We start from the raw sequence: 72089 nt of genomic DNA on the forward strand, positions 1-72089 counted from the left end.
GGCCCTGGAATGAGAGGCCATGGCTTCTGTGGATTTGGGAGCGGTACCCAGCGTCGAGACTGGGGTGAGGTGAGTGAGGCCATGCAGATCACCGAGGTAAAGACAAGGACAAGGAGTGGATCCTGGTCACTAGGCTAGTCTGCCTGGTCAAGGACATGAAGATTCAGCCCTTGGAGGAGATCTACTTCTCCTCCCTGCCCATCAAGGAAGCTGAGATCATTGAGTTTTTCCTGGGGGTATCCCTCTAGGAGAGGTTTTGAAGATTATGCTGCTGCAAAAGCAGACCTGTGCTGGCCAGAGCATGTTCAAGGCATTTGTGGCCATTAGGAACTACAATGGACAAGCTGGTCTGGGTGTTAAGTGCTCCAAGGAAGTGGCCACTGACATCATAGGGCCATCATCCTGGCCAAGCTTTCTATTGTCCCTGTGTGGAAAGGCTACTGGGGGAACAAGATCAGGTAGTCCCACAGGGTCCATTCAAGGTGCCTGACTGCTGTGACTGTGCTGGTGCACTCCATCCGTCCCCAGGGGCACTGGCATTGTCTCAGCTCCTGTGCTCAAGAAGCTGTTGATAATGGCTGGTATGGACAGCTGTTACACCTTGGCCAAGGGCTGAACTGCCACCTTGGGCAACTTTGCCAAGGCCACCTTTGATGCCATCCCAGGACCTGCTACAGCTATCTCACCTCCACCTCTGGATAGAGACTGTGTTCACCAGGTCTCCCTGATCATCTTGTAAAGACCCATCCCAGAGTACGCAGAGGACCCAGGCTCCAGCTGCAGCCATCATATAACTTTATACAAGAAAAATAAAGTGAATTAAGCCTGTTAAAAAAAAAACAAAATAAAAACTAAATATATATATTTGACAGTAAAAGAGCCTCTATTTTCAGAGGTTATAAAATGTATCCATAATTTTCCAATCTAAAGAATGCTAATTGCTTACCTTTCAGTTGTCATTAGAAATTAAGGTCTCTAACAGTTAAGAATTTTTATTAACATAGGAGGAAATAATATATATTTCAGTAAAAGAAGATACAAGGTATGGAAATGCATTTTGGGGAAAAGTTCATAAAAAGTAATCTTGGGAAACAAATTTTATGTGAGATAAGATCAGATAAAATTGAATAAGTTTGTTAGGAGAGTTTTTAAAAAATAAGCTTTAATATCAATATTGTACTAAATCTAATATTCTTTCATCTGTTAAAAGGATGAGTTTTCTTGGACAGTTGGTCTGCTCTTGATACGATATTATGATAGTTTCTGTCAAGAAAGCAAAGATTCTGTTTTATCAAAATAATTTCTGTGCTTTATGTCACCTTAAGCAGGTCTTTAATTAGCTAAGAAAACAAGAAAATGTGACCCATAATCAAAAGAAAAATCACTGCACAGATACAGATCCAGCCACAGGGAAGTTAAGTGATTGCTTCAAGCTCATAGCTAGTTACTTCCAGATCTGGGCTTTGTACCCAGTAAGAATTAGAGCCCATGCTGTAACCACATTGCTAATCTGCATGTGTATGACAAGACAAACAAGATGTTTCTACCGTTCATCTGGTTAGTGGAGATGTGCTGATGAAGAGAGGTGGCTTCAGGCATATGGCCAGGTTGATGGAGGGATTGCAGTGAGCTGCAGTTCTTCCAGTTTGGAGTTTGGGATTGTTGGTCGAAATGCCTTGATAGGTGGGGCAGCCTCATATAGTACTTTAATAATGGAGGTACCATTCATTCAGTCAACACTTATTGTATTCCAGGCATTGTTTTGTATGCTTCAGATGACAATTAGCTTAAAAACATTTAATATATGTATTTTTAGATAAAAGTACTTGGGAGAGAAAGTTACAATGAAATCAGGGTCTAATATTCTATGCCCTTCCTGTATTCTGGGGCATGCAGATGGATGTAATTTGATAAAGCTTGTGAAATAACTTGACTGCAAAAAATTATTGTATAATTCTAATGCAGTGATAGTAATCAACATGGTATACATTTCTTTCCCACATCTTGGACACTGCAATGAGAGAAAAGTCAAATGCCGATCAAGTCCTAGAGTGGACAAGAGACACTAAGTGCATGACATTCAAGTCCTAAGCCACATGGAATTCTTACAGGTACAGAATGCCTTTGGAAACATCTGATAACTGCTACATTAAATTAATCACGTAGGTGGTTCTTGTGAACAATATGGTTTATCTAGTTTATTTTCCTATATTATATTCAATCCTATTTCATACATATAAAATATTCTATTTCATGTGTGTATGCATTTCACTTACAAGCTCTTTTCTAATACTATAGTCTTTTGTGATTACTCATAGCACCTAACAGTGTAGTTAGGAAATAGTCATTTAATTGAATCTGTGTTTTGAGGGTAAACGTTTAGATGTTTTCTTTTTTCTATAATAAATAATATAAAGGAGAAGTATAATGCTGGTTTCAGTGTTTTTTTTTTTTTCATTTATTATATAAAAGAAAAAAATTAATGCAGTTGGTTTGTACACACTGGAATTCCATAAAACAAATCCATAGAAATAAGTATACTATATGCATGCACTCTGCATTTTCTTTGTTAAATGTTTTGATTCACAAAAATAACAACACATTTTTTTCCCCTTTAAAGCCACTAAAGCAGAGGGAGAACAAAACATGCAGCACTGTACACATTTGCATAGTATATTTTACGCAGCATGCCTTGTAAATGCTACACATTTACCTATATAAGAAAAATAAAAGGGGTAAATTATCAAAATACTAATAACTAAAGTTTAAAGAAAGAAAAAAATTATGTGACAAAGATGATCCCCCCGACTTTGTAGCTGGCAATGTAGCAATAGCTTGGGATACAACCAGCCTTCTCAGGAGAGTAAGGAAAATATTTTTACATCAAATTGCTATGTTTATTCTTACTATTAGTAACTGTTTTTCTCCCTCCAATCACCCCTTCAAAAAAAAAAAAAAACCAGCTAATGATTTTAACTTATGTTTCAAAATAGTATTTAGTACAAACAAATCAAAGAATCCCTAACTACTTTTTTGTTGTTGGGACATTTTTATTTATCATTCTGACTTTAGGCTGTGAAAAACATGAAACATTTCAAACATGTCTGAAATTCAGAGGGACTCTATGAGCTTACTTGCTGTTACTTTTATTTGTAGTTGTAATTAAAGGGGAAATAACAATAAATATAGTATGAGTCTTATCAGAAAATAAAATTTAATAAGTTTTATGGAAGGGAATAATAAAATAAATTACATCCACAGATAGCAGGGTTATGAAGCAAATTGCTGGAAAAGTATTAAGCAGCAAGCTAGAAAGATGATAAGTGATAAAACTTAGAACTAAAGCTATGTCATTTTTAAAAATACAACTGCCAATTTTAACAGTGAATTTGTTGCAAGTTTGTGCTATAACAAATGTGCTTCTTTCTCCTCAATCTATTTTCATATTATCGGCAAAAATATATATATATATATATATATCTTTTATAATTTTGTACTGTACAATATATGTTTTTGCTACATTAGTTTTCTACTGCTAATGCAGATTAGAAGTAACAACATAGATTTATTTTGGCAATAAAATGCTTTCATTTTAGTAACATCCAAGAAAATATTGTAAGGCATATGAAAAACAGTATGCAACAATATAGCATTAATGCTCCTGTATCTTTAATACATCCCTTATGCATATAGAATTCACACTGATTTCAGTTAAAAGTGTGTGAAGGTGGCATGCAAGTAGGGTAAGAGTGGCCCCCACAAAATATAGACATAGCCATCTGAACACATTTAAGCGTTCAAAACATAACCAAGAATACTTACCAAGTATTGCAAAGATAGAGGCCAGCTACTTTTGGTTCTTAAATAGTTCTCATTTTAACTCCTTATAATTTTCAAACAGGGGGCATCAGTGTATTTTCCAAACCACTCTAAATTCATTAAAAACATTTTTTATCGTTTTCTGCAAACATTTTACATACATTAAAAGAAACAAAGTTTCATAGATCACTATGACTCCCCAAAACTAATTGCTATTTACTTATTTATACATTTTTTTTCATGGTAAGTGGGAGTTACAGCCCTTAGTCAAGATTATCTGATAAAATATTTTCTAGTCTTCTGATATGTCCCTCAATTCTGTGAAGCATTTAGGATTAAATCATCTAGAAGCAGACAATGGTTGCTATAGGAGGATGGATGTATTTCATCTGAGAATGTTTTAAGAAAAGAAGAAACCTTTAAAAAGTAATTTTTGAATGCTCTAGCTCTCTGTCTGTCCATATAAACCAATTTTCCTATTTTGACTCACTTGACTGTTTAAGTGAACAACAAAAAATTTATCCTTGTTGTCTGACAGTTGTTGTATTGACTGGTTTGATCATTGTCATTTAAAAAAGGTGGACTGTTCTCTGACCTATGGACACAGCTTCAGTAAGTAACTTAGTAACAGTTATAGCATGAAAACTATTTAAAGATATGTGGAGCTAATAAAACCAATTTTATTATTTTATTTTCTATACTGTTTTCACTCATATAGTCATTCAAAGATGAGTTTTATATAATTAAAAAGAAAACAACATGCAACATTGTCATGAAAGACAAAGGCAGAAATAGAAAAGAAATAAGGGGTACATTCCCGTTTATTTGAAATATTTTATAAAGTTGGTTTTTTTTCCAGTGACAAGGAAGTCCAAGAGAACGTATATTCTTACCCAGTAAATGCCTAAGTAATCATAGGAGAAGTCAAGGTTCAACAAAATTTTAATTTACAAACCAGCTGCACTTAAACATCAAGTATATGGATCTATTCTCTTTTGGACTTAGAGCTAGATATTATAACAAGTTGCACACAAAGACAATTCCCTTGTAGTTTGATTTGTTCCCTATGATGAATGATTTATTAAATTAATCTTGCCTTCTAACGAACTGTGAACCAATACAAAGAAAACTTCACTAACATGGAAGAAATAAAAGGGTATCAAGAGCATTTTGGAAACAGTTTAAATTTAAAGGGAAGGTATATTTTAACAATTTATGTATTTAGCTTTGCAGCAAGGTTAGCAGTAATAGTAATAAATTTGATCACTACTTATTGAAAAGTGTTTTTCTCTTTAAAGACAGCTTGTCTTCTCTAGAGAAGAGGTAGTATAAATATAAATGTATAGGGCAATTTCTATAGTGGTATTACATTGTTTTTATTTTTAACAAATAACAAAATAAAATTGTATAACTAAGAAAATACACTAGCATGCAAATTAAGGTTGTCTAGAAATATTCTTAACTGACATCCTGGGTCTCAACATTTTATGATATGTTCATTCAAAGCATTTAAATTTGCAAGCCAACTGTTGGCATGATTTTCTTTTCTCCCTCCCTTCCATTGTCCTAGCTCCTATTATGAATTTTAAGGCCCCACACAAAAGACAAGTTCAAGTATGCAGGTATGAAAAGAGATTAACATTCCAAAAATACAATTTGCAAACAACAACAACAACAATAATAAAGTAATTAACAAATTGATTAAAGGGAACAAATAATTTGCTCAGAATTTGTTTTATGTTTAAAAAATTCATTTCCTTAAGGACTAAGTACAATGAAATATTGTCACATAATTAAGACTCTTATTAGGAAAGACTATCAGTCTAAATTGTTAATTTAAATTTTCTTTCCAATAGAACTGTATAAAGATGAGAGAGAGTCATTAGTCATTTATAAACATTTCTAAGTGTTGCTTTAAATATTGGAGTAAACAAGATCACATTGTTGATTATAATACTGAAGTCACATTATAGCCTTGAGGATTAATATCAGTATTGACAAAATGCATTCCTTTTTTTCCAGGACTACACTTCCACATTGTCACATGAGTCTGCACTGTTACATGTTCAATGACTGAAATTACAGAATATGTAACCTACATATTCTGAAATTACATATACTGAATATGTGGTTTATACAACAAGTCAAAACAGCCTCAAAACTTTGTAAGACTTCTTTCTCCTGCTTATCATTTGCTATTTTCAAATGAAATCAGTTAAAAACAAATTATTTATAGAATATGTATTTTCCAGAGGTGCTTAATGCACCTGGCAAAAATAAAACTTTTCATTTAGTATATAGCTGTATTTTAGTATAATTTACACAATAAACTGTAAGGCTTGAAAAAAGGAAAATGCATCTCTTATTCATTTGAAGAAGATAAACATTACAAAAGGAATGGGAAAAATATGCCATATTAAAGTAAAATTTTAAATATATTATCAAGAAAATATACATTATACCCTTTCCAAGATCATTAGCTTTTGAATAAGAATGCAAAGCAAAATAGTTATGGACACTTTATGGTAAATGACAGATTGGTTTGTGCAGATACTGAATGGACCTCTCTCTTCACCAGCATGACATGGAAGACTTAGAAGCAAGGCTCTGAGAGGCCTTTAAAAACAAGTAATTTTTTAAAGTTGAAAAAATACAGTAATCTTGCTGACTAGGAAATATATGTAAATGCTGTTATAGCTACCTGCCATAAAATGTAAATATCTTAAAGTAGTTGAATGACCGGATTGCTAATGCTACTACAGAAAAAGCAGAACAGCTGTCTAGTCTAAATTTATACACCTTGGCGCACTCTTTGCAATTAAATGCTTTAATGTGCACAAACAAGAAACCAGTAAAGCATCTAGAAAAATGTTTTGGCTAATGTTTTCTTTCTCATGCAGATATATGCTGTACATGTAATAAATATATTTTGTTTGCTGGAAAATGCTCTTCTGTGCTCTAACAAAATATTGAGTAATGGCAGGTTATATGTTTATTAAAGTGCCTAATGGATATAGCTCTTTAATATGTCTTAACTGAAAGTTCTGTAAGCTTCACTAGATGACAAAAGAACCTCATAAGCCAGTATCACATGTTAACTTTTAGAATTTACTGAGCCCATATTTTTAAATTGTATCAAATATTTGAGATAACTTACATAATTATAGGCATCCTCATTATCAGCTAAATAGGTTCATAATGGAGTATGCACACTGAACATGAGGAGAGGGAATGTGAGATGTCATAATGGGGTTTAGGATATGTATAATTTGTAAAGAATATGGAACTTATTTTCATGGTCAGGAAAATTATTTAACCGGTGCATGCCTCAAGATTCTAAATATTGAAAGGCTTGGTGGGGGGAATAAGATACTAGAAAATGAATTATTACTGTTTTCAAAAAATAGGTTTATGACATGTACCAGTACAAAACGATTTCTATGCATGGTCCAGTGGAGGCTTTAGAAAAATGCATGCATTGTAGACTTTTAGAAACAACAGCCTTTTCCTAAAGGCATTTTTATGTATGGTATAAAATGGTCGATTTCAATAATTTCTTGGATCATTGTGAATATAAGTCTTCCTTAAAAATATAAGATAGAAGGTCACCAATTCCATAATTATAGCCACTGGAAAAACTGTGAAGACTTAATATGCGAAGAGGTGTGTTGGTTAGAAATAAGAAGCTCAGTCTCCAAATTCTTTATAATTCTTTGCAATAAAAATGCTATAAGTTCAGTGAACAAATATAGTCTGAATCTATGAGTTTATTTTTATTTCAAGCTTTTAAATTCATCATTCATTTTCACATTTTCAATTAATTGTTTTGTATAAACACATCTTTCAATCTCAAAAATTGAATGTGTCTATATAAAACTAACATCTTTGGCATAATTATAAAGAATTTGTTGAAGGGCTAGAGCATTCGCATATTCAGTCAGAGGCCTCATGAAGCAATGAAAAAATACTCAACTGTGGCTGGCGGGAAATACTGAACCCATGTTTGTAGTAAGTGGATGGATAAATTCCCACTGTAAGATGTTTAGCTCTACACTCAGGAAAATCTGTGCCCATCCTTAATGCCTGACTTCAGATTCCTGGATGTATATAGTTGTGCTCAGATTGATTAAAATGAAAACAACACCCCATCTTCCATTTCACATAACCAGCTATGATTGGGCTTCCCTTTACTCTTCTCTCTCATTGCAAAAGAAATTTTGAGATTTTTTGCCAACTTCAAAAGAACTAACAGTAGTGACTAAACAAAACGCAAAACACTTTGAAACAACAGCTGTGCCAGGAAAGAAAGAAAAATATTAAAATCTTGAGTAGACTGTATAATTTCTGTGTTAATTTGAGATTTTTTTGGCACTATCAATATATTTGGAAGGTTAGAAAAGCCATTCTGGCAACATTAACATGTATTAAAATGTGTATACATTCCAACTTTAAGTGTAAATTTAACTTTCAGCAAATAAATACCATAGCTGGTTTTGGCTTCTATTGGTATTTTGATATCCTCATTAATTAGTTTTGTTTCAGATTTTTTTAAAGGGATCACAACATGCTCAAGTAAACTTTCTGGTCAATTCACCCAAATTCCAACAGGAATTGGTTTATAAATTGGTTCCAACTGGAACTGGTTATTTGGAATTTCCAGCATGGGAAATTATTTTATATGTGCCTCGATATGTACCCTAAATTACAAATTGATGTGTCTAAATCTAATGAAGAAAACAAAGGTACTGTTATGTAAATGTTGCACTTAAAATATCTATATGATTCGGTATCTAATATCCATCCAGACTTAAGGGCATAATGTACTTTTTTTTTTTTTTTTGCCCCTTAGCATCAAATGACAGCAGCCCATAAACACAGTAAAGCCTGTGCTGTACTTGCTAAGTTAAGATGATTGGTTTTTCCTAGCAGTGCTATGGCAAATTGTCAACAGATGAATTTTTTGTTTGCTTCTGCAGACTCAGAGCCTATGTCGGGAGTCATGACTATAGCCCCCCGGCGATCCTCGGTTCCTATGAGGTTTGTAAGTGTCCTGGTATGAGTCAGGGTAATCTTCTTCGACAAGAGGATAATGATCTCGGCTATGCTGGGAACTGGAAGACAAGCGATTCCTACTCTTCCGAGCCCTTTCATTGTGATAATTTTCATCAGAGGTCATTAGACTTCGTCTTTCAATTGGAGAGTTCTCTGTGGAATGGTTGCTGTGCCTCACACGCTGACTCTAAAAATATCAGATAGTTCATTGATTAAATAATGTCAGCTTCATTTATCTGGAACATACAAATGTGTGTACAAACAGTAGGATCTATACAATAAGATGCTAAATTCTGACTTAATAAGAATTTTGATGCACAAATGGTCTGCTCAAAATATCTGATTTATTTGGGACATAACATGCAAATATGCCAAAGTGCTGACAGTTTATGAATTTAATTACATAATGCTGCATGATTATGCTTCCTATTAAAAATATAGTATTGAAAGTTAACTGCTGAATGGAACTTAATATATTTAGGAAAGCCTAATAATTCCACCTCTGTTGCAAACATGAGGATTATTTTACTATTGGGAAATACATTTCAGAATAGCACCTGTTATTTTGTTTCTCTCTTGAACTAATAAAATCTTTCTCTTCCTATGGTCACACACTTCACCTTTAACTATCTGAATGTTTCTTATACCATTTAAAAATATTTTAATGCAACTATGATTTATGCTCATAAAATAATGCATGTATTTCTGCAATGCTATGTAAATGTAATATTCTTTCTTGAAGTATACAATTATGTAGTCAACTGATACATTTGCAAATCTTGCTTCCTCAACTGAAATGTCCTGCAAAAATAATCTTTATATATAAACTGAATTCCTCTAATACCATTGACTGAAATTATCTTCAGACACTTATTTAATGGCTCATAAAGTGTTACTCAACATTTTTCTTCAAATCATAGGAAAACATGTATCATAGCTGTGTCTACCTGCTCAGATGGGTCACCTCAGTTAAGAAACAGGATCATGATAAAACCAAAGATCCAGATACATTTCCCCTAAAAGACACACACCTTCATACAGAAGGAAACTCAGTCAACAGTCACAGCCTGTGCCTTTAACCTCACCTGGGGGTCTAATAATTAGATGTCATAGCTACTAGGAGAAATAGGTCACAAGATAAAGGGCACTGCCTTAACTCAAATGAAACTGGGAGAACAACTCTAGGTGGATATTTGAGAGATGATAAGCCAAGAATATTGTGTATAGACAAAGTGTAACATTTCATTACTGTGTACATTTCAGAAGCATATTGTTTCATGCATCCCTTTCTCATCCCACAACGTACAATTTGGAGCCAACCCAAATTAGTCCGTGGAAATGTCACAGTCAGATCAGCAAACAGGCAATGAAACAAGGCAAGAGAGTCCTGGTGCCTACATATATACTGTATATTGTGCACAATATTGTATATTGTATATAGTATATATGTATATTGTACAGTAGCACATTTACCATGTTCATTTTCAGCCTGTAAAGCTATTGATCTATATGGCAGTTTTCTGCTTACAAAGATGCAATTTTGTAGCAGAGTAATACAGTTACAATAGAGTGCCATTTATCTCAAAGTTAACCCTACATGATTTTCAATTATGACTATCATTATAACCCATTAATACAAAAGTAGTGATGATATAAGAGGGCTCAATTGACTACCTGTTCCTCAGTCAGATGAGGGTTTGGCCACATTCCAGCAGCTGCTTGATAAATGGTAAATAATAATTGATGTAGAAAGGCAAGACTCACTTAGTATCACAGTGCCTCTGGCTCCCCGCATCTAGCTCCTAGTGCAGCACCAGAACAGCAGGGGAAAGAACCTGGGCTCATTCCCTGCCTTCCCTAGAGGACATCTGCCATAGCCACTGACCAAGGTGGGTCCCATACACCTCCAAGAAAACTCAGGGATCTGCCCCTGTTGCCAGACAGAACGATTCTACTTGTGTGCACATTCTGCATTGATTGGGCAAGCTAGAGGACCCAGCAGCCTGTGGGGCAGGATTAGTGAAGGGCAGTTCAAGGTTCATCAGTCCCCAAAATATTTTACTTAGCTTACCATCACTGTATCATCCTTAAGAGGTGACACAGAGAAATAGTGGACAGTTGCACTGAGTAGGTGTTACCTTTCCTGGCAGAGTCTACACATAGGGGGCTTAAGTTATCTAAGTGAAAGCCATTGTAAATGAACAGAGAGCAAAGTTCTAAGGAAAGGGCTACTTTCTGGCTAACTTTGTAGGACAGAACATGATTAAATAATATGTTAGGTTGTTTTATATAATGCCCACACATGGTTCCCTCTTCAGATTAAGGACAATCCCAGTCTCTATCCCAATTTTCCTATAGACTCTTAAAGTAAGGTTGTAAAAGCATGAGTGAAAAGTGACAGTACCTGCAACCCAGAAATTGCTGTGGGATATGGCGAGAGTGCTGTTGAGCCCAAATTCCTTCCAAGCAGTGGGGTCATGGGTGTGCTACTGGTTGTGTGGGTAGCGCGCCAGTACGCCTCCAGGTACTCTCCCAGGTGTTCACATGCATCCTCCAGCTGGTTTTCATCCAATATAACATCAAACATTTCCTGCAAGGAAAATCCATTTCATTTATACTTCATGTTTTAGACAACGAAACCTAAAATTCTACTTTATGTAGATCATAGTGTTTCTCATGTTCAGTAGCAACTATCAGATGTGCTGGCAGTTTCTGAAGTTAAAGTCAAGTGAAGAGCTGCAGAGGTAACCACATGTGAACTTGAACATTAACATAAAAATGGGAGTGCTCATTAAATATTTAGAGTTGTCATTATTTAGAAGAAAAAGATGAGGTAAGGACAAAGGTGTTATAAGGAGAATATAGTGAAAAGATTATGTATTAACATCTTTATCAATATCATCCTATAGAGTTGAATTATACTTATTTCAGAATATGAGAGAAGCAATTAATGGTACCGAAAGAGGAGTTCTAAAATGTTTTGAGCAATGATAATATCATTGGAATAAGCATTTCATCTCCCTAAGTAACTATGTTGAAGGGAATAACATTTACTTAGATAATTTTCAGAATGTTTGTGAAAATGATGTTATCTGTCTCATGATAAAACAATATAGAAAGAAGGTTTAGGATTAATATTAGAAAAATCACATTACAGTGATTTCTGCTTACCAAAGACCATTGTATGAAATCTGTGAAATGGTTAAAGAAAGACAATAACCAGGAGTATTTAATGTGGGAGGAAGGGGTGTCACATAAGAAAGGATCTGGTGCCCATGTTTCTGGCAGTAATGACCTCATCTGGCTTACAATCAAGAAGCATTCTTCTGCCCCAGAAGAGCAGAGTGGCCCCTCTGTTGCTTCAGCATGATCGGGTACAGAGACAGACAATACCTGGGACACACATTCCCTGGAGGGACAGTCAGAAACCATGGCAATGAGAAAAGCCATTCCACAGGTAAGTGAAAGACACCCCAACTATCGACAGCTGGATCTGCACCTTCTCTCTCCCACTATGTCCACTACCACCCACCTGCTTTATAAGGTTTTTTTTTTTTTTTTAACTGAAATAAGAGCCTCCCAGTACTGAATGAAACCAGGTTACTGCCATCAGCACTAATACTGTGTCTGGGTTGCAGGTCAGCATCAACTGGATGACTCTGAGTTGGTGGTGAGTCAACAGACTCATTGATTTGAGGGCTTCCTGGAGCAGAAGTCACCATGGAAACCACGTCTCCCCCTCTCCCCCAAGATTACTATTTGAATCTTTTCATCATATTATTCTTTACTGAACATTTTGACCCTGAATAAGGTGACCAGTCCAAACTGACTGGCGACTGAGAAGACTCAGCCAATTCTACTCACGTGGAAACCTTTCCAACACCAGAACACTTATTAGTGGATTTCAGATGGTTTTGTGCATGTTTTGTTAATTCATCAAATATTTACTCAGTACCTATTTTGTGCTAGGCATTGTGCGTGTACAGTGGCAAAGAAATTTATGCTCAGGAAACATACAGTCTGGTGGGAGAGAGAAGTATTAAAATCCTTAATAAGCTATGTTACACTGGGATTTTAGTTCAGAATAATAGAGAGACTGAGTCAGTTAATGCTTGGAGCTGCTGTTTAAAGTTCTAGATTTGGAAGGAGGCCCAGAGAGACACGTAAAGTTGAACTTATGAAGGACGGGGAATTATGAGTAAATAAAAGAATTCTATCTGTAGAGATGAGAGAATAAAACAGATAAAGAGAAGCAAGGACACAAGAAGAAAGAGACCCTATGGCTTATGCGAGACTGGGAAAACAGTTAGTTTCTACAGTTTCATGACCATATAGTCCACCAATGAATCCCCTCTTCCACCAGAGTAATTCAAGAGAGTTTTTGTCTCTTGCAATTAACCTCCCTCTCGCCATTAATGTCAAGTTTCAGCAGCTACTTTACAAATATAAAATCTAAGAATCATCCATAACGCCCTGATATAACCATTGTGCTCTCCAAAAGCACTACAGTGCTAACTGGGGTAGGACAAGTACTGCCCTACCCCGAAGACTATGCACAGACTCAGACAGAGATAGATAACACAGGAAGAAGAGGAAACGGGCCACCACAGGAACACAGGGCCACTCTGACAGCCACTCCAGGTTAAAGCTGTTAGCAGATTCTAGACTGTATTTGTTTGGTGTCAGCTGTTTATGTAATTTTATGTGTACTTATTGTATAATTCAATTCCATAGGCCTTGCTCTATAATGTGGGTGCTCCCCAATGTGGAATCTCAGTAAGTCATCTTGCTTTCTTCAAGTTTCAAGTTAAAGAGCCCTACAAGGACACCTGAAATGAAGGTCCTCACTATTACAGCCAGGATTCTAAGCCCAGAGAGGGCAAAACTATGTAAGCAGCACCTACTGCAGAATGCTATTTGTGAAGCGTATATCTACTTGACTGTCCCACATGTCGCACTGTCATTGCTGCAGGCACAGTTAAACATACACTTAATTACAAATAATTTTAATAAAGTACTTCTCTGTGCTAATAGATAGAATTGGTCGATACCAGCACAGGTCTGTTTGCTCAGTGCTCAATCATTTCCAGGAGGTGATGTGTTTGCACTGCTGAAAAGACAGCTCCGTGGTGGAAGATGATTCGAAACTGTGTTTAGGCTTTCAAAAGCACAGATGAAAGCAAATTTCAGCTTCTGAATGAAGTACTCCAACTTATTTTCAACTAAGAAGAATTTTACAGCCTGTATATCTGTGACAATTTTTCTTTTGAACTTTTTAGGAAATAACACAGCTGATTAGACCAGCATGTTAGAAAGTGAGTGTAATGGGAGAAAAATTAACTACACATGAAATTCAAGGAGAAGCAGCCCAGTGAATTATACAAACCAACTTTGCCTATTTTTCATAAACTTAAAGGTGCAAATCCAGTTAGCATCTCACTGTGCTGTGTGTGGAGCCTCCAGTGTGGGCTATGGGTTCAGAGAGCTACCTACTCAGCAGAAGAGGGTGTGAGAAATGGGACAGTCACAAGCCATGAACAGTTAACCGCTCCATGGTATCATGCCCTTGGTGACTACTGGAGATAGGGTAATGCTGAGCTGTTTTCAAAGCACTGCCACAGCAAATGCCCCTGGCATTCCAGGCCAGGATATTTTCTTCAGCTGAGGTAGGCAGAAATAATGTGGCCACTGAACTACAGTAAGCAAAGGAGTCCAAACAAGCCATTAGAAAACCAACCCTTTTCTGGATAAGCTCTTTCAGAAAAATTTAAAATAAAAGTATTTTAAATGACAAGAGTGAAAAACAAGGCTCTAGCTCATCCACTGGTTCAGAAAATGAAAATGACAGAGAAGAAAGAAAGGGAAAGATTGAAGCTGAATAGATTGGAAATGAAGAAGATCTGCAATGTCTTTTTTTAAAAACTATAAGTGCGCATACTTAATCTGTCCAGTTCTCTATTCACGGAGTATCACCAACTTTCCTTAGGGAAGGTACCTCAATTAGGGCAACCAACTGTCTTGGTTTGCCTAGGACTGAGTGGGGATTTGGAACTATCAGTGTCAAAATCTGAAAATCTGAAAATCTGGGAAGAACAGGACTGGTTGGTCATCCTACATTTTACAGAAGACAGAGCACTTTCTGCATTGAGAATTACAACAGGTTCTTCTTATTTCCTTTACATTCTTTTGGGAGGGAAGATATAGAGAGGGAGTGGGCAAGTCTTTCTTTATGACTATGAAGACATATATTCTAGCACAGGGGGAGAATTCCACTAAAACTCACCTAATTTTGAATACATGTTGCTATTGAACATTTTAAATAAAAAGTTTATAAAACCTAGAAATTTATTTTGCAGTTTAATTTTAACTTTTTTTTTTTTTTTTTTTTTAGGTTGGTGCCTTCCTGAATATTAGCTATCTAGGAGATTAAATATATACAAACTCTCCCAAGGCATAGACACTGCTTTACATTTATTTGTTGTACATACATAAAACCTCATGTGGGACAACTTTCCTATTTCTACGTGGAAAAAGAAATAATAGGAGTGAGAATACTCTTATTTCTTTCTATTGGAATATAAAAATCCTAAACCTGCCATCATTTTAAAAAAAGACTGCCCTGGCTGGTGTGGCTCAGTGGGTTGAGTGCCGGTGCCGGCCTGTGAACCAAAGGGTCCACAGTTGGATTCCCAGTCAGGGCACAGGCCTGAGTTGTGGGCCAGGTCCCCAGCTGGGAGCATGAAAGAGGCAACCACACACTGATGTTTCTTGCCCTCTCTTTCTTCCTCCCTTCCCCTCTCACTAAAAAAATAAATAAATAAAATCTTTTAAAAAAAACTTAAAAAAAAAAAAAACATAAAAGACTGGCAAATGCCATTTAGTGCTAATTACAAAATAACCAACCAGTGTTTCTTTCATATCAAAACTATATTTTTTATATTACTAAACTTTTTAAGTCCTGAGTACTTAACTCACTGGTCAACTGGTGATAGGAAACTGGACAGTTAAGTTAAAGGGATTTTCCAAGATTTAGGAGGTCTCGCAGGGATAAAGGAAAGCCTGCCAATATTATGGTGCTCTAGCAGTCGGTCTCTGGCACAGTTTCCAGTTTAATGAGCTAAACTGGAAAGAAAATCAAAATCCTTGCCACTAAGTGGTGGGGAAAACATGAAGGCAAAGAACATCAGTGACTTGGACCCCTGCTAGTTTCTTTCTTTTAATAATCTGTGACATTCATTATGAACCCAAGCACATTTTCCTCACCACACCCCTCCACCCTGTCCATCTCACTCCCTCCATCCTTATCCTTCAAAGACTGTAACAAGGTCTACCAGTGTTATTGTCTGTAGAAAGGCACCCAGTGGTTTTAAACTCACATTAATCCCATCTAGAAATCAGCATGGGTGGGAATGAACTATCCCTAACTCCATCTATCCAAGCTGGGTGGCTGAGCCCTGGCAACAAGACTGTCTCATTTAGACTGAGGGAAACAAGATCCCATGTGGCCTTGTTTCATGAAGGAAACCTCTGAAACTGATGACTCTCTTTTTCAAAAAGGAGTGTTATGAATTAAACTATGAATATCCAGAGGCTCTGTAATGATGAATGCACCAGTGGGGATGGCATTTCAAAAGATGGGTGAAACCACACGATTCTAAATAATTTAAATAAAATGACTGTCAAAGGGCCATGGAAAATGACTGCTGTGATAGGAATTCGATCAACGATACTGGGCACTATCATTCGCTTCAGAGTTCTTGTGTTTAATAGAATAAATCTGAGTCCATTCAGCAACGGAAAATAAAGGGTGATAGAAGAGAGCGACTATGGTTACTGTAACATTAGAGGTTTGCAAGACTCTTTGGAGATGAGTTCCCCTCCTACACAGAGAGCGATCAATGTCATTTTACATGCACAAAAAAAATTACATAGCTCAAAGAGCCTCTGAGTCAGCTTTTGGAAACACAAGTCAGCTTGTAACTAAGTAGGATTAAAGGATTACATTTCATTTATAGATTCAATTGTCTGCCTATCTGCTTTTCTCACCATGCTTTATGTAGCTCATATTACCATAGGACTGGGGCAATTTGAACATTGGCCTCCTTAAAATGTACTATTTTCAAAGTAAATGGGTACCAACACCTGGTAGAAGCCAAATGAAATCTAACAATATAGAGATGTATATCATAAATACAGATTCAGGCTGGTCATATAAAAAGGTATATATGAAATGGGCCTGTGGGTCCTAATCTCATAGGCCCTTTTCTGTCTGCACCCCATATTTTCTTCAGTGACTCCAGAGTGGGCAAAGAAGAAAAGCCCACTGAACTATTCAGAAGCCCAGCAACCTGGCTCATCTTTCTATCTGTGGCAGATCAAAGATAGCTGCTAATTTTTTGACATTTCTTGCATTGAGATGGAGGGTATGTTCCCTCTCCTTGAATCTGGGTAGCCCCTGTGACTCCCCTGACTCGCTGAAGTCTGTGGAAGTGATTCTGTGCCAGTATCTAAGCCAAGAATCTAAGCTGGATTGGAGATGGGAATACTTGCTCTTGGAGCCCTGGGAGCTGCCGTATATGAAGCACATATCCCTGTTGGAGAGATCCCATGGAAAGGCGCTGAAACCACACAGAGAGGGAGCAGAGCGGAGCCCAGCCTTCCAGCCACCCCTGCCAATGGACCAACCAGGTCAGCCGTCAGCTGAATCCCACCAACTCAACTGGTGGTGCCTGAAGTCACTAAGTTTTGGGGTAGTTTTTTGCACAGTTTTAAATAACTAGAGCAGTACTAGGTAACTAGACAGTAATAAATAACTAGTTTTTTTGCACGGTAATAGATAACTAGAACCTTGTCCTAGATAGAACAAGGGTGGCAACACTGGTGAGTTGGCTACATCAAGCCTGCCTCCCACACCCATAAACAAAATTTGATCGGAACATTCTGATTCACTTACATATTGTCTAGGGCTGCTTGCTTTCCTGCTACAAAGGCGGAATTGAGTAGTTTTGTGAAGATCAAATGGCCCACAAAGCCTGAAATATTTACTATTTTGAACCCTTATTGAAAAAGTTTTAGAAAAAGCCTTACTCATGAAACTCAGGGGAAGCAGAGTTTGGCACCCCAAAATATGTATTTTTTGGAATATTATTTTAAGCTGGTTATTTTTTAAAAATGAAGGTCTCAGGAATAACTTAGGACCTGACCCTTAACTGCCTTAAACAGAATCTAGGTAGAGGACCATGACTTGCTCCAGGAAGGGAGATGTCATCACAGATAACAGAAGTTTTATATGAATTAGGTGTGAGGGACAGGAGGAACCCAACAGAGAGGCCCATTTGAACAAAGTCCTCTCTGCTGTCAGTCCCATTGTTAAAGATGGTCCAGCAAACATTTATTTACCAAACATTTGCTCTGCATCTCCAAATGAATTGCCTTCCTGCACTTTGAAGTCCCAAACCATAGTGCCCCCCTTTTTCCTAAGCTTAAAATAGCATATAAGATTTAACTACTAGATTTGTCCTTGGGTCCTGTATTTATATGGAATCCCTGATGTATATACATAAGTATATTTGGTTATTTTTCTCCTGTTAATCTGTCTAATGTCAATTTGATTATTAGAGCAACCAGTAAAACTAAGAGGAAAAAATAGGGGGAAATTTCCCCCTCTTCTACAAAATGTATGATTTCTATCCAGGAGAATATGTGATAACTGGCCTGTTGCCATTCACTATCTAAATTTCTGTTAAAGGAGGGCAGAAATCTTACGCTGACTGTGGCCAAGGTAAGTGGAACTCGGAAAGCTGGTTCACTCTCTTGGTCCTAGTTCCCTCATTAGTAAAATGAGGAGGTTGGACTGGATCAGTCTTTCCCTAGAAGTATTCCATGAAACACTAGATCCATAGGATGCTCTGTGGAAAAAGAGCTGTAGAGTCAAAATTTAGGGGAAGTGCTGCATACTATTTGTCCCAACGGAAATATAAAATGCTCAGTGTTAAGGCTTCAGCAGTCTACTTTTGTTTATGCAAGTGTTTTCTCAAACATATTTAGCATCGGACCTCTTTCCTCATCACACCTGTTGACATCATGTAGTACTCATATTAGGAAGGACACATTCCAGGAAACACCACATCAGGTTCTCCTATAGGTCCCTTTTTGCTTTCTGGAGTCTAGGATTCATTGTTCTGGTTACAGAGTTAACTTCTTTCAGTACTCTTTTAGACTCCCCTTTGCAAGGACTGCTGCCTTTAATTTCTTAGCAATGTGAGACTCTGCCTGTGTAATTTGCTGACTTTACAGACTGGAGATGCAGTGGCCAATTAAGCAAGTTGCAAATTCTCCTAGAGGAACTGAAATGACACAGTGATCCCCAATCTTTGGATGACAGTGATAATTATGGTATTGAAATAAAGTAGGCACAAATGCAGACACATTTTTAGATTACTACCTGTTTTTAATAATCCAGAGATTTCTTCAGGCATGTAAAAATTGAGTGTACAATTCCTCATTCACAAAATACCAAATGAACATGTTTAATGATGCAAACAGTGTTTTAAAATATTAAATACAAGGTAACCTCTCTTATCCAGACTGCTGGTTTAAAATTCCGGTTATCAGACTTCCAGTCAAGATGGAGGCATAGGTAAATACAGCTCTCCTCCTCACACAACAACAGCAAAAATCACAACTAAACTACAAAACAGTTATCACCTAGAATTATCAGAAAATTAAGCTGTACAGAAGTCTGATGACCAGGAATTAAAGAAATCACATTCTTCAAGATGGGTGGGGGGGGGGGGTGAAGATGTGGAGATGTGGACATGCAGAGACACAGAATAAGCAGATCCACACCTACGTGGGTGGATAAAAATGAAGAGGGTTACCTTGGGAGTGAGGTATCCTAGCCCCACACCAGACCACCCAGCCCAGTGTTGCAATGCCAGGAAGATAAGTCCCTATAACTTCTAGCTATGAAAATCAGTGGGAATTGGGGTGGCAAAAGAAACTGCAGGACTCTCAGGTGTTTCTTAAAGGGCCCACAACAGACTTAGGACTTAGGCAGACTCAGTCCCTCTGGGCTCCAGCACCAGGGCAGCAGCTGGAGGGCACCAGTAGCATATGGGGAGAAACTGAAGTGTCTAGCATTAGGGTGAGTGCCAGGGGACAGCTTCCTCCCAGACAAACTCTAGAGACCAGGCAATACCATAGTCCCCTTTCTGAGCCCTCCTCACACAGAGCCACAGAGTGGGGACACTGTGTCTGAGACTCCATCAGCCTGATTCACACAGGTTGACCTGCCCTGGCACTTGCCTAAAGCTCAGCCCCATCCAACTTACAATGAGCTTTTCTACAAAAAGCCATGCTATTAAGACAGGGAGTCAAAGCAGCTCTGCGTAATACATAAAAGCAAACACAGGGAGGCTGCCAAAATGAGGAGACAAAGAAACATGGCCCAAATGAAAAAAACAGAACAAAATTCCAGAAAAAGAACTAAACAAAATGGAGATAAGCAATCTATCAGATGTAGAGTTCAAAACACTGGTGATTAGGATGCTCAAGGAGCTCATTGGGTATTTCAACAGCATAAAAAAGACCCAGGCAGAAATGAAGGTTATACTAAGTGAAATAAAGAAAAATTTACAGGGAACCAACAGTGGAGTGGATACAGCCAAGAATCAAATCAATGATTTGGAATATAAGAAAGGAAAAACAACCAATCAGAAAACAAGAAGAAAAAAGAATCCAAAAACAACAAGGATAGGCTAAGGACCCCCCGGAGCAACTGCAAGCATCCCAGCATGTGTATCATAGGAGTGCCTGAAGGAGAAGAGAGAGAGCACCTGCTGGCTCTGTGGCTCTGTGGGGGCAGAGGGCTCAGAAATGGGACAGTGGCCTCTGCCTGCCTTTCTCTCTGAAAGAAAGCTGTCCTCCATTTCTCACCCTGATGCCAGACACTTGACTTCCTCCCTTTATGTCACTGGTGTCTTTCAAGCTGCTGCCCCAGTGCTGGAGCTCAGAGGGAGTGAGTCTGAGTAAGTCCATGTGTGGCTCCTTTAAGGGGAACTGCTTGGGACTCCAGATGTTTCTTCCACCAATTCAATCCCTTTGGGTTTTTACAGCCAGAAGTTACGGGGTGTTATCTTCCTGGCACTGGAGCTCTGGGCTGGGATTCCCCGCTCCTGAGATATCCCTCCTGACTTTTTATCCACAATGTTTGGTGAGGGACCAGCCTGTTCCGTGTCTGCGCCCCTCCTATCCATCTGGATGGTTTCTTTAATTTGTAGTTGTCAGACTTCCATTCAGTTCTATTTCTGATGGTTCTGAGTGATGGTTATTCTGTATTTTACTTGTAATTTTGATGTGGTTTGTGAGGAGGTGAGCTGTGTTTACCTACCTACGCCTCCATCTTGATTGGAAGTCCCTCTCACTGATATTAGCACCACCTCTGGGACCTCACAGTACCCGCTGCCTTCATAGTGTAGACTTTTGTACATTTGTGAAGACACACACGGCAAACAAGTGTTGAGAAACTAATCTGTGTTTTACCTTTTGTGTTCTCCCTGTTCTTGTCTACCATTTGAATAGATGGCAGGGTCTGTTCTCCCTTGTCTGGGAAGTGGGGGAGGAAGAGGATGGAGATTGTGGCAGAAAATTGCCAGCTCTCCATTTCCCCTCCTGAGTTTTGTTTCCCCAAAGCCTTAACTGGTTGGAGAGATTTTGCTAAGTACCTCTGGAAACAAAAGAAAGTGGGGATGCTTTTAGTACAACCAAAGCTGAGAGGAAGTTCCTTTAATAGCAACAAAGGAGAAAAAGAGGAAGAAACCTCCCCTTGCTCAGACAGAAAAAAGGGAGCTTCCTTGCAATGTCCCAGAGATGAGGGGCTATGTATCTCCCGCCTTATACAGATCCCCTGTTCCATAAGGTTTGATGCAGCACCCACCCCTAAGGATCACGTGGACCTGGTGAAAGGTTTTCTGAATTGTAACTCTCCCCCTTACTCCCTCCATTTCCTCACCAACACTACTCATGACTTGGGGTCTTTGTTCTGCTCTGGATTAGGGTAAATGCGGCTGCAAGCATAGCTAAATATCCTGCCTGCTCAGTGGGATGGGGGTCAAAACATAAAATGGACTGTTTCTTGAATGGCCAAGTTGGGGACCAGAGATTCATCCACACCACACAGCTAATGTGTAGAGGTGGAGTGGCATTGTGGACAGAGGTATGTTGGAGTCGGACACATCTAGGGTTAAACCTTGGGGCTCATTTACTAATTCCTACCTCCAACAAGTTTCTTAACCAGGGACTTATCTTTCCCTTCTAGAAAGGAAGGATAACGTCAGGGCCGTCATGGAAGTGCACGCTCAGGTTTCCCCTTGAGTGAGAGCCTGCTTGGATGAGTGTAGGCTGCAGACAGACCTGGGCGGCTGCACCTTCAGAAGCCACCACAACATTCAAGCTGAGGCCACGCCCTCCCCAGGCGGCTCCCTGTCACTGCCTGAGCGCAGCACCGGGACTGGAGCCTGCACATTTCTGCCCAACGTGAGACTCTTCTAATGCGCAATCTTTTCTCTGGGGATCCCCATGGAAGAGAGTGATATTTTCTCAAGGCTGCATCACAGTTTGAGGCTCCTCCCACTCATTCTCCTTCCTTTCCCCTCTCCTTTCCCAGGGTCAGACCTGCAGCTGGTCTCTGCCTGCTGGTTCCCTTTTATCTCTCACAGGCATTTTCTCCATTAAATCTACTTCTAATTCCATTTAGGCCTCTGCTTTCCAGAAGACCCTAACTGATAAAATTATCCTTAGAAGACTGTTCTAAAAATTGAAAACAATAATATAGTTCCTGGCTCTTGGTAGCTGATCAATAAAGCTAGTGTCCTTCAACTGGGTAATACATTCTTCTATATTTTCTCAGTGATTCAATCATACATTCCATTGTATATGTGGACTTCATTAGTAGACAGTATGAAGTTAGACTTCTTAACATAGCACTTCAGACTCCAAGCTATCCAAATTATGCGCAGGCAGGTAACAAGGTGTGTGTGTGTGTGTGTGTGTGTGTGTGTGTGTGTGTGTGTGTAGTAGGGTGGCATTTTGAGGGAAGGAAATTGATTTTAGGGCCAGATAAATAATAAATCTAGTCCTTGTTTGCTTTGACTGAAGAGAAATCACTTCACCTCTTGTCTTCAGTTGCCTCAACTATATAATAGGGATAATACTGCTTATCTTACTAGGTAACTGTGAGGATTAGAGATAATCTACATAAAACATCTAGCACAGTGTCTGGCCCATTGTAGGCATCTAGTAAAAGGATGCATTATTACTCATTACCTGTACATCCTTTCATTCATTCACTAAGTACTTATTGTGGACCTACTATGATAGGAGTTTGAAAGACAACAGTAAACCAGAGAGGCACAGATCCTTAGAGCGCCTGACAGGTCAGGCGGGCACAGCACATGTACCTCAGTTACTATGGCAGAAACACTTAGATGGTACCTACTATGTGCCAGACATTGTTCCAAGCACTTTAGCATGTATTCACTCATTGAATCTTTATACAAACACAATGAGGTAGGTACATGCTGGAGATTACATAACTAGGGATGTAATCCCTAGTATGGATTTAAACTCAGGCAGTCTGGCAACAGCTATGCTGTGTTGTCTTTGTAAACATCTGAATTGACTTTTATGCTTTCACAGAACATAAACAATCCTTAAACAAGTATAGATCTAGTGTTCAAATCAGTAGAAAAAAAAACCTGTGATTTCCTTTAGAGAAACACAGACACAGAAGTAAGTCAGCTGGTCAGATGTACACACTGTTTAGCCACTGGTGACTCATCCACGTGATAGTGGTTACCTTCCCTCCCCCACACCCGCACCTCCCACCAATTGCTTGGCTTCCATCTCAGCAGCTACTTTCTGGCAATGGCACTAGGAACAAGGTTGCTATAATATGTCTTTTCACCTTACTTAACCCCAACCTCTTCACCTGCTGTAACCACAGGGCTCTTGTAGTTCCAATAAATTCTCAACCATCAATGTCATAATCTTCTATACCTATCCGAACTTGCAGGCAGAAAAGTTAAGGAAAGTCAAAACAGTCTGTTCTCTTTTTCTTTTCTTTTCATAAAAGTGTTCACATGATTAGCTTAACTGATTTCATTTTTATTACATGGCAGAAACCACCCAGTTTTGGATGCCTGAGTATAGCCAACGCGACAGTATCAGTTTAGTCCTAGAAATTTGTAAGGTTTATGACAACACACCATCATCACCATCATTCTAGAATAAAAATGACAATGCTAATATGAAAAACAAAAAAATCCACCACCCTCCCCTAACTAGTCAAGAATAATTAAGACAAAAAATATACTTACTGGGGGGCATTGTGCAAGTTTATCAGCTGCCACCAGTTGCACATTTAAGTGTTTACTTTGGGACTTTCCTCTGGATTTAATCAGCCGCTGTAAAACCTGATAGAAGAATACATGAATCTGAGATACTGTCAATGAGTTGAAAGAAAACCAAATAAACCAAGACCCCCTTTACAGTCTGTTTAGCACTGAGTATTAATAGATAGAAAATACAATGTGACAAGTCATATATAAACTCTATGACATCATCCACTTACACTGGCTTTCAGTTATAGTGGATTTGATGTGTTCATCCTATTCTTGCTCCATGTGAGGTCTTGGTGGGATCTTGAGTTCCTGCCCTAGATTTTACCCAGAGATTTCAAAGAGAGCCCTGCAAAAAGTGGAGGAACTGATCTGTACCAGGTCATTTATGTCCAAATTCAGTTGAGTAATGTTTTGGTTCACTATCTCAATGTCAGATAAATATCAGTCATTTTGATATTTGGTCTTTTTGTCACTGATAATTATTGACATATTCTGGTTTAATTTTACATTAATATGATGATTTCATGATAGAAATCTAAGCAAAACATTTGTACTGGTATATTGTCACATATAAACCAGTGATATATCTGTCTTTTGGGCACTGCTGTAACTGCATTTTGCCATATACTCCCCTTTCCCTTAAATATTTTTTAGCTGAAACAACACCCCCTCCCCAAAACAGTACTCGTGTATGAGGCTCTATGACACCCCATGTTCCTATATTCAGGAACCCCATGGTGACTGGGGCAGTGGGTGAGAGGGGTTAAAATGTATTTCATTGCAGTGAAGGGTGCTTGAAGAGACCTCCAGGTGGTTAAAGCTATTTCAATCCATTGTAATGATTCCCAAAAGGTCCTGGTTTGGTCAGGATTCCCAAGCTCATCCTGTGCAGAATCAGTGCCAGAGACAGAAGGTCAAGGACAACAGAGGGGCTGGGGAAGGGCACAGCTTCTGTGGGCATTCTCCACCCATGAGAGGAGACTACTGCTCTGGTTGGAAGTTGAATTGGCATTTAAGTACTAAAATGCACTCTTGGAGGCACTGAAAAGAAATTGATTATTAAGGTGGTACCTCCCAAGGGTACATACGAGGTATGTCCAAAAAATGTCCAGTCATTGTTAATATAACGAGAATGGTTTGTGTGACATAGATGCAACCTGGCAGCCAAGGCGAGTGGACTGGAATGCGCATGTGCGAACAATGATGGCTTTACTGTTACTAGTCAGTAGGGGCGGTAGATGTTGCTGAGTGAGCATGTGTACTGTGTAGCTGTCACATTCAAAATGACTGTGCGAGTAAAGCAATGAATCTGCATCAAATTTTCATTAGGCTTGAACATTCCTCCACCGAAACTATTTAGATGATTCAGGATGATTCAGAAGGCTGCAGCTACGGTCATCTGGTGATTGGTAGCTTCATCATGGCAACACACCTGCTCATGCATCACATATCATGCAGAGTGTTTTTTGAGAAACATCAAGTCACTGAGGTGACTCAACACCCACTACAGCCCAGATTTGGGGTCCTGAAACTTCTGGCTTTTCCCCAAACTAAAATCCCCTTTGAAAGGGAAGAGATTTCAGACCACCAATGAGATTCAGGAGAATATGACAGGTCAGCTGATGGCGATTGGGAGAGCTGTGTTTCTTGTATCTTGTATCTTTTTCAATAAATGTCTCTCTTTTTCAGAGTACATGGCTGGATACTTTCTGGACACATCTCATATTTCATATTAACTTTTTACAACATCAGCAGTTTTTAAAAATTAAAGACCACCCAAATCAAAAGTGACCAATTTGAGGCTGTCTCACTTCCATTTCTTTTCTCCCCTGGTAGCATGAAGATACATGGCAAAGATCCCATGTGCTTAATCACAGAATAATTATATTCCTCAAAGAACCCAACCTAAACACGAATGTAAGGGTCTGTAATGTTTCAATAAGAGATTTTATACAGTGATATTTGACTTTATATATAATGATAAATCCAGATACCTTTTGTGAACTACATACTTTCTCAACTGGGGAGAGAATATAGGTGATGTAAGAATCAGTATTACCCAAGAAATTTACCAAAATTAAACCCAAAGTCTCTGAAAAGCCAGAGTTTACTTTTCCTCACCTTTCTTAATTTTTTGTTTCTATTATATTCTTATGTTACTGCCTAGTTAGGGAACCACAATACGCCATGAGCTTTCTGAAGGAATGGATTATTTTTTAATTTGCTATCTCAGAGTTTCTAGAATCTTTACAAACTGTGGGAATTAAAAACTGTTCTAATTAAAAGGGGTCTAAACAAGACATTCTTTTCTTCCCACTAATAAAAAAGCACAGAGCAAAAACAAACAAACAAAACGAGCTCCTAATTCTTAAGCTAGAGATGAGCTGATTACCTTTGGAGATGAGACTTTGACATGAACAATAATTGGTGCTAAGGAAGTCTTGATAAGTTGTGCCGGATGATTGATGGTGTCTGCATCAAGAACAACCAGTTGCAAAGATCTTGCCAACTCAAAGATTCTTTCAATTTCACTTTGTACTTCCGCTAAAAGGAGAAATAATAAATAACAAGGAATGGTTATTTTTATTCATTTGTTCTTACATTAAAAAAATGTAGTATCCCTTTCAGATTACATTGTAAAACAGAACATTTAAAATTTACATACTCTGATCTAACTTAAGGTTTTTTTCTCAAGAGAGAGAAATGGGTTGAATTTTGCACAAAACCAAACAGTTGGTAGAAAATTTGAAATGGCTCTCTTGATTTGCATCTTACATTCACCCTAATATTTAGCTATGGATATAGCTATATTATTTTTGACTATTGCTTTAAGAACTTTTATTTTAGCTGCAGAAGCTGAAACCACATTTAGGAAACAACTGAAACACATGTACAGAGCAACATCACACAGGAAGAAAATTACATTAAGATGTTTCTACCAATGAACAACCTATATATTAATATTTTATGAATACTTTTTAAAAAATCTTACAATTAACCTGTTTTGACTGATGTGCACATTTTTGTACCCCTGGTTAAACGTTTTGGGTCTACTCTTATAACTAGCATATTGCTAAGTCTTAATTAAAGTATTAGGGCCAGTGAACGGCTCTGATGCATAATTATTTTCAGTTTTATTTTTTTTAAACTAAGATTAATTATATTAAAATGTTGCAATGCATTTAGATGCAAATCTATTCAGTGGCTGTAACAGCGAAGTTATTTGAATTGATGAGTGAATCTGGCCAAACAAAAAATCTAGTTATTGCCAATGTCTAAAGCAATTCAGCTACTTTTTAGAGCAAAACAGATTATCCATAAAAATTTAATGTGCTTTCTGAAATATAAAAAACTTTTAAATATGTATATATTATAAATCATCTGATTTATTGGTTCATGACCAAAGTCTAAATCAGACAATCTTCAGAGAGATGATCTTGTTTTGCTCTTTACTTTTTATTTTGAGCTACAGGTATGACCTAACAATGTAATCTCATCCAAATTACACAGAGTAGCCAAAGCTACCTAATTTAAATTACTTCAAATATGGCCTAGGAAAAAGTGGTGTTGCTCTAAATGTCCTCCCTGAAAAAAGCATGTACCAGAATTCCATGATCTGTTTTGCTTATCCAGTATAAATTCAAGTCTACGTCACCTCCCTTTGATAATCAAATGTATTGACAGGGTGTGTGGGATAATGGATGTTCAAAACTATCATGTAACTCTATTTTCTTGGGCTGTGTCTAATAGTATAAACTTCTTATTTCCCATAAAGATTTCTGTATTAGAAGTATGAATGTAAAGAGTCAATATATCTACTGTTTTTCATATTATCTAATACCAATGGCCTGAAAGACTTCATGTTGTTTTGAAGGGTTACTAGCTTTGAAGATATCAATGTAAAGAGTTTGAACAATTAGGCTTATTTGCAAATTTTTTTGAAATTACGTTCTACATTTGTTAGTAATAATAGCATAACTGTTCCTTTTTTCTCATATCAGAAAGTTTTTTTAAGAAGTTTTTTCTTATGAGAGAAGTTTAAAAGATAAATTATATATATATACGTCGGCAGCCGTCCGTCTCGAGAGACGATGGTGTAGCTTCTTAAGAGTCTATCTGCACTGCCGAGAATGGCTGTGCAGTCCAACTTGGGAGTGACATGGTATCTGTCTCCTCCCGTGTTGAATCGACATCTTGTGATGACGCTGGAGTGTCCTCTCCAGTGAAGCTGAAGCTACAGACCCTGGGCAGGGTGATATGGAGGGTCTGCTGTTGCCCATGCATCAGGCCCCCCATCTCTTCACAGCTGAAGGGTCCAAGGGAAAGACGGAGTCAATACAGCTTGGCTTCAGGTGCGCCGCAGGAGTTGCCGGTGTTGACTACAATGTCAAACCGCCTTAGGGACTCCGGCTCCGGATTTTCTGTTGGGGTTTACTCCCTTAGCCTTTCCCCTGAAGAGGTATGCCGCAAGGCAGCGGAGGTTTTTTGGAGTCAGAGTTTTCCTTCTCTGATATACACACACACACACACACACACACACACACATATATATATATATATATATATATATATATATATATATATATATATATATATATTTGTTAGTAAATTTCAGCCTCAGGCTGTTGGGGTATGTTCTCCATTTGCTATTTTTATTAAACTGCCATGAGTTTAATGTAACTCCTGGCCAGGAACAAGCTACAAGTCTATACTGCTTTAAGCTTCAAATCTGAACACAATATTTTCTGAAGTTGCAAAAAGGCAGTGACAAAATGGACTGCTCTGGTACAAAGAACCCTTGAGGCACTCTGGGTCTCTGGGTAATAACTCAGAAACCCTCTGCCTTATTTCCTCTGCACCAGCAATGAGGAAAGTGTGGATCTGACAGGTGCAGAGGGCAGGCACATCTACTGCTTAACCAACGCAAAATTCTAGGGCATGGACACTCTCACATGAACAGAGAGGTACTTGGGCAGAGCAAGCCAAGAGGCTGCAGAGAGTCATACTATATATTGGAGTGGGTTCAATATCTGGATAATATGTATACAGAAAGCAATAAATAATTTGTATGTGTGAGGAAGAGAAAGGCATGCTTATCTACACAACTAATTTTCTTAAAGAAAAACTTTAACCAAACCCAACAATCTTGACTACACAGGCTGATTTCTCAGAAGGGTTTCAATGGAAGTTTCATCATGATCTTATTTCGGATAAATGGATCTCTGCAAAGTCATGAACTATGATGCTGGAGGAACGTAAATGAACACTTCCAAACTTGACCATGACTGACCTGGACCCATCTCTCTCCAGCATTTCTATCACTTCTGATCTTTTTTATATCCAAATGCTTTTACTACTTTAATGGCTCCCTTGGGCTCAAAGCAACATTTCCCAAAGTGAGTACCCTGGAAGATGAATCTCCTAAGACATCCTATGGGAAGGAGGTTTTCTATAAGAGAAATATTGCATACTATAATAGTTTCTTTTGGAATTTCAAATGTGCATTGCCCTTTGTATCTTAACAGCTCTATGAAGTCTTGCAGTGAGGAAACTTACCAATTGTTTAATCCACAATTTCCAAATTTATTTGACCATAGAAAACATTTTGGATGTAACAACCATTCAGTATCTTTTCAAATTACCATTTCATGGGCTCTATTTTGGGGGTTTCTTTAGCAAAGCATATGGAGCCACAACATACTGGCCTCAATGTACTTTTTTTCAGTCTCTTCTGGTTGCCCTCAAATATGTCACCACTCCCATTGCCTAAGTATGTTCTGTACAAAACTAGTTGTTTCTCAACCACACAATGTTTTTTATATGCTAATGATTTTTCACATTCTTGCCTGCCTTGAAGAACCAGCTCAAGTATAACTCCTGAGATGTCTTCTCAGATACGTCTTCCTTCCTAAACTTCTTTCTTTATAGCCCTAGCTCTTTGCTCATAATTCCCTTATCAAACAGTGTTGTAACCACCTGTTTCTTCTTTCTGTTTGCTTGTGGGTAAGACACTTTGTCTTAGTCACATCTGTACTTCCCAAGTCTGGCATAATGCAAGGCATGTAACAAGTGTTCAATAAACATTTGATGAAGGAATCAGTGAATGTGCACTAATGAGCAGGCAAATGGACATACGTAGCTCACACAGTGACTGTTATAATAGATTGCCATTAAACTAACTCCAATGCTGGGGTATATGAATTTACAGAGTAAAGGGGAAAAGCAGCGAACTAACATCTACCTTGTTTCCTCCTCAATATTTACATTAACTCCACCCCACCCACTCCACCTAGTAGGTGACTAGATTATACCAATGACTTCAAAGAATATTCATGAAACCCTCGGTTGGTGCATATGGTTCAAGTCAAGCAACCTTGCTTATGCTTTTAAGTGTTCGTTAGCCTCTCGTGATACATCATAGGAAGTCAAAGGCTCTGAGGAGTGAGAGGAGAGTGAAAGACAGGAGAGCAGAGAACAGATGCTTATTCGAGAAATCTTCAATCTAATTTGGCAACCTTGTCACTCATGGTATTTGATTTTAGTCATTTACCTAATCTGATTGAGCAGCAGCAGCTCTGCCATCATCACATCCTCAAGGTGAAAATACTGTGCCTTTGAAAGTGTTTCATTCTGTATGTGGAAGGCTCTAAATACAGGACTAAAAAAAAAAAAAAAAAAAAAAAAAAGCGCTGATGTCTGGGATCTTGCCTGCACAAGCTCTGACACCTATTTCATTTGGTAAGTTTAGCATTCTTTCATAAAACAACCATCAAACATTCATTAATCAATTGCCATGTGCCAATTCTATGCCAGGAATTCTTTGTAGCCTCTTTCCAACCTGCTCAATTATTGGTACAGCCTTCAATGAATTCTTGATGAAATGTTTGAATTCATTTCAATAGTTTTAAAAAATGTAATGGTATAGAAGTCCCCTTTCTGCCCAAGAGGAAGAGGGCAGTCAAACAAGTTGCCCTCAGAATGTGAATACAAAAGAGACTCCCAGAAAGTTAGGAGTTGACTGCACTGCTCTTGGCAGCCATAGAAAGTAGCCTTTTGATATGAATGTTGTGACTCAGCAGCAGCATGGACTTGCTTCTGTGGATGGTGAATCCAGCCTCCATAGTCCTATACATCTAGGGCTTGACAGAGGTAATCATATGTGGCATTTTTTCTTCGCCATCAAGGAAAATTTCAGGGTGTTTTCTAACTGGTGTTCTAAGAAAGAAGTGTTTAAACAACCTGCATATTATTAACGGTGGTTACTATTTCTAATTAAGATGTGACTATTCTGGGTACTACCAAGTTTGCAGCAGAAGCAACACTAAGAACACCATGATCTAGCTTTCTTCTAAAGACCTGAGAAGGCCGAACATCTCATTTCCTTTCATGTCAGCTGTGACTCAGGTAGGACAGATATTATTAGCCACATTGAAAAACTAGGGCAAAGCAGAGATGAGTGGCTTCACATTGTTAGGCAATAACAGACAGGAGATCCCCTTGAGGATTCTTCCCACCCAACTATGAGTTAGCTAATTGACTAGAGCTGAGATAGAGGCAGCTCTGGCTGCTGTAGGACTCTGCTCTCTTCTTTTACATGGACAGCATTCTCTTCAGGTAACCAGCGCTTTCCCATTCAGAATGGGGAACAAATTGGAAAAGACACTCACAAACATAACATGTGTCACGTCAGGCTGAAAGCACAGCTTGGAGAAGGACCACATTTGAACATCTTACCGAGGCTGGATCGAGTGTTTGAACGTTCAATTATTGCTCTCTTGCTGGGATTATTTAGGACAGACCTCTTAGCAAGAGAAATGTCAGCTGTCACTCTCGTTATTGATATCCTATGAATCAGAACACAGAGCAAAACAAACCAGTAAAAATGTTGTAGGGTTTTCCAAGTGAATTATAACCACAGTACTTAATAACCACTTTACATACTATAGTGCAACCACAGTATAATAGACATTGGCCACAAGTATTTTAAACAGTCATTGGCTAGTATTAAAACACAAGCACAGCAGAATAGAGGAAGGTTTTGGCTATTTAACAACAACAACAAAAGAAGACTGCCGTAAAACTGCAGCTCTTCCTCCACTGCTGTCTGCCTTGCTGGATTCTCTTTAATGCACACCAAACCAGGAGGGAATCAAAACATATGAATAAACCATGCTCTTTCTAGGAAGCAGCAATACACTTTCCCTACAATTCATGGTTGAGTTGCTCTTGAACAAGACCTTCAAAAAACTAGATGTCCTGGCATATTAATGCTCCTGGTCAAAGGGGGAAATCCTCTTCATTTTGATCATCAAAGACAATTAACCAGTTGGTAGCTATGTTGCATTCCTGCTGTTCAACAGTTGCTTTATAATACATGAAGCATTTCTCCACAAGTCGAAAGGAAGGCTTTATTTCTCAGAATATAGAAAATGTGATTTCTTTCCTTCAGGCACAAGATTCTTCAGCACATTTGCACGTGACTTTGAATATATATAGAGGGCAGTCATAAGAAGGCAGTGTGAGGACTGTGCCAGGATGTTTTAAGTTAGGAAGTATCCTGCAGTCATGAAGGAGAACAAAGCAAAGACGCTGCAAGTGAATGGTGAGAGGGGTCTGCTTGCATATGATTATCAAGTGAGAACCTCTGGAACTTACAAATATAAAATTCTTTATTTTAAACTGGGATTGTGCCCAACGTCCAGCTATTCTCTACCTGTAGAATGCAAAGAATACCTCTCCAAGCCAGTTACTGGCACCATGGACGAACTTGGCAGAGTTCCAAATGGAAGACAAGGAGAATGGCAAGCACTCCTTTCCTGTGTACTCAGCCGGTGCATCCATTCTCCTTCATTTTCAAATTCCTTTGGGAGTTGAAGCAGGGAAGAGGTGTAGTTATTAATAATTATTAAGTCCTGTATCATCCCCCAACTGTTTTGGGAGAACACTATCAGCATTCTCAGGAGACCCTTCACCTGACTTCAGTGACCTGAAGCCTTGGGGAGAATTAAAAATATTTCATTTAACAAATGGTTGAAAATTGCTTCTTTGAAGTAACAGGCTGTGCAAAACATCTGGTGCCATTTTAAAGCAAAGTACGCCTTGCTTACGTGTTTGTATTTATACGCTGTAGATGGTCAGGAAGTTTCAATTTTTTGAATTTTTAGGCCCCGGTAAATTACTTGAAGTATCTTCAGACTGACTTCTGCAGAAACCAGGAGTTTTGTGAAACACCTCCAGGGCCCTGAGAACGCGGCAGGGAGACCGAGTGGGCGGCCTCCAGCTTTCCCACTGACAACGGCAGGCGAACGCCTCTGCATTTCCGCTTTCTACATCGGGGCTTTCTATGATTCATTGTTAAAAGTTGTTCAACTGCTAAAAGACACTGGGAAACAGTGGCCAAGTAATATTTCTTCATTTTACCAAGAAGAAAAACTGAGACTCAGAGGGGAAGTTGCATATGGTTAATTAGAGGCTAAGAAGGTGTAAACCACAGGTCCCCAAGCACGAGGCCAGGACTTAGTCATTGACTCGTAATTCTCTTACAGTTTCAGTTTTCTTCTGCCGCAGCCCCCGTTCTCCAGATACGAGCCGAGTCATCAGAGTGCAGATGCCCAGTCGGTCTTAGCCATGTGCTGAGAGATGGTCAGGATTTATTCAGGTTAAGGTCACATCTGTGTCTCCATTGCTCAGATGGCCACTGCACCCTGAGGCATGAAATCTCATAGGCAGTCCTATGGCCATAACGCCTTTTATTTACAAGGTTGAGTTTACTTGTTTATTTCTTTTGTTTATGTTCTGTGTTTGTTTGTTGTTTTAGGACTGAAGTTGCTGGTTAGAAGCATACAGTGAAGTTCCAGAGCAATTCAAATATATGGTTGGAGACAAGTGAGTTGGTTTAGGGACATAATTCAACTTTCTATAATAATTACTTCTGAAAGGCCCAAAGAGTCTCTTCTGCTCAGGTGAAAATCAAATTTTATAGTTGCATATAAGCCAAATAGTGACCCTTGGTTCTTAAAAATTTAAGAGATTATCAACAGATGCACACTTTTATTTTTTCTGGGTTATAAACATTTTTACAAAGCCATATTCAAACATATCCAAAGTTTTAACAAATACACACACAAACAGAAAAAAAAATGCATCATATATTCCAAAAACAAGAAAAAGTATGGGCAATAAAGTGTTCTTTTTCTTGTTTTGCTTGTTAATACCAGCTAATTTGTTAGTACAAGTTGTTTCTTAATAAAAGTACACGCACATGAAAGAGCTCAGGAGAAGACAGACACAGCTCTAGGAACCCTTTAATAAGACAAAGCAGGAGTTTTTTTCCCCCTTAGGCAAAAATGCTTACTATTATCAAAATCAGAAACCAAATTCAAACTAAACAACTCCTCCTCCAACTCCTCCCACCCCCTTCTTCTTCTTCTTCTTTTAACTTTTTTTTAACTTTCTACTTTTTTTTTTTTTTTGCTATACTCTACCCTCCCCTGTCTTTCAGCACCTCCATGCATCTTATTTGATATATGTCTCTAAAAAGTGTTCTGGGAAACTTTCCTGTGACATAGCATCAGTAGTTACTGGGCTGTAAATAAAAGACTAATAGGATTTCAGTTCCTCAGCAGACTGGGTATATTAGCAAATGTTACTGAAAACTAGCAAATCTAGCAAATCTGAACCCCAGCTGTTCCTTATTTCTGTTTTGGAATTTACCATAGTTGTTGCAATCCATCACAATCTATGAGGATCACTTTTCTGTGATTTTCTATGGAAAGATATGACTTTCAGTTACAACACATTCATTTAAAAATAATTAGTATTTCTGTTGGTAAGGGAACAGCTGTAAGATCCTTCTATATACTATCCTTGCTATACCTAATACATAGCCCTGTTAGTATATTAATATTTTTTAGTCCTAATATTCATGGAGAAAAGTATTCCAAAGAACAAACAGTGCACTGTCAAGACAACAGGGATGGAAGGCATACATTAGGCCTGAGTATTCCTCCTGGATGTTTCTCCTGCTGCTTGCATGGCCATGAACAAGTCATGCCGTACTGTGAGCAACAGTATTGTACTCAATATAATGGTGATGGCAGCTTTGTCAAACTATCTCATGGGATTGTCATTAGGAGGAAAGAAGGTAATATATAAAAAGTGCTTTCTTAAATAATTATTTATAGTGCCCTATGCTGATATATTCAAGACAATTACTGGATATTTGAAGACTTGAAAAAGACAGTTTTTTTATATCCTATCCTCAAAAGTTAGTCTAAAAACCAAAAAATAAAATTTAAAATTCGGAAAATAAATAATAAAGTTCGTCTACCATGAAGTCTCCCATCCCTAGAGTCTGTGATATTTGTATATACTTTGAGAGTAGGAGGATGGGGTTGGACATGTAATTAAAACCTGCTAATTTAAATATTCATATCTGGCATTAGAGTGTTCAATTAATTATCTCTAGTGTTTGTCTACCAATGAGTCTGCATTTGAATAGAGAATGGTAGGAGGAAATGATAAAGGAAGGATATCGATTTTGAAACAAAAGGTACTGTGCTGTTCTTTTCCATTTGTTGACTGCTATTGAAAGCTGTTTTCATTCTTCCATGGCTTGGCTGCTTTGTGAGAGCATCAGTTGTTACCATTTCTTTTATAAATAAATACTATCTCTTGAATCTCCGTAAGTTGTATTCTCAGCCTCTTTTCTTCAAATTCTTTCTCAAATCCTTTTTTTCTCTTTAAGTATCATTTGGCTAATAACTTCCTTTCACTTTAGATCCTATCTGTGTAAGTTAATATGATGTTCATTTAGGATTTTCCCCATGATTGTGTCAGTTACAAAGTCTCCAATGACTGCCATAGAGTTTATCTGATCCCGGTGTCAAAAAGCTTAAAGTTAACAACTTTATTAGGATTTGAAATAATTACCATAGATCAACAGACTGCAATTAGTTTGACTGCTTGCTATCCAGTCTAGTTCCAAAGGATGATCCCCAATGAATGTTTGTGGTATGAGAAGAAGAGAAAACTCCATGCTTTCGTGCATCCCCTTTGCCCTCACCAGGCTGGTGCCATTGTAGCAGTTTGTTAGGCTCACTTAGTTTATGATCTGTGCACAGGAACTGTCACTATGTGTAGATATCCACACATACAGGGATCCCTCAGGAATTATTTCATATTGGGCTTCTCAGTTTTCTTACATGTATTACAGTTAGACCCTACAACAGCAGTTACTGCAAAAAAAAAAAAAAAAAAAAAAAGCCTAAGTAGCTGTAAACTGACTAACTCTCTAAGGTATCAAAAAGGCAAGCATATGATTCTGTACTAGTCAAGCTGTTGAATTTCAAACTAAGTTGTTGAATTATTTTCTAACAAAGACCTGAAAAACAGTACTGAAGTAGGAATCTTCTTAGCCAGTGGATCCCCTTTTTGCGCTTTCTAAAAAAATAAGAGTTTTTCGCAACTATTTTGTATAACCTACTGCATTCATAGCCAATGAAACAGAGTAGGTTTCCAGTAGAACATATTGTTTATGCTGTGTCACTGTGCTAATGCCTTCTGTGTAATTGTTCTCTTGGCTGGTTTCAATTAAAGACTATTTGCTGTTTTCGCTCTTTTTATTAATTGGTAAAACCTAATGCAGCAGATTGTCATAGCTCAAAATGTAAGGATAGATATGTCAAAGTCTGTCCTCATCAAAGTCTCCAAATACACTTAACCAGTAGATTCAGTATTGGTTTATCTGTTGCACCAGCCTCTTATAATTTGAAAGCAAGTCCACTCACCTACTCCCACCTTTAATATCTGTCTATCTCCAGCTCTGCTGTACACGAGATCTCTCTGGGGCTGAGTCACTTTCTCCAGCTATTACTTTTGCTGCTGTTGGATTCATCCTTCTATCTTCAGCTCCTCTGCTGTGTCAACAGATCCCATGGAACACTTGGCATTGACATTTTAATTCTATTTCTACTGACACCATTTTCAATAGTGTGTGTAATTGCTTGATACAGGCGATTCTACTTGATTCAGAATAAATCTTTGGTAGTGCAATTAAACGCATTTCCTCTTTCTGGGCCTAAGGATTGAGGTAGAACCTCAGATTCTGCACTCTTGAAAGTAAAAATTAACTCACTCATTTTCTCTTTGGCAAATTATAACAATTCTTTTCTTTTTTTCCCCAGGTCCTACATTTCCAGCCTTTAACATTGTTGTTTATAAGGATGGTATGCGGGACCAAAGCAATCTGATACGAACTAAGGCAGTGTTACGGGATGGAATTGGAGCCGAAGGAAGGTACACTGGTCAGACCTTCCTTAGGTAAAGGCACTATAGTTCAAAACAATGTGACTAAGCATAGCTGAAGGATGTGGACGTGTGCAACCAAGAACTCAGAAAACTGGGCCATGCATGTTAGCTGCCTCCAGTCCACAGAGAGTTGCATCAGGATAAAGGTTATGGCTAAGGACAGAGGGCAGGACCAAGACTAATACAGCTCAGCTGTTTCTTTGTAATGCTTTCTTAAGCATTCCCAATAGCCATGTTTCCAAACAGAAGCAGGTTAGTGGTTGTTAAAGATATTAGAATAAAATAATTTATACATTTTTCTCCAACTCCAATATTCTAGAATTTAGTGCTATTCACTTGTTTGCTTTGTAACTACTTTATTCTTTGCCTATCTTTTTTTAAAAAGAGAGGCATAAGATAAACTCATGGCTTGCTTAGAGCTCTTTGGGTCCACTAGATGAATGTGGCAGATTCTATTATTTGTTCAACAATTTATATCCTCTTCCTCCTGGGCACAGAGCTAGACTATATACTTCCCAGACTCCATTGCAATTAAGTGTGGCCACGTGACCAAGTTTAACAAATGAAATGTGAAAATCAATGGTGTGTCTCTTCCAGCCAGGCATGTTCCTGTCCCCACCAGATGACTGGAGAGACCATCTTCAGGCTGAGGGCCCCAAATGATGGGTAGAACAAACTTTCTGCCCAGTCCTCCCCTTCCCCCACTCCCCTCTGTCTTCCAGCTGAGGAGCATCTGCCTAAGACTGTTAAATGAGCAACAATAAGCTTTCATTGTCTTTGAATCATTATACATTTTGGGATCTACTCATTAAGGCACCTTGGCCTATACTAATGTAGTTAGCAAGTCAAATAATTACACTGAACATTCTAATTTCTTGAACTAAAATCTTAATTATTGGAACTAAAATCTCAGTTTATTTTCTTTGTATATAATCCCAGAAATGATGACTATTTTTAACACAATTATCCAGAAGGTTTTTCTTTTGACAAATATATACAATTTGTATTTAAAGCATTATCATGTTTTCTTTTTTCTTAAAATACCATATTTATTAAAATATCTGGTATGTTGGATGCATGTAACCATATTTTCTAGTATACGCTATTTAGGTTTTCTTTGTTTCTAATAAGTCTTCAGGTATATGAGGGTGGTTATTTTCAGATAGAGTGCATGCTGCATTGTGAAGAGCTTAGTACTTAGTACTGAGTCAATATGAATTTTTTACCATTTCTCTGCAAAACACAAACTCTTTCTAGGCATTTTCACAAAACATATATGATAAAATTATCTGATGGCTAAAGACTGAGACATGTTCATAATGGGTCATAGTAAGATGCATATTAAATAGATCAATAAAATAACAAGGTAATTTCTAGAAAACAAACTCTGAGCTAAACATCCAAAGAAGTACTATTCCCTACAAAATAGTCACTTTGAGAGGCTTATGATAAAAAGTTATTGCACTCTTCTGAGCAAGTTGAGTACTTTACATTTATATCTTTATATGATACACACACACACACACACGAGTAATTCCCAAATATATTACCCAGCTTGACCAGTGAGCCACCATATTTATCATGATTATTTTATATTCTTAAGTTAATAATTTTCATATAACAAATTTGGTAAGAATTCACCAAGTGAGAAAATAAAGACAAACACATACATTTAAATAAAACAAATAGATTATTTTCCTTCTCATTGTGCTTTTTCCCTTGGGGATTCAATGCTATACTTTATAACTTCATATTTTCAGAGCTCTTTCATTGTATTCTTCCCTGACTGGGTTAACTTTTAATTACAGATCTTCTGCAATCGCTGGAAACATAGATCCACAAATCAATCCATCAAGCATGTTTGATTAAAGGAAAATAAAAATACAAAAATATCTATATGTCTCACCTCCCATCAAACCTGTGCTTCAGGAAATCAAAGAGGGCTTTCTGCATCATGTCTGTTACCTTTGCAGAGGTGAGAAAAAAAGAATGAGGCAAACACACGCAAAGAGAGAGAAGTCAAAAGTAAGAGATGAAAGGGAAGGGCACTGTGATTGAGCAAAGACCTTATCACAGCTAGTCCTCTCCAGGGGTAGGTAACTGTGGAAGGTGTTTTTCATTCTTAACCACCTGCAATTACTAAAATTCCCCCCTTGGTTTGCCTCCAGGCTGTTGAGGGATAAGCCAGCAATATTCACTTGACCCAAGGCAAACCGTCTTCCCTTATTAGGTTTAGAACTACCTTCGGGAACCCACCACAGGCTGGCTTTGCATGCAGGTGCTGCCTCTCCTTGCCACTCCTGAGTGCTGCTTGCCTCCACTGAGGAGCAGCTAGAACCCTGCAGACCAGCCCTGGGCTCAACAGTCCTGCTAGTCTGTGCATATTGGTAGAAATTCTCTATGTCAAGGGCTGGATTATTGTTGATCACTCTCCTGCTCTTCCTGTGATGTTCCCCGCTGAGAGGGGGAGGGGAGAAGGAAAGGAAAGGGACAGAGAGGGAGAAGGGGGAAGGAGATGGAATTTTTAGATCTGTCTCAAAGAAATTAATTCATTCAACAGATGTGTACCGAGTGCCTACTAGGTGCTAGACATTGTCCTAGCTCAGTGGGAATGGTGCTCTGGGGGTTGCCCGACTTCTGCTTTAAATGTCCTACTTATTATCTGTGCTAGAACAAAGTCAAAATTGCAACATCTGCAATGTAGTACATCTAAGTCTTTACTCTTTCCTTCTAACATAGTACTGTTTGATTAATCTGTGAAGACGTTCACTAATATTTTTAGTGGGTTTTTCCCCTTCTATATGTCCTTTAAAATAAATAGGCAGAGAAATATATTTGGTGGAGTCTGCCATCAACTTGAGCACCAGGAGGATGATATTTGTTGGTGCTCTGAGAGTTTAGGCTTGCTGAAAGATTGCTATATGTTCCCTTATGTTGTTTCCATTCTGTCATTTTGAAAAGTAACAGGAATGGCTGAGACAGATAAAGTCCACTTCTTTAAATGTAATGCAGAGCAAACCTTTTAACAGACCCTCCCATTATAAATGTTTTGAGGGAGATAATTTATTTCTAAACAATGTAACATGTAATAGGTAATAAGCCCCATCCTGCACCAGCTTAATATTAAGCCTTCACACGCTGAGAAGTGGCTTTCATCAGTACCTATTTGTAAGCAGGCCCACGGAGCCAGCCCCATGTGGCTGTCTCCTAGATTCCTGATCAAGAACTGAAGCATAACAGGCTGGTATTTATACCTCATAACCCTTCAGTGACGGCCCCACTAACACCACTGGACGCATGGATGGCACAACATCGTAAGGAGGAATGTGCTCCGTCTGAAAGAGATGATTTGACATGTGTGACAAGGGGAGGGTAAGTACACTTCCTCTATAGCTACGTCATTCATCACTCTCAGGTCAAACAAAAAATGATTACCACAGGCCCCCACCAATGCGGCTCACCCCTTATTTTACAGCCATTCAAGTCACTGACATGGAGGATGGCAGGCACATATGGGTAGAGACCTCAACAGTAGAGTTAAAAAGGAAATACAGACTTACCACTTTTTGCTTCTGTTTTGCTAAAAGACAACAATGAGAGCCATATCAAAATATGTCATCTCTGTAAATGATATGACTTTAAAAGATCGAAGAAGGTACCAATTTGTCCCTGTAACTCCCATAATTCGCTATCACCCACTTTGCAGAACACAGTTTCCTGATTTCATTTAGAATAAACCAGTTTTGAAGCCACGAAATAACAGACAACTTCCTCCATGTATGGATGGCTGTACATCCTGATTTCATGTTGGGTGGGGAGGGTGGATGTGCTAACAGCATGGGGGCCTCTGGGCCAGAGTGGGCCATGGGTTGTTTCCTGCTGAACACAGCTTACAGTGTGGCTGAGAAAAACCTGGACAAAGAAACTATGATAAAGAGAAACTTAGAATAACAATTTGGGTAAAAATAATCATCACCACCATCACTTGTTATTTTTGGATTTTGCAGTCGTTTTGCATTCTTCAGTCTTTTGGCTCCACTTTCCAGGGTATTGACACATTTTTCCTTCTGTGCTGCTCTTTATTTCACATAAGTGTATAACCAGTTATTCCTGTTCTTTTTTGTTTGTAATAGTGAAAAGCCGCAATGTCCTAAATGTCCAGCAAGTGGGGATGAGGCAAAATATATTCAATATCTGATTAAAGTGGTTTTGTGGCCATCCAAACAGGTCCAGTCCATGCAGGGGAACCCAGAGAACTAGTTTGGTTTGGAGCTCTGAAATCAAGAAGGATCCACAGAAACAAAGACCCATATACTCCTGCGGTTATGGTAGGCCAGGAGAGACCTTGGACTTGTCATTCTGAATTGGTAATATGCGATGTGCTAATGCGGCATCAATCCTGGGCCAGAATGAAATGAGCCTACAGGAGTCAGAAAATGTGGTGGAAGCAAATTCTGCTCAAATACCTCCACAGTTTCCAAATGCACAACTCTTGATTGGCCCATCACTCTCCCTTCATTGCCATTAATTTCAGAGCTCAGTTGTATGCTAGCCAAAGAAAATTGAGGTCATCCAGGCCCAACCTCATTCTCTGCTTCAACCCTCCCAATCTCTACAGCCTGGGCTCTACCAAAACATCCTGAAGTTGCCCATAGAGACTGAAACAGAATGTTTTCTTTAGAGTCTACAACTTTTTTTCTTTTTTAATTGGCCTTCACCATCTTAAATCTGTTGTCTTCATGAATTGAATAATGAACTTGCCTCAAATTGGTTTACACAACGATGAATAAATAAGATTTTTCAAAATTATATAAATATCTAAATTTTTAGTACCCAAACTACCCTTTAAATCAAATCAAATGACTATAAAAGTCAAAGGAGCAATGAGAGATTAAGTAGAAGAATCTTGATATCAAGTCTTTTAAGCTGTTTCCAAAATTAGTAAAAATACTTGCATGTATGTTCAAATATTAATCAAAGGCACACATTCAATTAAAAAAAGTTTAACTAAAACCCTCACCTGTTGAGGTGGGCGTTGCCCGAAATGTCCCTGATACCATTTCTCCCAGACTTGAAGAAGAATTTCCACTGGATTTCCTAGGATGTAGAAAAGGAACTTAAGAGTCAGTCATTCTCCAGATCCCTTGAAAAGGAAATTTGAGTACACGAAGCTTTCTCTGGCCTCAGTCCTCCTAGATAATTCAAAACATACCACATTCTGCTACAGAGAAGAACTTCAGGAATCCATTCAAATGTTTTCTTTGACCTCACCTCTCAGAGAAAATAGGGAACTAACTGGGACCTGGAAATATTTTGCAAAAAATTCTCTCCTAGTTTTTCAATGCAGAAATTGGGCAGTGGAATCACTGATAGGAATGTTCCTGTGAATGACTTGCTTTTAGTAGACATGGCTCCCCAGGGCACCACTCAGATGTCAAACACGGCACAAAACAAGCAGGAAGACGTGGAAGAAGCATTTCTGTTTAGAAGAACTTATGTGGGGATCAGAATTAAGAATAGACAGTTTTGTGGCCCAGAACAGAAGATAACCAGCACTAGTCTCCTCACGTGGCTCTTGAAGCTTTCCTGGAGCCCACAGAGGCCCTCAAGACCCCAACTCCTTACTTCTCCAGTGTCCCTCCCTTTCATTGCTTAATAGTATGGTCCCCAGAGGCAGAACAATCTGGTTTCTTTTCCTTGCTTTGCCAATTACTAGTCGTGGACCTTGGCACATCACATCACACCTTTCAGCCTTAGTTTCCTCATCTGTAGAAGGAGAAGCTACACCTCCCAGGCTTGTATAAAGGAAATAAGATTGTGTCTCTAGTTCTTGGCTTTACTCTTGCACCTTCTGCAAAGCAAGTTTTTAGTCCAAAAGTATATAAGTATGTAATGATATTATTAAAAATAATAATAAACTAACAACTTTAGAAATATGATAATAATGCATTCAACAAATATTGATTATCCACTGTTCTAAAAGTTAGGGATACAAAGGGGGGGGGGAATGCAAAGTCCCTTCACATATAGAGACAAGCTCTAGGAGGAGATATCAATATCAAACAGATGAATAGGTAAAAATATAGTATTTCTGATAGTAATAAATGCAACAGAGAAAACTCAGGATAGAAATAGGAAGTGGGTATAATTTAAAATATAGTGGAAAGGAAAGGGATCACAGAAAATGTGATATTTAACCAATATCTGAAGCAGATGATGAAATTATGTGGTGGAAAGGTTAAAGAAAAGGTTCCAATAAGAGGAAACAGCAAGTGCAAAGGTCCGGAGGCAGAAACTAACAGTTTAAAGGTCATCAAGAGAAACAAAAAGTCTAGAGTAGAGGGAACAAGAGGAATTAATAATTAATATTATAGGTATATTATATACAAAATAAGATTGATAACTAAAGGTGGGGCTGACTGTACTTTTATGAGGTTCTTATATGACAAAGGCAGCAGGGCCCCTAAAGAACAGAGGTGTTTTTGAAATAGAAAAGGATCCAACAGAAAAAGGAGGTGGAGAGTCAAGAGAAAGTACTGCTTCTATTTTAGGACTTACAAAAATGATAACACGTCAAATCAGTGCTTCAATGGAGACTCACATATGCAAGCTCAGTATGATTCTGATTTTTCTCAATCTTTGGTGTATTCCTGGGCCCTTTAAATACCTGTGTGCTGAGACCTATGTGGCTACTTCATAAGTTCACTAGAGATCCATTCATCCAAAGGTAGACAGAGTCTTTACCTATTACCAAGAGTGGGAAGGTGCCACAAAGAGCTCTGGGTGGAGAAGGTGCTGCTAGTACTCCGACAAACACGTGCCATCGCATTCTGTGCCAACCTGAGTCTCTGAAAGTGAACCAGGAAGAGCCACGGTGCTGGCCCAGGCCAGGCTCCCACCTCCTGCACTGAGAAGGATACCCTCTGTGACTAATGGAGGAAAGCTTAGGGTCAGAGGAGGGTGTGCTGAGGTGGCAGAAATTCATGTGGATTCCAGCGGTGCCAGGCTTTAGGGAAAAGGAATATCTGAAACACTTCTGTGCGGATTTCAGAAACACCTTATACACAGAAAAGCATCATTTCCTTTGAAATCATAGAGTTTGAACCTAATAAACAAACAAAAAATACCGCCTAATGTTCCTACCTGCTCCTACCCCCAAAGTTTATAGGAAGAAAGGAGCCTCACCCTCCGTGAAAACGTCCTCTTTTTTGTTCTTGCTGAATCCGGATGTTCTCCAATCTAAGAGGACTTGGGATGAAGCCAATCTCACAGCCCTCTTTCACCAGCCTTCCTATCCACCAATCATTGTTATATTTCTGGAATGCAGAAACAAAACTGCTATCAATAGTAATGCACTTACCTTCACATTCCATTAATTATTTTCAGGGGACTAGAAGAACAAAACACGATTCATATTATATACTGCACTATATTATTTATGGGGTGTCACAAAAAAAAGTGTATCCTCAGCTAATAACTTGCTGAACTTTTCATTTGTTTGTTTTAGATTTAACCGTTGAGAAATAATGGCTAAAGCCAGATTAAGTTTTGAACAAAGAAAATTTACTTTGAAGTGCTACTGGAAGTACAAAAATGTGGTAGAAGTGCAGAGACAGGACTGACGGTGTGGTGTGGCTTCTCTGCGCATGGATTCTTTGTCCCTCTCTTTCTCGCAGGTACTGTAACTGGTGCCACTAGCTTAAACTTACTGCAGGAATCAGCCATGTTGCATATTCACGAAGATTTTCATGATGAGGACGTTTATTTCCAACAAGATGGAGCACCCCCACATTACCATCATGATGTAAGGGCCTATCTTAATGAGAATCTGCCAAACAGATGGATCGGGCAAAGAGGTCCTGATGATTACCCTGCGCGTTCACCAGAACTTATACCACTACATTTTTTCCTTTGGGGATTTTTCAAGAATAACATTCATGCTAAAAAACCTGAAACCACTGATGAATTATGAGTAGCCATTGAAAGAGAATGTGCCCAAATAACAAATGAAATGATTCTTGATGTTTGTGATTCCATTGCTTCACGTTGCCAGCAATGTCTAGACCAGAATGGTCATCAGTTTGAAAACAGGTGCTAAGTATAAAGAAGTACATTTATGTAGTTTATTGTGAATGTTGAGAGGGAACTGTATGCTAATAAATACAGACTTTATAATCATTAAAATTGTGGATACATTTTTTTGCGACACCTTTTAAACACATCATATAAACACTAAAGTGGGGGTCTAAAATTTTTTTACCTAAAGGCCCAGATAGTAAATATTCAGGTACAGTATTACTGTCCATATGCTCTCTGTTGCAATTGCTTGAACCTGTTGTCATAGGGCAGAAGCATCCACAGACAATAAACACATAAACTCGTAAGCATGGCTGTGTTTTAATAAACTTTTTCTTTTCGAAAACGGTAGATGGGCCACAGTTTGCCAATCCCTGGTCTAATGTCAGGTCCTAACCTTTGGATTTCTTTGGTCCTTATCAAAAAGCCTTAGCCAATTTTTTAGGCATACATTTTATAAGAATAAATACATATCAGTATAATTGAAATTCTGGAAGACAGGCAAGTCTGAAATGAAATACATTTAACAGTCTGTTATTTGTCAAAAGCTTTTGTAAAAACCCATAATTGTGTCTGTAATCTACTCTCACTGGGGAACAATTATAATCTTTTGAGGGGAAGCAGAACTTCCATCCACAAATATGCCATCCCAGATATTAATTATTTTAAGTTGATTATTTTCAAGAAATAAAAGACTCAGGAAAAACCTTTAACCTTCCCTGTAACCACCTAAATGAATTTAGAGGACCTGTTTCAGGAAGGGAGATATCATCATAGATAACTATAGTTCATTAATTTATTTATATTGGTGGCAGTTTAATATGAACTAAGGATGATAGGGAAAAAACAAGAAAGGCCCATTTGATCAAAGTCCTCTCTGCATCCCACCATTAAAGGTAGCCCAGCAAACACAGGCTTTTTTATCTCCTTGTGAATTGTCCTCCTGCCCTTTGAAGTGCCAAACCACACACACACACACACACACACACACACACACACACTTTTTCCTCAGCCCCAGAATGACATATAAATCTTAACTGCGCAATCTGTTCTTGGGTCTCATATTCTTGGGGAACTCCTGTAGGTATCTACATAATACATTTGGGTATTCTCTCCTGTTACTCTGTCTCATGTTGATTTGGTTATTAGAGTAGCCAGAAGAATTTAGAAGGGTAGAAGAAAAATTATTCTTCCTCCCCTACACCCCCAAACATAGATTTGTAAATAAGGTCAGCCTTACTACCTGAATAAAAAGAAGTCTCATCTTACAAAGGCCAAACATAATCTATATTTGTTCGTGAAATTTTTTGGAAATAATCTCCAAACAGCCAAAAGCCTAACAGGCAACCATGATTTCCATTTAAATTAAGTTCCATGAAATGCAAACCTGAAAGACCCATGCAAAGACTTCAGTCAACATAGGGTAAGGTTCTGTCAATGTGGCCCATTTGATGGGTAAATGAAACTGCATTTACAATTATAGATTTACTGAATCCTAGGGTAAAAGACACATTTAATCCAACCCACCTGTCTCAAGGGAAGGTATCAGCTAGTGATTTCTAGAGAGTAGATTTATCAGTTCTGATTCCCAGAACTTCCTTAACCATTGTTAAGGGTGTTGGGCAAGATAACTCTCTAGCTTTGATTTTTAAAAAAAATCCATTTTTTCCAAAATGTAACCGACTTTATGTAGTACATTTTGTTTAGCTCAAAAACAAGTAAAAGTTGTATGCATAAAACATTGACACACTGTGAAGGAAGGAGGGGTGGTTTAATTGCATCATCACATCGTGAAGTCCTGCCTTACACTCAAAAGCAAAAAGATGTGGTGCAGGGATTTGGCCTTTATTATGCCCACAGCTCCTACACAAGTCATGCCCGGCATGTGGTATGAGACAGCCCTGGAGAAATGAAAGTTGCATCAATATAAAACCTTGAACAACCTAGGTTTTAGTTTTTCCCATCTTCCTATCTTTTATTTCAGGATAATGGGCCTGAAATAACAGGTCTATTTATTTTGGGATTAACAAAAGGCAAGGGGGCCCTTTTAGAATCTTTGGTGCACCGGCCTGGTATTTAAATTTGAAGGACCCTGAGTCATAGTTCCCCAGGGCTTAAGTTATTTCCTGAAATTAAGTTAGTCCACTGGAACACTAATTTATTAAATGGTACTCAAGTGACCTTAAAGGGATTCCTGAAATGGTTACTGCAAGTTCCCAGTATGTTTTAACTTAGTTCTAGAAAAGATAAAGCACAGTGAGAATCTGGCTCACAAAAATAAATTTCTTTGAGCTACTGGAGATAAAGTCTCTATGTACAATCAAGAGTTAAATTTGCTCATAATTTAGTCTATGTGACAAGGAGAGCTGAAGCTTTTCTTTGCATTTAAACTTTTTCATTACTGAGAAAGTACTTAAAACAATGCATAATAGATGGCCTCCTAGGCAATGGATGACAGAGAGGCTACAACTTAATTATAGAAATGTGGTCGGTCACTTGTGTGGTTATTCCAAGAGCATGTGCCAGCCTTCGGGCAAGGTCACCCTAGTCTTGTTCCAATCATTCTCATTTTGATTTCCCTAAAATGATCAGTTCTTTCCCTTTCTAAGATGTTTTCTTATCGGGTATTTCAAGATCCCAAACAAGTGGATCTAATCCACATATGATTACCAGCTCAATACCATCAATATGTCAGATTGAAGAGAAAATCAGTGATCAAGGAACATATAAAACAAAAAGCAAGCCACAGGACAAACTGGGACTATGGGTGGAATGGAGGGAAGTAATAAAATAGAGCAAGCGGGGGGCAATGCTGGTGTGTGTGACTGCATGGGATACGTGAGAGTGTCTCTTAAGTTCTGCTTTTCCTTGGGAAGGAAGAACATTAGTACCTAATGAATATGGTTGGTCATTTTTGATGGGAATGGCGAGACAGAATGAACTTAACCATTTAGATGCCAGGGCACAGGTTTCAGGTTGAGGGCGCTTATCTTCCAGGTAAATGTGGATACCCTCACCTCGCACACCATGGAGACAGCACACACCACCAAGCTGATGCTTTGTCAGTTTCCTGTTACCAAGGCAGTCTTTGCCTACACTCATCTTTTTTCCTGCATGTTCAATAAAGAGGTGTTCCCCTTCCTATCAAAGGACTGACCCTCCATTTGGGTCATGGATCCTACCCTTCCTGCCTATGCAAAAACTTTACTCCTTTCCTCTCTGTCCTTTCTCACCAATCTCTCTCTCCATTGTTAATATCAGCATGTACAGGTGCTCCAATAGATCCTTCCTTGAATGGAAATCTCTTTTGAATTCATACCCTCCTCAGTGTACTGCACAGTCAATGTCAAGTTCCTTGCAAGCATGGCCTACACTTGCTTGATATACTCCCTCTTTCTCCTAATCCTGTTCCACTGGCTTCCGTCTCCACAGTTCCAGCTCCAGAGAGTGGTCCTAATGACTTCCATGCTGCCGACCACCACGCTACGCACCCACTGTCCATCCCTCACTCACCTCTGGTGGCACATCACAATGCTTGCCACAGCCGACTGCTTCCGCCTTGTGAATACACTTCTCTTGGTATCCTCCTCTATCCCATACTTCCCCTTTTGGGTCCCTTATCTGTTGAATATTTTCATGTACCCCGTCTCTGCAGGATGGAATTCCTCTGCAGGGTTTGATCCAAAGTTGCCCTGTCTCCTCCCTCTATACTCTCTTTAGTAATAGGTGACTCCCTTTATTATCACAGGTTTAAATGCCATGCATAAACAAGTGATCCAAAGCTATGGCTTTGGCCCAACGCTCTCCTCTGCGCTCCAGATGCTTGTAGCTAACTTCCTACTTGACATCTTCTTTGAAGTGTCCACTCCCTGACCTGTTTCCTCACCTGTCCTCTCCTCAATGGCTCAGTTTTAGTTACTACCCTGAGGCCCTCACCTGTGTTTGTCACTGAATCTCTACAGTTTATCTCAAATCTGTCTGCTTCTCTCTATCTCACTGTCACCATGCTGGCTCAATCCATTATCTCTCACCTAGAATGATTCTAATGGTCTTCCCAATTCCACACTTACCCCACTCCAGTCTGTTGTTACCACGATCTGAGGACTTTTAACAAATAAATTTATCTCACTCCTCTGCTTTTGAAGTTTTCAGTGTTTCTCATTACATTTAGATAAACCCTGAAGTCTCACCATCACCCTAAGGCTCTATGTGACTTGTGCTGTGCTTACTTCTACAACTCTGTCTCCTGCTACTGGGTCCCTGGCTCACTGCATTCCCACCATACGACTTTCTTCCAGTTACCCAATTGTGCCACACTATTTTCCTACCTCGGGTCCTTTGCATGTGCAGCTTCTTCATCCTAGAAGGTTCCCCTTGCTCTCTTTAAGGCTGGCTCCTCCTTATCCTTTATATCTCTGCTTAAAGGTCACATTCTCACAAAGGCCTTCTCCAATCACCCCTATATTTACAAGTATATAATCCCATTATCCTTATATTTAAAAAAAAATTTCAACATGTAGTTCGTTTTTTCCCCCCAAAGCATTCACAATTTGGAAATATTTATTTGTTCATGATCTGTCTCCTCATTAGAATTTAAGTCTATGAGGGAAGGGACTCTGTCTGCTTTGTTTATAGCGGTCAGATATTTGCCAGAGCCTGGCACATACTAAATATTCAAGGACTATTATCTCAGATGACTGATTATACAAATGTAGGTCACATGGGTACAATATAAAGATAGTGAGGTATCTGTAGACATCCAGATGTTTGATTTACTTGGTATCAAATAATTAAAACATTAGAGCTATGTATATGTCCTGGTGTCACAGATGCCATTGTAGAATGCAGAGTTTCAAAGACAATGATTTTCACAATTGTTATACATTTACCATAAAAGTGTCTCAGTGACATTGAGTGATATGTTTACATTCTCCAGGCTCCTCAGTTTTCACTTCATGTTCCACCTTTATATTCTCTTTTTTTCTTAAGATCTAATTTCCAACCCCTCCTTTCTACCAGAGCCAATGGAGACTACCAAGTAGGCCTGTCCTGCAGTGGATGCCTCCAGCCCCACCAGAAAGTTCTGTGCAGAACAGAGAAGTTCAGGGTAGGCAAGGCTTTCCTCCCAACTCGGCCTCATTCTTGTGCCCAGTCTCCAGATGCTGTCCTCTCCCCTCTGCTCCAGCTGTGCCTTTTCCTTCCAAAATATTTCATTGGGTTCAACATATCAGCATGAGAAACACACTTAAATCATTCCCATCTTAAAAACAAAGAAAGCCAATCAAAACTTAAAAACAATGCCTCCGCTCTTTATCTTCTGAGCAGAGTCCAGTCTCCTCAGCAGCTCCTAGCATTTAGGAAGACAAAACTGCAACTCCTGTCTCTGGCCTCCAGATCAGATGGATGAAGGTCCATTAAGAATCTTCATGGGAGTTTCACAGCACCCCTGGCATAGTATATCTAAAAGCAAATTTAGAACCACGTCTGCCCCCATAACAATGGTGCTCCCCTCTCTGCCTTCTTTATTTTGAAAGCTGACCCCATCATCCACCCTTTCAAGTAAGCTGAGAAAACTGGCCTCCACCCTTCATTGCTCCTTTATCTCACTTTCCCCAGTATTCCCACCCATGTGAGATCTCTCTATTTGCCCCTTAACTTTCTTTCCAAGTTGCTGCCTCTCTCCATCCTCCCTGCTACAGCCACTGCACAGCCCCAAGGTGTCTCCCAGCCTCTGCAATACTTGCAATATTCTCCTGGCCATCAGAGTTGGTCAGGAGAGGCTGGTCCCATCCGTTCTTTATTTAAAATTCCTCTCTAGCCCACTTCCTGGTGATCAAGTCCAGGCTTCTTACCATGGCCTAAGACAGTGGTTCTCAACCTGTGGGTCGCAACCCCTTCGGGGGTCGAACGACCCTTTCACAGGGGTTGCCTAAGACCATCGGAAAACACATATATAGTTACATATTGTTTTTGTGATTAATCACTATGCTTTAATTATGCTCAATCTGTAACAATGAAAATACATCCTACATATCAGATATTTACATTACTATTCATAACAGTAGCGAAATTACAGTTATGAAGTAGCAATGAAAATAGTTTTATGAGATACCATTTTACACCAGTCAGAATGGCCATCATCAACAAATCAACAAGCAACAAGTGCTGGCGAGGATGTGGAGAAACGGGAACCCTAGTGCACTGCTGGTGGGAATGCAGACTGGTGCAGCCACTATGGAGAACAGTATGGAATTACCTCAAAAGATTAAAAATGGAACTGCCTTTTGAACCAGCGACTCCACTACTAGGATTATACCCGAAGAATCTTGAAACACCAATTCAAAAGAACTTATGCACCCCTATGTTCATTGCAGCACTGTTTACAATAGCTAAGTGCTGGAAACAACCTAAGTGCCCATCTGTAGATGAGTAGATCAAAAAAACTGTGGTACATTTACACAATGGAGTCCTATGTAGCAGAGAGAAAGAAGGAACTCCTGCCATTTGCAACAACATGGATGGAACTAGAGAGAATTATGCTTAGTGAAATAAGCCAGGAAAAGAAAGAAAAATACCATGTGATATCACCTAATACAGGAAACTAAAGAACAACACAAACAAAGGAACTAAATAGAACAAAGAGCAGAATAGCAGTCAATAGGGGGGAGGGGAGAGGGAGAGAAGGGGGATAAGTAAGGGAAGGGTTTAGTCAAAGAACCTGCATAAAAGACTCATGGACATGGACAATGGGGAGGGATATGATTGCGGGAGAGGGGGTGGGATGGGTGGGGGAGAGAAATTAGGGGAAAAGGGGACAACTGTAACTGAAAAACCAAAATAAAAAAAAAATAATAATTTTATGGTTGGGGGTCACCACAACATGAGGAACTGTATTAAAGGGTCGCAGCATTAGGAAGGTTGAGAACCACTGGGCCTAAGAGGTCATTTTTTAAAATAAATCAGGCTCCTGTCTCGCAGTCCTGCCCATCCCCTGTACCACTCCCTACTTACTGTCCCCCAGCCATGCTGCATGGTTCCTAGCTGTCCCTTCCACCTGCTGCCACCCCCACCGCAGTTTCACCACTTTTGCAGAGCTTTAGGGGTCCTTGATCCTCCTACCTCCAAGCCTGGTGGTCCCCCCTGCTCTTTATTTGGGTTCCCACAACTCTCATTCAATTGTACTGTAATGGAGCTTGTCACCTGGTGCATAAACCATATACTCGTCAGTCTCTCCCACCAGACTCAGAGCCCCGCACAGCAGGGAAAGTGAGCCTTCATCTCTGATTCACCAGTGCCCAGCACAATGTCTGACACGAGGTAGGACTTTAATATACCTAGGTTGAGTGAATAAAAGTTTTGGATGTCACTACTTCATCCTTTCGGGTTGGGAGGCTTCAAGTCCTCCTTGTACTGATCAATCCCTTAAGCTTTCTGTTTCCCGAAGACCTCTGCCCTCTCCTTAGCTTTAACATTTTAATTATTACACTCACTAGTGTTGATATCAAGGTCAAGCTCCCCAGGATTATAGCCCATATGTTTATAACTACAACATCCCTTGTGAATGGTCGCTCATGGGTAGGAGCCATGCCACCAAGCTCATATTTCCCTAATTTGGATTCGTAGATCTATGGCTTTGTGGTCATGCAAGGTGATTAAAAGGTGACCAGAAGACCACAGGTCTGTCCTGAATCCATCCTATGGTGACTGTGATCCGATGTTTTAAATGTATGATAATGCAAGCAATGATCTCAGTTTTCTAAATCTTGGTGAGAATGAATGGATGTGGAAGTCCCAGTAAATTAAATGAGGCAACACTCTGGCAGCTCCTCAGGGCAGCTCCATGTCATTTGGATCAGAGCTGACCCCTGGCTTTGGCCTTGAGGCAGGTTAAGGTACGCAGCATGGCCTACATTTACCTCTTTAATGTGTAGAAAGTCCTTGGCATCAAAGGAGATGGCTGTGCTTGGAACAGGCACATCCTCGTCCAGGGCACCACAGTAGCTCACGTTCGTCTTCACAGCGAAGGCTACAGGCTTGGACTGGGCACAGAGTCAGGGCGTAAGGATGGAGGAAGACAGAGGAAGATTTTTCATATTGACATGTGGTATAAGATAATTGGTAGTACCAGGCAGTAGCAGAAATCCCTTTCCAAAGGGGGATCTCAAGTGGGTCTCACGTTCTTGGGCAGCACCGAGACATGTGCAGACAGGACACTGAAATGATTGCAGTTCTTTCCAACACCCTAAACAACACTGTGCCCTTAAAAGTACTGAAAATGAATGGAAAGGTGGGAGGGGCTACCCGCTTTGTCCTCTAGTCATAAAGACTGCTTGTTACTTTAAATGATAACACACACCTGCACCCTCCTGCTACAGGAAATGTGTGTTGAGTCTTAAATAAAAAGGTTGTTGTGGTGGTGTGGGTGGTTAGCTCACATCTGAAAGTCTGTGGGATCCCATTCAACAGAATACCTTATCCTACTAGGGAAACAAAGGCCAGTCGGGGGCAGATAGGAAGGGCAGAGCTGCTCATACATCACCTACTCCCTCGCTAACAGAAGCTGGTTCTGAAACTGGTTTTGGACCAAATGTTCTTGGGCTGGTGCAGCCTGGCAGAGGTTAAGCAAACCACAAGCCTACACTAATGGTACTACATTGACATTTGTGTGACCACAGTGGCCCCAAGACAGACTCTGAAAGAAAACTAGAACAAAAATTAGCCACAAATGAGTACACAAGGTTCCTGCAGTCCTGGGCTGCTTTCTTGTGGGCTCACTTACTCATGCTGTGAACATGGCTGGGGAGCAACACTTGAGGCAGGACCTGAGTTCGAGTCCCACCGATGTCTCTCCACAGGCACTGCCCAAAACCCCTTCTGCCAACCTAACACCAGTATCACAGGTGTTGGAGCAAATGAAGTTATCTCATTACTTGAGTCATTCTTCTCTTTTTAAAATTTGCTGTTGTGCATAAGATTTTATTTGGTGAAAGGGAACTATGCTAAAAAATGAAAAAAATAGTTTAAGAGACATAGAATAGAAGATCTCTAGCGACTCTTCTCATTCTGACATTCAAAAATGTAATGTGTTGCCTCCTGCAGGTGCAGGGGTTACTAGGGGGTCCTCTCCCTGTGGAATATCTGAAGGTCTATTTTGGCAATGCCTTTATTGCTCCTTTTTGCTGCAATGCTAGTACTTGTTCAAAGTTCTGAACTTCATGCTGAACTTGAGGTGGGAGACTGAAACCAAGAGTGAAGAGCAGAGAGAATAGGGAGACCCACCAAATAGTGCAAGTGTGGCCTGTAGTGGAGGCTAATGTCAGGGAAGAGGTAGAGCAAACCAGAAACTTAGGAGGCCCTCTGCCAGCACTGGGTGTGGCGACTTGATATTGGCCACAAGAGGAAGATAACCAAAAAATTCAGCCCCAAACCAAACACAAAAGGGTGAAGTGTGCGTGTCTCAGGAAATCATCCCCTGGGAATGTCGAAAAACCTCTCTTAGAGGTGAACGGGTCAGAAAGTCTTGCAATCTGGTGACTTATCAGGATGATCATAAAATCTGAGGCCGGGGAAGAGCAGCCGATTGACATGTCCCTTTGGAGCTGAAGAGGGGCAAGGAAGTCACCTTTGCTCTCTCCAGCTGGATAGCCGCTTGCTGCTCTCTCTCCTGCCGAATCGCTTCCCTGTCCTCTTCCAAAGAGACATCGGAGTCCGAGGGTCTGCTCGTGTAGGAATCCGCTGAACCCTGGAAAGGAAAACCCACAGTGGTTTAAATGAGGCGATGAAAAGCTTCTTAAAATTTTGTCATCCATAACAGCATCTGGAAGTGGGTTCTTTTCATTTGCATAGAATTTAATGCATACATGCTGTGCCTTCTTGCAGATACAAATTTAGACAGTGGAACACAGTTAAACATCTGAGTAACTCCGAAGGTAGCAATGCTGTGAAGAAAATATTTTGATAGATTAAGTGCTAGGAAGTAAACTGCAATGAAAATTATGTGCTATCCAGCTCCAATTCTTCTTGTTTTCTGCTCTCTTTATATTAAACTCACATTCATTTGTGAAACTGAAGTTTAATTCCATTCTCTCTTACATATATCTAAACAAAAAAAGAGAGTCAGTGCATTACAAGAACTAAATCCTATTTGTATCCTAGGTTGCAAATGGCTTATTAGCCTAGGGTAGCAACACAGCCAAGTAGAATCCTACATTAGTAAAATGATTTTCCAGTTCCAATGTCAACACCATTGAACTCTTTCACTATTAAAACTTCAGTCCTTGTCCTACGGTGGCCATACTCGGTAACTATGGCCACTAAGCCATGAACCTTGAGGATGAAAACAAGGATGTCCTCACTCGAAGCCCACATGTAGAAGGGCTATTTGAATAACTTTGAAATCCAGCCTGAGTAGCCTAGCCAAAGGGCTCTGGGCACCCAGCATCACTCCATGCTCACGACAGGAAAAGAGATGAAAACTACAGCCTCTAGTTAAAAAGTTACTCCCCACCCCAAATCCTGGAAGCTGGCCTTCTGGTTGCTAAAGGAACAGCCTTACAACTTCCGTAAGCTGGCATTACAAGGTGATATTTGCATAGATGATGACATTTACACAGCAGAGGTATTGACAGGACTGGTGTATCTGGCATCCTTCATAAACCATGCACAGGTTTTGAAAAGCATAGACCTATCCATATAGCTAAGAGTTTGTTTTGCAAAGTGAAAAAAGAACTCTTAAGAATGGTTGGCTGCTGAAATGGGCCCTTTGAAAGTTTTTCTAAACTTAGAAATGTTAAGGTTTGTTTGTTTATACATTATTTGTGAATTTGCTGCCTGTAAGGACAGCTTTGCCTCTCAGTAGACAATGTTATTCTAGCTGGGGTGGTTTTTTCCCCACCATAAAAAAAAAAAAAAAAAAAAAAAAGTCACAGCATAGATGATCCTGGAAACCTAGAACAGTAACTCTTGGTTAGAGGTTTTATCAGAGTGACTAGCAGAACCCTGGTTCTAAATTCTGCCTCTGCAACCTAATTTTGAAAATGTTATGCAAGTTATTTAGTGCACTTGACAGAGTCTCCTAATCTGTACAATGGGGACAGTGACTAAATTAAAGGATTAAATGGAACAAAATTCAATGGACAGCTGATATGTATTAATCCCCTGCTATTATATCAGCATGGGGCGAGATGCTTTTTATACCTTATGTCACGGAATCCTTACAGCAGTACGGAAGCTGGGATTCAAGCTCGAGTTGTCCAACCTTAGAGCCAGATGTTTCAAACCCTATAAAGAGCTGCACAGGATATTAAAATATTTATTCCAGGACCTGGTATACAGTAGGTATACAGTAGTCATTCTCATCACCTTCCCAGTGCTGATATTTCTACTCTGATTTTGGAAAAAGAATTCAGATTCTAATCATTTTTCAACTCACTTATAATATTTATGCACAACAGCCCATCTTGAAATATACCCATTTTTTCCTACTGTATTTGCTGCAAAGAAAACACTGCTTCCCGCTCTGCTTTATTTGGATATAATTGATATATAACATTGTATACCTGTTGATTTGATATACTAACATATTGTAAAATGATACATTATGTGTTTAATAAGTGCAATGTGTCTAAATCCAGGGACTTTATGTATTGCTTTTGAAAGTGCCCTTTACAGAGAAAATGTATTTGTTAACCAAATTATGACCAGATGCCTCTTTGTAAATCTATTGGGGAAAAGTCTGGATCTATGAAATGAATAAATACGGGGTGACTGTTTTATAGATGCATTGATTGCTTTCAAAAGCACTACCCTGAAATCCTTTAAAACAGTTCTCTCAGAACACCTTTTATCCAAATTTAATTATACTTGCATAAAATCCAGAGTAAGAGAGAACAGAAACAACGTTTCTAAAAAATATATAGGGAAAAAGCTTTGAGCTAGTCCTACCTGACGCTCTGGTGAAGTGTGATGTGTGCAGGAGACCACTGGCTGCATGAAGATGTCTGGGCCATAAAGTGATTCTGATGCAGGAGGTCAGGAAGGAGGCACCTGCCTTGTTTTGAAACCATGTGCTGGGGAGGTTAATGGCTACAGTTCTCAAGAAAGCAGGCTGCCCGCCGAATCAATGAGTCAAACAGCTAAAATACACAACCTACTGTTGACACTAGGAGTTGGCTAATTTCCTGAAACTACCTTAACGACATTTCAGATCCTGGCATTCTATCATCTCTGAGCACACAAGAAGTGATTCAAGGACTTCTGCAAATAAACTTTACCTTGAAATGTGAACAGAATTTTAAGAATTTCAAAATTACTTAATAAACTCTACTATTGCCAAATAGGTAAGAGCAAAAGCTTCTGAGGACTTCCCTGTTTCTAAGAATATTGGTAGAGGGAAAAATAAAGCACCGTGATATCTATTTTCATAATTACAGTGTTAGATCACCACATTTACTATGGGTTTGTTTGTTTTTGGTGACATGTACATCTCTTCGAATATGGAAATCATTGCTGCTGTCTCTCAAGGTCCTAGGGAAATCAGAGGGCCAACACCAAGAGCCCACATTTGGCCCATGGACATACCTGTAGGCATGGCACCAAATTTGTTTCTTGTTTTTATTTATTTTTGTTTTGTTTTGTTTCAACTGACTCAAAGTGAGCATAGACATATCCTAGGAGAAAGGAAAGAAAAGGCCCGAGGTTATTACAAAGGCACGGAGAGAAGAACAGCAGTGCCACAGAGAGGCAAGAGGAGCCTGCCTGGGCAGGCCTGGAGGAAGGATTCAGGAAGGGAAGCGGGCTACAGCAGGCTTCATAAGCTGGAGGGACAGAGGGGGATTGCCCAAATGGAGGTTTGGTTAACCATCTATGATCAGGAACAGGGAAATGGTTAAGAAGGAAGTAATGTTAGATGCTAAGAGGATAGAACTGAAGATCTAAAGGTGACTAGCCCTGGACAAGCTGGAAAATGAAGCTCCAACAACTTTTCATTTTTCAGAATTCTACTTCATAAAAAGGGCAAAGCATGAGCTATCGAACTTACTGAGTGAGCCAGTCCTAGGCTGTTAACCCATGTGTAAGAGGCACAACAGAGGCCAGTCTCCCAAAAGTTACTAAGGAGCCACCATGGCAAGCTGCATCGTGGAGTCTCCAATGAACCAACCAAATTGGGAAGAAAACAGAAACAATTGCTGAAAGTCTCTTCATAAATATAATATTATGTAACATATATTATATACATACACACATATATAATTTTTAAAGGCATAAATTAATGTATCCTAGTGAGCATCAAAAGAAACATATCTTTCCATTCACATACAGCCCAGACTATTCTTTTCCCTTTTATTTAGTATTGAAAACAGATTCCAGTCTTACACCTTTCATGAATTGTTTTGAGTTTAAAATTTTTTTAAAAAGTTGAAAATCAGTTTACTGTTGTTCTGGAAGAAAGAAAGTGATCTCAAGTCAAATAATGGGGTGGTTTTCTCTCACACCCAGAGGGAAGGAGCACGATGTGCGTTGCAGGGCAGCTATGGGCTTCGCGGTCAGACAGTTTTGAATTTAACACTTGCCAGTGGATCTTTGGCAACTTATTCTAACTTTCTGAGTCTCAATTTTCTCTCGTGTGAAATGATAATAATAATACGTACCATGTAGCATGTAGCATTTCCCAGTGTTTGATTTGAGACAGAACATCATTTCTTTTACCATCATGAGGGAAATTAGGAAATGCCAGCAATTAATCTTTGACTCACTAATTAAAGTTCTTGGCAGCTTTTCCACATTAAACTTTTGGTTGTCCTAGAGTTTTAGGATTTAAATCTTGTTTTTTAAATGGCTTTATTGAGGTATAATTTACCTACCATAAAATTCACACATTTTGAATGAACAATTCAATGATTTTTAATAAATATACAAAACACAATTTACACCACAGTCTAATTTTAGAATACTTCTATCACCTCGTAAGAAATCTTGCACCCATTTAACTATCTTTAAAGTTTCTTTTCATGTAAAGTTTGTTTTCATTTGAAAGTTAAACCAGGTCTGTGGCATCATCAAAGATGCTTAATTTATAGGCAAGAAGAATGTCAAATGCCTTGCAACTGGATGTCTTTCCAATAAGACAGTCTTACATATTTAGAGACTGGTTTGTGGGTTATGTTGCATAAATTAACATGTGTTTTCTGTTTTCAAAGGACATAATCCTATGATCTCATTACCTGAGCGATTGTCTGTACGTATAGGCCTCACTTAATCCTCTCTGCGTTGCTGCCTCCTGAAACTCAAGTGTGGTTGAACTAAGTGGCTGGAATACAACAAGGATGCCAGCCTGCTAAACCAAGCACGCCGTGGACCAGGAACAGCTAACTGACCTGGAGTCTGCACAATCCTTCCCCATGTGGGAAGGCCACCCTCCCCTCCACACCCGCACTCTTACTAGCAATTTCTGGACCTAAGAGTAGGTAGGATGATGACCATGCCCAGCTTGAAGCAGCTAGAGGAGCAGGAGACCTTTGCCCGTTGTCCTTTATAAGATTATAAAGGGTCTTAAGTCTGAGAGGGGGGGATTGTTATTTTTTATTGTTATTAATAATTATTATTTTTCTTAAAGAATAATATGGGAAAGGGTGAGGCCGGAGAGCTTGTATGCACAACCCATGGACATGTACTGGGGGGGTGGGATTGCTTGGAGAGCGGGTACCGGGTGAAGGGGAGCAAAGGGGAAAAAAATGAAACTATTGTAACAATATAATCAATAAAATATACTTAAAAAAAAAGAAAAGAAACCTTGCACCCATTTGTAGTCATGCTCCAATTCTATTACTCAACCCAGGCATCCACTTACTTAACTTGTCCTTTTAGAACTAAAATACACTTTCTCTTTTTAAAAGTAATTTTAGAATTTAGATATGTCATTAAATTTGAACAGAAGGGAGAGTTTAGAAATGTTTGATTTCAAAATGCATTACTACTAGAACAAAACCTTGTTTTTGCTGGACTTTTTGGGCTTCGTGATCAAATAGTCCTAGGATTCTCACTTCCTAGCTTAGCTGTACATTCTCTGGACACTGACCATCTCTCAGGTTCTGTAATGGCCACTATGTGAGCAGAGAACTGCTTACATTTTCTGAGACTCCTCACCTGCAAAATGGGAATGAAATCCTTCAGGGTTGTTTTGGATAATTAATAAGATACCAGAGTACCACAGTGCACAGTGTAATAATGACACTTCCTAAACCAGTGCTGTCCAAGAGGACTTTCGGCGGTGATGGGTAAGCTCTGTATGGGTGCTGTTCAGTTTGGTAGCCCCTTGCCACATGTGGTTATAGAGCACTTGCAGCGTAACTAGTGAGACCGAATAACTGAATTTCTAATTTAGTTTTTAAATGTTTAAAATTTTATTTCCCATTAATTAATTTAAATGTAAATACCTACATGTAACCAGTAGCAACCATATTGGGCTGTGCAATAGTAGACACTCCAATGTCAGGTTTGCCTTCAGATCAGACAAGTGAATGTTAAACTTGGTGTAAATTTGATATTTGAATGATTGCATTAAATGGACTAAGTAATAGTGGAATGTCCATAGAAACATATCACTCCCAATAGACTTGAGCTTTTTTCTCTCGACTGAGCTAGTGATGACTTGACAATGCAGTTGTTTTTTTTTGACACTGCAAGAGAAACGCATTTTTCCCAGGGTGGACAGGTAAAGAATCCACTCACAAGGCTGCCCTAGGCAAAAAGATATCTTAGGCAACATTTATTTTTACAGGCTAGTTCCCTGCTTTTCTGCTGATGCCTTTTTCTCCTTCACTCTCCTTTACCAAACATCTCCAGAGCTCTTTGCTAGGGCACCCAGCCTAGTAGGGTCCAGGTCTCTCCACGTATACAGGCCTGAGGAATGTCGGGCACACAGCAGAATCTCAAGTTGTTTGAAAGACAGATACTCTCAGTCCCATCAAAATCTATGTATTATTCGTTCCATGATTTTAAGTTCCTCTATGGTAGTTGGTTAATTGACCAAGGTTTATGCTTACTGGGTCTGATGTTAATTGTTAGCAATCTCAACCCTATAACATGAGTTTGTTTGTTTGTTTTAAGAATTGTGGTTTTCAATGCCTTAGTCCAGAGCCCTGGATCATGTGCACATTCCCAGCACTTAGGCAGAACAAGGAACTTCTGAAATTATACCTAAAAGAAGACAATTTAACTTTGCTTTAAGATATTTTGTACCACTTCTTATAAATAGAAGGTTTTCAAAAATGTTGGTTGAAAGAATAAGTCAAGCTCTGCAGCCCACTTTTATTGGACAGAAGACCTAAAGTTCAGCCTCAGTCTAATTGAACTATGCTTTGTTCTTAGGTTTCAAAGAACAGTCAAGGGCAGCAAAGGAATATGTTCGGAGAAGTTCATAAAGGGAGGGGGGAAAGAACAAACGCTTACGCATCTCCTACTTTATGTGAATCACTAATTATCACATCAACCCTATGAGTTAAGTTATGATTATCCCCATTTTACAGATGTGACATCAGATAATAAGAACTTCCCTTCTATCATGGAGTGTTATGCAGCGGGCAGCCGTATAGCTAGAATCTTTTTTAAAAATTCCTCTACCAAATCTGATACAAAAAACTTACATGAAAATGTCAAACATTTTAGTTGCCTTCAGTAAAAGAAGATGACATTCTGTGATATTTTGTTAACATTGCTCATACACCAAAAATTTCACTAACTTGGAATGATGGATTTAGGTAAAGAACTGGAAATCTGAGATCGTGGAAAGTGACTTGCACACTACTTTTCAAAAGACGTGTTTTCAGCCCTGGCTGGGTGGCACGGTTGGTTGGAACTTCATCCCATGCACCAAAAGGTTGTGGGTTCAATCCCCAGTTGGGGCACATACAGAAGGCAATGATCAATGTTTCTCTCTCACATTGATGTCTCCCCCCCCCCCAACAGTCCTTTCTCTAAAATCAATACACATATTCTCACGTGAGGATTAAAAAAGAAAAAATTAGAAGATGTATTCTGATTCTAACTCCACACAGTACCTCCAGATTATCAAGGTTTAGGTTTGCAGATTTCTTTGAGCTTCTGCTTTAATGATAGCAGTTTACTCAGCCTTTGAGTTATTGGTAGGAGATTCTAAGGTACCCTTGAGAGTATTCTTTTTCTCTTAAGTGATAACTCCTCTAAGTGTGTTTATGCTGCTTACATACAGGTTATTTTTCATAATTAAATTATAATTATATAGAAAAATATACTTTAAAAAAGATTACAGGCTTTTTCTGAATTATCTCACTAGTGTAACCCAAAAATAATGGGTTCTATTATAACTGTTTCATATTATGTATTTAAAGGAAACTTAGCCAACCTTGCCTTTCTTGTTATGTTGACTAGTTTAGCAATTGCTGTAACTGCCTGATCTCAGACAGCTATTTCTTTCTAGCTGTCTTTAAAAGAGACCCATTAAAGGAGATACAGTAACAGCAGAAGAATTTCAATTGGCCTCATAGTACAAAGAGGGAGGTGGCATTTGCATGGTAACAGATGATTGCTAAAATTAGTGGGGGTCATCACATTGTAAAGTATAAAATGTCAAGTCACTATATTATACACATAAAACTAATATAACTAATATACATTGTATACCAACTACTCTTTTAAAGAGAGAGAGAGAGAGGTGACAAAAAGGCCCAGATGGAAATGGATGGGAAATTAGACTCAGCCATGGCCATTCAGGTACTTGTGAAAAAGAAGTTGAAATGGAGGCTAACAGCAGATTTACCAGTTAAATCAGTGGTGATAGTGGTAATGGAGGTCAGAGTCTTTTTATATCTGGTTACTACAAGAACTGAAATTCCATAACATTGGGGATGAACAAAAAACAAAGATTATTTTATATAGACGCTATCTGGCAAAAACTCGTTGATCATCACTGCATAATACTGAACAAGCATGTAAGAAGTGCTACATCAATGAACACAGTTAGCAATAAATCTGAACACATTTGTGAGACTAAAGGCTAACAGCATTTTTGTATCTAGTAAGAACTTTATCGGTAAGAATGGTGAGATCATGGAGATCACTCTCCTACTAGGAAAGGAAAAATGACTATCTTCTGGGAGAAGGTGGCCTCAAGCAGTCAAGCTTTCCTCTGCACAGGCCACAGAATAACATCACGGGACACTGGTAATGTGCTCCTGGTAGATGGAGAGCTGCCTAAAGATGAGGCAGCTAATAGTTTCTCATAAGTGTGCACTTCGATGACCTTCAAGAAAAGTGACTGACTGAGAAGTGCTTCCTTTTCATGCTCCCCCAGATTGGTGTACAAAGTATCTCACAGAACATTACTCTTATTTTGCAGTATATTTTCTTGAGAGTTATAGTAGGAATATGATAAGAGTAAATACGTTTCTCCAAAATGTAGCTTCAGGCAATCACTTGTTATCTTAAAAAAAAAAATAAAAAAAGACTTCTTCTGGCATATAAAAGGAGGAATAAGATAGGTTGGTTTAAAAGAGAAAAAGAAGTATGGAAAAGGCTTGACCCTCTATTGTATAATTTCTGTAGCCTCGAAAACTGATAAAAAATTACCTTTAATTCTTTGGAAATAATTTTCATTTAAAGTTTCTCACTGAGTGGATGTCTGTTGACAGCTCAAAGAGTCCAGGTGTGCCATCAAGAACAGAAACGCTTCCCCAAGAGACAGCTGCAGAGATAACGGAGGCCAGAGCGAAGCAGCTACTCCATTACAGGCGGAGATAATGTCTTATCAACTTTCATTGTCCTCAGAGCACCAAGAACAACATTTTGCTCCTTATAAGAGCTCAAAATGATTTACTAAATGAAAAGGGAATGAGGAGTTCTCAGGTGAAGGAGAGAACATAAATGGCGTGCCCACCCAGTAATGCCCAGACTTCACCCAAGGGGAATACACACTTCCTGCCTTCAGGTTGTTGGAAACCATGCTGGAAAGAACAGTGAAAACCAAAACCAATGTTAATTTGACAATATGATACAAAAGTTGATTTGGAAAAATTAATAACCAAAAATGTCTCAGAAAAATGTTTTAAAAAGAATAAAGAAGATGAATTAGCCTTTTTAAGATTAAAATATTAAAAAATTACAGGAAATAAAAATATTTGGTACTGGCACAGATCAATGCAATAAGAGTCCACAAGTCAACCCATATATATTAATAATTAAAATATGGAAAAGGAAACATTTAAAATAAGTGGTAAAAGAGGGATTATTCAACAAATAATTCAACTTAAATAGCCAAGTAGGAGGGAAATAGTTGACCCCTATTTCATTTCTTAAATAAAAATATATACAATGTAAATAAATATGTCCTTTTAAAAACAAAAGCATATATTTTGAAATTACCTACATTAACCTCAAATGATGATCTTGATAGGCAATATTAAATACTAGCGATCACTACAATATCAATAATATAATAACCACTTTCATTTATTGAACACGTACTATGGGTAGAGTTAAACACTTTCATTAACTGTGAGCTTTGGAGAAGAATATGCCCTGAGAAGCCTTGGGGCCCTCACAGATGCTGGGTTAGTATGAGTTTTTCTCTTCCGTCTCCAGACACTCTCCTATATTTAAGAATCCTGTAGGTTTTAGGTTAAAAACCAGATGATGTAACTTAGTGTAGTAGTTTAAATTTAGTTACAAATGCTATTTTTGAATTATCAGACAGTGACTGATTCTAGGCTATTTGAGAGATGGGGGGTCCCTTATGCACACACAGAATGTTTGCTCTCTAGGGAAGAGCCATGCCTACCCCTAGTTATCTCCACAGAAGAAGGAATTCTCTGCAGCTTAATGTCACCAAATTGTCTTCAGGCCGGTGTGTTCCTTACACATTTGCTATCCCTCCTTAGCTCTTTAGGGCCCTGATACAAGCTACACAGGGCCCAGGCCTCCCCATCAGCATGGACTGACGAATGTGCTGTGTGGAATTGCCAGAGCCCACACCCTTACATGGGGTGGTGCACTTCCCTCTCTAGTGGATTCTGAAGTGGGAGGAGCTGAAAACAAGGCTTGTGTTTTGACTCCCTTCTATTAATTCTGTGTTAGAACTCATTAGGTTAGAAGAAAAAAACTTATTCTTAGTTCAACCTTTGGAACTAGGAAATGAAGCTTTAATTGGAATAAAAAAGCATTTTACAGACGTTATCTAATTTAATCACCATAAAAACTTTAAGAGGTAATGTTCATTATCCACACTGAAGTAAACAAGGCTGAGAGACAGCAATAATAAGCCCAAGGTCATGCAATGAGTAAAATGGGGTGAACTCATATGACTGACTGACTCTAAAGCCCTTGAAGAGGTGCTGGCAAGGCAATGCTGGATGAGCAAATGACCAACGCTGGAGGCATAAAGAAAGTATATCAACCTCCTTCCTTCTGCCTCTCTGTCTGTCTCTCTCTCTCTCTCTTGCTCTCGCTCTCACTCTCTCGCTTTCTTGCTCTCTCTGTATTTAGATTGAGCTGACAATTCCTGAGCATGTGGCATTCTCTCCAGTACATTCATTTGGTTTCTCTCCAAAGCTCTTTTGAGACCTTACTGGCAGGTCAAGCTGCATGCCCTAAGTCACCAAGATCTGCATTTGTGGTAAGAGCATCTCCTGAACGATATCAAAGATTCTTAAAAATGTCTTCATAGTGCCAGAAATTAGGTCTTCGAGTACTTGGTGATGGGGTATGCATTTAAACCACAATGAATATACATACAATCAACTATGCTAAGGATGTGACTATCAAACTTGTAGATTTTTCTCCTCCATTCCTTCAGCTCATTAATATATCCATTATGTCATTAATATATCCAAAGTGGTCAGACAGGAAATCCACATATACTTTTGTAGTTGTTGTTAAAAACTTTTGGACCGAACAAAAAAAAAGTTAGAGATAAAATTATAGATTAGAATGTGTCTGGGAGAGATACTATGATTTATTCTAAACATCTTTATTTTTCATTAGAAAATATAAGGAGAGAGAATGATTATCATTTGAGATCTGGAACCAAATGTCAGTTCAGAGTTGGGCCTAGGTTGCCATCCTAAGGCTGCCACTCACTAGATGTTTGCTTTTAGACAACACAATCTTTCTATGCTCAGTTCCTTTTTTGAAATGGAGCATATTAGCCTATGAAACTGCTGTGAAGATTATGTACTCAGAGCAAACAGTGTAAGCAAGCACTCAGCAGTGAAATTACTCAGTACTGGTAAGCAAGTAAGTACACTTCAGTTGATGGATTTATCCAGGATCCTTGGTTCTTGGGTGAGCCCAATTTGCTGTTTTTAACCCCTCACTTAAAAATGGATGGTATGGGACTTCTGGCCAAGATGGAGGCATAGACAGACATGCTGTGTCTCACTCCACAACTAAGGAATACAACTATCTCAAAACTAGAAACAACCAGAAGTTCCAGAAAATCAAAGTGCATGGAAGTCCATCAAACAAGGATATAAAGAAGAAATACTCATCCAGACAGGTAGGAGGAGTGGAGCTGGGGTGGAGAGGATACGGTGTGGTGGTGGCAGCAGTGGCAACAGCAGCAGGCCGGTGGAAAGTGCAGGTACACGTTTCAAAAAGTCAGGAGGGACACCTGGGGAGCATTCCCAGCTTCTCACCAGAGCAGCTCACTGTCCCAGCTCCAGAGAAAATCAAGCCTCATTGCTTTTGACTGTGCAAACCAGTGGGGATTGAGACAGAGGCAGAAACTGCCGGTCTCTCAGCACAGTTCACTTGCTTAAAGGGCCCCCACGGTCCTAGAACATCCAGACCCACGCACTCTGGGAACGACAGCCAGGGCAGCAGCTAGAGGGGCGCCAGTCTGTTGTAGAAGTCAGAGAGGTGCCTGGAAAAGGTGTGAGTGCTGGGCAAGTGGCATTGTTCCTTCTGAGACCCCTCCACTGCATACAGCATCACAATGTGGTGAAACAGGTCGCCTGTTACTGACTAATACCCAAGGCTCCGCCCTGTACAACGTAGAAGGAGCGACAGCTCTGCCTGGGACATGGAAGCAAACAAACACAGGAGACTTCCAGCCAAGATGGAGGCCTAGACTGGCACACCCTATCTCCCTCCACAACTAAGAAGGAATACAACTACCACAAAATCAGCAATAACCAGAAGTTCCATAAAATAAATGGAAGTCCAATGTATGAAATTATAAAGAAGTTGTGCTCATCTGGACAGGTAGGAGGGGCAAAGCCAGGGAGGAGAGGTCAAGCTGTGCTGTCTGTGGAAGCAGCAGTGACGGCGGCAGGACAGTGGTAAGCACAGACACCCATATTTAAGGGGAGGCGAGAAGCACCTGGGGAGCACCCCCAGCTGCAGATCAGACCTGTCAGCTTGTGATTCCAAAGCTGGGGAACGCAGCCCCCATTGCCCTGGACTGTGAGGCCCGGTGGGGGTGGGGATGGAGGAGGAGTCTCCCGGTCTCTCAGCAGAGATTTAACAGCAGGAATCCATCTTAGACCCCCACCCCTGTGACGAGTGCACAGGGCTCCGCCCCCTATAGTGTACGAGGTGTGACAGCCCTGCCCAGGAAGCAAAGGTAAACACAAAACTGTTCAGGATGACACAGATCATGATAGATATCCCAGTGATGCAGCTGACCATACAGCAAATTTCTAATCTAACTAAGCAGCAGATAGGAAATCTTTCTAAGGCACATTTCAGAGCTTTGCTTATAAAAGTGCTTACAGACCTAACAGCATATCTTAAATAAGACAGGGAAGGAATGAAGACTAGTCTTACTGAAATGAACAAAAACACATACAAAACTATTGGTGAGGGCAGGAAAACCGGGGATCAAATCAACAAAGCGGAACATAGGGAAGGAACAGTCAATCAGTGCAGAAAGAGGAAATGAGAAGTGAGGAAAATGAGGAGAGGCTCAGAAACTTATCAGACAGCTATAAGTGGGCCAAAATCTGAATCATAGGGTTGTCAGAAGATGAAGAAGAAGAACTAGAAATGAAAAAATTATGTGAAAAAATAATGAAGCAGAACTTCCCTAACTTGGGGAAGGAAATAGACTTACAGGTCCAGGAAGCACAGAGTTCCAAAAAAACTGGACCCAGGGAGAACCACACCAACACATTATGATCAAAATGTCAAAAATTAAGGATAAAGAGAGAATCTTAAAAGCAGCAAGAGAGAAGAAGAGAATTACATACAAAGGGGTCCGAATAAGACTGTATGCTGATTTCTCAAAAGAAACTCTACAGACAGGAAGGGACTGGCAAGAAATATTCAAAATAATGAAAATCAAAACCTACAACCATGACTACTCTATCCAGCGAAGCTGTCATTCAGAATAGAAGGGCAGAGGAAGTGCTTTCAGGACAAAGTAAAACTGAAGGAGTTCATGAGATCCAAACCACTGTTATATGAGATGTTAAAGGAACTTGTTTAGGAGAAAGAGGATCAAAACTTTGAACATTAAAATGAAAACTGCATCACAACAACCAACAACAGAAGCTAGGGAATTGAAACAAAGGAAGACTAGGCAACGAGAATGGGAAAAGAATTATAGGTATGGGGAACATTATGTGGGGAGGTCAGCAGGGAAGGGTAAGGGGGGAAAGGGAGGGAGATGGTACAGGAATTAAGAAGCATAGTAGGAAGGAGTGGAGTAGACAGGAAGATGTTGAGAACTATATGTACAACCAATAGGCATGGACTAAGGGGGTGGGTACAACTGGAGGGGGTGATGTCACTGGGTGGATGGGAACAAAGGGAAAAGAAATAGGGACAACTGTAACAACATAATCAATAAAGCATATTTTTTTAAAAAATGGATAGTATGTGGCCCTGACCGGTGTGGCTCAGTTGGTTGGACATCGTCCCACAAAGCAAAAAGTTTGCTGCTTCAATTCCTGTTCAGGTACATGCCTGGGTTGCGGGTTTGATCGCTGGTCAGAGCATGTGCAAGAGGCAACTGATCTGCTTCTCTCTCACATCGATGTTTCTCTCCTTCTCTTTCTTCCTTCATTCCCCTCTCTCTAAGAATAAATAAGTCTTTTAAAAATGGATAGAATGTAAACCTTGAATGAATCAAAATGAAGAGGAATTAAAGGCTCTAGTAAAAACTTTGATAGGAACAGTTAAAGTTAATGGCTAAAATGAAATTTATAAATCAGATTGGCATTATTTCTTCATGCTTTTTTTCTGCCTGCAAAGCTATGTTTACTCAGGAGGCAGTCCTTCTTTGGGAAAAACCTGCAGATGATCAGTGTTGACGATTTTTTCAGAGGGCAGCATGAACAAAACTGCTGTCCTTTGCTTGTGGTGCTGACTCACTCTCCACTCTGAACTGAGTGGCAGCTCTAAGTCACATGCCCATTAGTGCAGACTGATGTGGGAGCCCTTCTCTTCAAGACTCCAGGGACCATGTCAAGGTGGCCAGGGCTTGGGGAAGTCACCAGTCACAGAGGACAGTCATGTCCTCTCCTACCTGACCCTTATCCTGGGTTTCTGGGCCGGCCCTGCCACCAAAACCAGCCAATCCATCTGAGACTTCTGGATTCCTAAATGGGTTCAAAGTCACATCCAAGAGATGAGACATCCTCTTCTTTTCCAAAACCAGAATATGAGCTCTCTGGCCACAGAATATGCCCTTGTGTCATTTCAATGAGGAAAATAATGTAGCAGTTGCTTTACTTAGTTATGTTTTTCCCCCTTTTTTCTTGCTCTTTTTGCTTCCTTGAAATACATGCTTAAAAAATAAAAAACTCCCATTTTAAAGTTCTGGTGAATTTATTAAAAGGTCTTTTGTTATCACTCTGCATCTCTTGATAGATAAGAAAAAATTCATGCACCATATACATATATAATTCAAATGGCTGGATTTGAAATAAATTAACAACATGGCCTGATAGTCTCCATTGTTAGGTGTGATGATGGTTGTAGAGCAAACCCTAAGTACAGGGGCAGGTAAGAACCTGAGAGGAGAAATAGGGAGTTCATATCAACACATAAGAGACATTATGTTCATTCAGTGAGAAAGCTTTTTCCCCATTGGGCTCACCCTGAAACCTCTTCTCTTCCCCAGTATTTCAGAGGATATAAACTCCCTCCATGCAGCCACAACAAAGCTCAGGGAGACCCACAGTGGAGAAGTGAGCCACCCTGAGAACCGCAGCCAGCATTGGGTGTTTCCAGCTCTCCAAGGCTGCGTGCACTTGCGCTCTGAGTTGTGGGAACAGGAGAGACAAGTTCAGGAAATTCAGTTCAGGGAGATTCAATACTTTAATAGAAAATTCAGGGCAAATGTAGACACACTCTGCCTAACAACAGGCCAGGAATTAAAAGGCTTCAGGTGAGGAAGGAACACTCCAGTGGAGGTGGCCTGAGAAACAGAATGGCACTGGACCAGTCATTAGTGCTGCTTGTACAAGGGCCCTGGAAAGATGGGGGTCCAGAGACATATTTCTTATGTTCCTCAGTGCGAGGGTGCTACTAACATTCCACAACAAGGACCAGAAGTTAGTATTCATCAGCCTTGCAGAGTCCATGGCTTGCTGCATGCACGATGTAAAATTATGCTTAACTGCTTAGTCCTAACTACATAGTTTGGTCTTAGTTATCCATACTAAGCACTTATTGTCTTTATTAAGTTCCAAATAAAAGAATTCCTTCCAGTGTGGATATATCGTCGTCGGCAGCCGTCCGTCTCGAGAGACGATGGTGTAGCTTCTTAAGAGTCTATCTGCACCGCCGAGAATGGCTGTGCAGTCCGACTCGGGAGTGACACGGTATCTGTCTCCTCCCGTGTTGAATCGACATCTTGCGATGACGCTGGAGTATCCTCTCCAGTGGAGCTGAAGCTACAGAGCCTGGGCAGGGTGATATGGAGGGTCTGCTGTTGCCCATGCAGCAGACCCCCCCTCTCTTCGCAGCTGAAGGATCCAAGGGAAAGACAGAGTCAATACAGCTTGGTTTCAGGTGCGCCGCAGGAGTTGCCGGTGTTGACTACAACGTCAAACCGCCTTAGGGACTCCGGCTCCAGATTTTCTGTCGGGGTTTACTCCCTTAGCCTTTCCCCTGAAGGGGTATGCCGCAAGGCAGCGGAGGTTTTTTGGAGTCAGAGTTTTCCTTCTCTGATGTGCCCTGACTGGAAGATCGAACCAGCGACACTTAGCTCGCAGGCCGACGCTCAATCCACTGAGCCAAACCAGCCAGAGTGTGGATATATATATAGATGGATATAGATATAGTTATAAATATGTATATGAACCAGCGGAATCTAATTGAAACAATTACCAGGTTCTGCATAGCCCAAGAGGACAGAGCAGGTAAGTGGACCTCCATACACAAACCACAAAAATGCTAGGTCACTTCTGATTGTCTACCATCCAATATGGGATTCAACATGACAAACACTTGTTG

The 72089-nt window shown here is 39.4% G+C and overlaps 1 protein-coding gene across 1 annotated transcript; it reads right to left on the reverse strand.

The window, feature by feature from the left end:
* Positions 1–8643: 8643 nt before the first annotated feature.
* CACNB4 (calcium voltage-gated channel auxiliary subunit beta 4) lies at positions 8644–55951 on the reverse strand. The gene is made up of 13 exons (XM_090287459.1): positions 55943–55951; positions 55279–55398; positions 53573–53695; positions 44766–44896; positions 42601–42677; positions 41141–41160; positions 40835–40915; positions 39487–39545; positions 32007–32116; positions 26665–26816; positions 24249–24344; positions 11276–11461; positions 8644–9058 (listed from the first exon to the last, which is right to left on the reverse strand). The coding sequence occupies exons 1-13, from the start codon at positions 55949–55951 to the stop codon at positions 8798–8800; spliced, it is 1425 nt and encodes a 474-aa protein (XP_090143585.1). The 3' UTR covers positions 8644–8797.
* Between the last annotated feature and the right edge of the window lie 16138 nt (positions 55952–72089).

Source organism: Furipterus horrens, unplaced genomic scaffold (assembly GCF_987537825.1).
Source record: "Furipterus horrens unplaced genomic scaffold, mFurHor1.1.pri manual_scaffold_1, whole genome shotgun sequence".
Taxonomy (NCBI): Eukaryota; Metazoa; Chordata; class Mammalia; order Chiroptera; family Furipteridae; genus Furipterus; species Furipterus horrens.

What these genes read in the sequence shown, in the direction of transcription:
- CACNB4 (XM_090287459.1), bottom strand. An exon ending in AAACACTCGATCCAGCCTCG is followed by an intron (nt 26,817 to 32,006) that starts GTAAGATGTTCA and finishes TTCTCCTTTTAG; the next exon opens with CGGAAGTACAAAGTGAAATT. An exon ending in AACTTGCACAATGCCCCCCA is followed by an intron (nt 11,462 to 24,248) that starts GTAAGTATATTT and finishes TTTTCCTTGCAG; the next exon opens with GAAATGTTTGATGTTATATT.